The following is a 68694-nucleotide window of genomic DNA, read 5'->3' as shown; positions in this document are numbered from 1 at the left end:
TCACCACTTTAGGCTTTATAACTGGTTGAAGTTTCAGTCTTTTCACCCCTTCGGCTTCCCGTTGCAATGCTCTCTTAATTCGTTTAGTTTTCTGCATATTAATAGCATTGAAAGCAAATCTTAATATTTCTAAAGGTAAAAACTATTTGAATGCACAGTTCAAAAATGTTTATACATTGGAACCAAATGGTCCTGAGATCAGAACATACCGTCTTCTTAGCTTTTCTCTCCTCTGTCAAGGTGCGCTTTCTTGTGTTTCCATGTTTGAGAGCCTGCAATATTAATATAGAACAGACTGAAAATCCATACTTACGTAGCTAAGAAGAAAATCTTAACACAGACGAATCAATTGTATTGTATATTGTTCTTAAAAATCTTGCATTGTAAATTGACTGTGATTAACTTGAAGTTACAAAGAAAGTCATGAAGTGTGAACACTCGAACTGCATTCATTGTACTCAAGCAAGGTATGTATGCGATGATTAAAAAAAGCTACTGAATTCAGTTAATATGAAACATCAAACAAGAATTAATCAAAATTGTGCATAAACAATGAAGCAACAAAACAGCGTATGGGTACCAAAAAAAGAGAGAATATGGCAAGCTTGTACGCATTTGTGGTTGACAAAGAAGCTATACCTTATCATCAGGCAAAGGTGTCTCATTCCAATCGAGAACTTCATCATAACTGACTGCTTGCGCCCTGGCAACATGCATTTGAGAATCACCCTTGCTATTACATAGCATGTTCCGTGCAGTGTCGCCATTTCCTTTTTGAGGTATCAAATGCAAATTGCTCTTTAAGTCATGGCCACATGACCCATCCTCCTCTATCCTTCTGCTATCAAAATCCTCTTCCAATTCCACATCATCTTGAAGCTCTGAATTGCCAGAATCATCTGCATCTAAATTCTGCGTGTCGCCCTCAATCTCTCCTTCCTCAAAACCACCACCACCATCCAGTGACCCATGATCTAAACTGCACACAGATCTGTCATTGCCAATCCCAGCTCCCAATTCTTTCACCTCCTCAGCTACTCTGTCATCACTCTGCAGTTTATCTCCAGATACTCCACAGCTCTGCGCCGACATTACACAGGCACTAGCATCATCAATCAACCCTGACAAGTTGTTCATCATCGCATCGAGTTGCAATTGCTCATTGTCATTACCAACCATTTCAATCACCAATTCACTATCCTCCCCGTCTAAGCAAGCCTGCATCGACCTCAAAGCCTCGTCATCCCCCATCAGTCCAGCCCCAGCCCCCAACTCATCGCCATCGGCATCAGCCTCCCCGGAAGTGCCTCCGGCGAAAACAACCTCTTCTACACCCTCCACCCGCTCGACCCCAGCGACTCTACCCTCCTCCGTCCCCTGCGGCACCACGCCGGGATCGGTGGTAGGGTTCACGGCGGCGTCCGGGGACGCCGAAGTCGAAGGCGTCTCGTGCGGAGCATGGTTTCCCAGAGCCACCTCCACCTCTAAGTTCTTCCCCCGATCGCCTCCCACGTCTGCAGGAGGCGGCGAATCCCCATGGGGAAGCCCGCCGGAGCCGCCGGGAGGGATGGCGGCGGCGGCGGCAGGCTCGACCTCCGCGTCGGGGCGTGCCGCGTGCCGCGGAGGGTGCAGGTGGAGGCAGTGCGAGAAGAGCCGGGAGAGCGCGCGGTAGGAGGCGCTGTCGAGATGGGCTCTCCGGCGAGAGAGGACATCGGTGGTGGGCGGCGCGGCGGCGAGGGAGGCAGGAGCCGCCGCGGGCGGGACGGGCGAGGGTTCCTCCATGGCGGAAGGGACTGGATGAGTGGGTCGGAGCTAGGGTTTAGGGTTCGCAGCTGTGAGCTGTGCGTCGCCTCGCCGCGGCTGCTCGTCGGCGGCGGCGGCGGCGACGTGGCGGCGAGACGAGAGGAGGAAAACCCATCGCAGGGAAAGGCAGAGGCGGCGGCAAACGAGGGCGCGGCCAGAAGCCCAGAATATAGGCCTAGTAATTGGGCCTAATGGGCCTTGCTACAGCTGGTTGAGTAAAGGAAAAAGACCACTTAGACTCTCTTAATAGTTCACCGAATCTAATTCGTGACCCTTAACTAGAAAACCGGGTAGGACGACTCCCCGAATTATTGAAACCAGTGCAATTTGACTCCTCTAGCGGTTTTGGAGGGCGGTTTCGCTAACGTGGCACTGACGTAGCTTTACAATTAAAAAAATATCTGTGGGACCAATCTATCATTCACACACAAAATATATTGTGGGACCCACTGACATCTGGAGCCCACGTGTCATCCTTTCCCTTTCTTCTTCCTCCTCCCTCTCTCTCTCTCCCTTCTCTCTCTCTTCTCTCCCCCTTCGGACGCACGCGAGGAGCGGGAGCCAGATCGGCGACGGCGGCGGCCAGGGGCTGGAGGGGCGACGGCGGCGTGCGGGCGAGGGCTGGAGCGGCGACGGTGGCGTGCAGGCGACGGCCGCGCCACCGCCTGCCCCGTCTCCAAGCCGGCCCACCGCTGCTCCCCCTCCTTAAAGTCCCAGAGCTGCAGCCTCTGCTCTCCCCCATTGGTCGTCGCCGCCGGAGCAGTAGCAGCAGCGCCGCCGCCGCCTGCAAGGAAGAACGAGAGGCCGGCGACCTCAGCCGGAGCGGCGGCGAACCTCTGCAGCAGGCAGGGGTGCTGCGACGGCGGCGGCGGCCACAGCGAAGCTGCGACAACATTGGACTGAAGTGTGCGCTGATCGAAGGCGGCCACCGTGGCGTGCTGCTGGTCCTGCGAGAACGCGAGGTGGGGTGGCATCGCCATCATCTTGAGGTGGGGCAAGCAAGCGTCGCCTGCTTGCTGCTCCTGCTGATGTTGCATTTGCAATGGCTTGCTGTTGCTGATGTTGCAATGGCTTGTTGCCGTTGGTGTTCGAGCAGTGGAGGAGCTCGGCGAACGCGCCGCCGCCGCCGTTGTAGGCGTTGCCATTGTTGTCGCAGGGGGCGTTGGCGAGGGAGAGCACGGTCCGCCGTTGCCGATCCGGCTCCCGCTCCTCGCGTGCGTCTGAAGGGGAAGAGAGAGAGAGGGAGGAGGAAGAAGGAAGGAGAAAGGATAGACATGTAGGCCCCACATATCGGTGGGTCCCATAATATATTTTGTGTGTGAATGCTAGATGGGTCCCATAGATATTTTTTTTAATTCTAATGCCACGTAAGCGCCACGGGGATGAAGACTAGATTAGCACCGCCACGTCAGCAAAACCGACATCCTAAACCGCTGGAGGAGTCAAATTGGACTGGTTTCAATAATTCGGGGAGTCGTCCTACCCAGTTTTCTAGTTAAGGGTCATGAATATTCGGTGAACAATTAAGGGAGTCTAAGTGGACTTTTTCCTTGAGTAAAAACGGGTGGCCTTTTTACGTCGGAAAAAAATACGAACGATTTTGCTAAACTTTTGTCGGGTGAGTTTTTTCTACTATGATATTTGACATTTTATTGGCCGTAGAATCGTGCGTCGAGATTAGTGTAGGAATCAGCGACGTTTCTCACTCATTTCCCCACTTCGGGCCTGTTTGGCACAACTCCAGCTCCAACTCCACTCCTCCTGGAGCTGGAGCTCAGCCAAACAGCTTCAGCTCCACCAAAACTGGGAGTGGAGTTGGGTGGAACTCTCTCACAAAATGTACTAGAGTTGTGGAGCGGGGTTTAGGCAGCTCCACAACTCTACTCCAGACTCAACTCCTGAAGTTATATTTAGGAGTTGGAGCTGTAACAAACAGGGCCCTTCCTTATCGCTCTCTCTCACCCTTTCTTTTCTAAATAAAAATAGATAGGCAGCCCCCTGTCGTCATGTAGTCGATCTTGGGCAAATTGCTTTCGAATTCCGATATATAAACGTGGAAATATTTGCAAGGCATGGGGGCCCTGGTCAACCAGGAGCTCGGCGGCTCGCGCACGGTGCAAGTTCAACAGCAGCAGCAGCAGCCGGCGTTGGACTTCCAGGAGAACATCCTCCTCCTCGTCGGCGACCTCAACGCGCGCGAATGCCGGCCAAAGAGGAAACCATCGTGTACGAGGCGGATCCGGACGCACTCACCGTGGACCTTGTCGACGATCCGTTGGTTAAAGAGTTCCGTGACAAGTTAGTGGATGAGGTCCTCACCATCGATGCCGGAGATATGGAGGCACTATTCGAGGAACACCAGGAGAATCCGGAGCTGGAGAGGACGCTGATGCTGATCTCTCAGTCCGACCAAGACGCTGATGCCGCCGATGGCGACACCCCATGAGACTCTTATTACCTTTCTTTGACGTGATTTGTCTCGGACTTTCATTTTTTCGGCCCAGCATGTGTTGGGCTGTGATTGTTTCTTTTCTTTGACCTTTGTCAAGTTTTCTTTCAGCCTTAGTAACTCTTCTATTTTTTTTTCTAGATCACAGCCGAATTCCTTCCTTGGATACCCTACACGTACTACTACTACTACTTCTGCGGCCGTGGATAAGGCGGCGGAGACGGACCACCACCTGGCCACACGTGCCTGCAGGCGCTGCGTCTTGATAATTCTGCCAACGGAGAAAACCCATGAGGAGGAGTTTATATTTATAGGACGTGACTAATACTCGTAGAGACTATACTCTATACTGTATTAACTATAGACCAGGGTTTCCCAAACCGCCGGGGCCGGGGTTACCGCGCACCGGCAGTAAGCACGGTTACCGCGCGGTAACCGCGGTAACCGTGTAAAACCGTACAAAACCGTGCAAAATTTATAAAAAAAATTAAATTATTTTTTAAATTTATTTGAATTTAAGGATGTTATCGCGGTATTTATATTACTATACCCCCGCGGTAAGCCTGGTAACCGCGGTAACCGTGTGGTTACCGGCGGTAGGGGAAACCTTGCTAGAGACTCATTTCAAACCTTGTTGCCTAACTAGTACACCAAATGTATACATGTGTACAAATTTAATATTTCAGAAAAGATTATATGTACAAAATATATCTATTATAAAGTTTCTATGCGTAAACTTTTCTACGTATAAATATTTATTTTTCTAGACCGGAGTAACACGCTGATAAATTCATTCTAAATTTAAACGTACAGGTTTCATAGGTACAAAAATTACATTTAAATTACTCGTACAGGGTATCTGAAATTTGTATAAGTATAGATCGGTGTAAAAATATGTATATAATCTCTATATTCTTTTAAAAAAGTAGTGGTGGTGATAATGAATTTGCCACCCCACCTACCTACTTCTATTATGAATTCTGCAAATTATCTCTTCAACTTGCTAATATTTAAAACAATCAAAATCTGGATATAAAGCCACATATAAATCAAATGGATAGCCACATGCCACACATTTTCTATAGCAAAACGATGGGTAACATGTTTCATGGGAATTTTTTTTGTTTATTTTATTTTATAGCAAATATGCCCATGTGTTTCAACGGGAGATGGCTCTTTTGGTTGACCATATCGTCCATGTAGAATGTAGCATCGTTAGTTTTTACTCTTGGTTAAAAAGACAATAGGCAATTATGTTCTTAACTCTGTTTTCGTTCTATGATTTTGTCCTTGCTTATTAACTAAAGGTCAAGTTTGCCTCCATTTCATTAAGATGACTTAGCGGTGTTGTAAATTTAGCCCTATTATTTTCTGAAGAATTTATGATTTTGGTCTTGATTTGACAAAAGTGTGTTTTGACACGATTTTTTCCCAACCTGAATTTTCATATTCTGATCAGCTAATTATTAAATTTTCATATTCTGATACATGACTACTCATTCATATTTAAAATATATATATGAAAATAGTACTCTGATAAGCTAGAGTACTATAATTTGATAGTACTCCGAATATGAGTGAGTGTCGGATCGCCATTGCAGTGATCAACCTTCTCACCGTTGGCCATGCACAACATGCAGCTGAATTTTCCCTTCAGCGTGTGCTAGCATGTGTGGTGGACTCGCTCCGCGCTGACGAACCTTGTCTTGAGGCACACCCACACTTGTTTCGCCGTCTTCTTCTTTGCCACCCGCATGAAGAGATCCTTTGGAAGCGCATGGAGCAAGTGCGACCTCACCTTCTTGTCAAATGCCCTAATCTTCCATCATCGCCTGCAGCCCTGCACCCGGATCACCTAGCTGGTATAGGTGGTTGCAGTGACCAGTGAGCTGCGGGTAGAGGAAAGCGCTCCCCGTGCTACGCCGTGCCGCGTCTGCCGTCGTGACGATAGACATAGCTCTGTTATCTTTTTTTGAAACCTAAGGCGGAACTTAGTTCCACTTTTATATTTAGAAGAAGAGAATTGGCCCAGTCTATAAGGAAAATCGGGCCCAAAAACCATACAACTGCACGGTTAATTACAAACCCACCGCTACACAACTAACAATGACGGCGGAGCCCAATCGCAGGACGTCGCCACAAAGCTAAACACAAAAGCGACACAACAGCTTCCACATCGCAGAAGAGGTGTTATCGTTGCCGAGCTAGCCGCCCCAGCGACCCAGCAGCGCCAAAGCGAAAGTCGCCAAAGCCACTGAAGACGAAAGTCGCCAAAGCGAAAAGCGGCTCCGGCATCCAACAATAGACATCAGCCAAGCCACCGAGGAGCCACTTCCTTCACACGGCCAGCACCAGAACTCCTTGGAAGAGACTGCAACATGTCATCGTTGCTAAGCGTCGCTGCACCCCATCAGCGAGCAGCTTCGACTTCATCAGCAGAAACAACCGAAGAGCATGTCGCCCACCACAAAAAAGAAGCAGACCCAAGAAGGCGAAGCCTCACCGAACACAAGATATGAAAGCTTTTGAACCGAAAAGGACCATCAACAGTCATCGATGCATTGGAACTTCTCCGAAGCGACGCCCCTAAGGAGGATACGACGTGTGACGCCGCCGCCGCTCGTCCAAAAATCGGAACAAGGTTTTCACCTGGAGAGATTTGTGAGGATATGAAAGAGTGCCATGACAACGCCTCCAAGGAGGGAAACGACACCCACGGGCGCGCCATTGTCGAACCGGCCAAAAGCACGGTAAGGCTTTCGCCAGCATCTTCACAACACCCACACAAGCACCCCCACATCGATGGCCGCAGAATAGTTCATGACGTCTCAGAAGCAATCATACCTTGATTGTAACCAACGGCAAAGACGGGCCCTTGGCCATCCTCGAAATGCCATCCATCCGCCGCAAACTTCTACAGCAAGCCGGAGCCTCCGCCCTCCCCATAGCATTCCCCATGACCAGAAAAGGGTCCGGCCAAGGGGGGAAACCAAAGAGAGGGAGAACACTCGGCCGACAATGAGGAAGTCACCGTCACGGACATCAAGCACCATTCCTGCTTCACGCCAGCACAAGCCGTCGTCCCGCCATTTCCACATCCGCACATCGCTGCCCATCAACAACAACGAGACCCACCACCGGCAGAAGCCCCCTGCCGAGTAGGAGGCTGGCTGCCAGCGAGCCGCCGCCGCGCTTGCCGTCCACACGCAGCCGTCCCACCGACCAGCTGCCATCTGGCGTGGAGGCGACGAATCTAGCCGCGGACGGCCAGATCCAGCCAGGTACAGGGGATGACCAGCTAGGGCGCGCCGCCGCAGCATTACCGAAGCCAACACCGACGCTTGACAGACGCCGACGACAACGCCGCGACCATGACGGGAGCGAGCCGCCACTGCCGTCGCCCGTCCACCGCGACGCCGCCCCTGCCTGCCGGTTTCCGCGCCTCCCCGGCGCCGACCACTCTCCCCCAGCCCGGATTGGAGAGGCGACGCGAGGGAGCGCCGTTGCCGCTGCTCCACCTTTCCCGCCGCCTGCATCTCCCTTCCCCGCCTCCTTGGGTGCCGCCGTCGTCCCGGGAGGAGGCCGGACCGCCGGATTTGGCGAGGGACGCCAAATCTGGCGTCGTCGCCGCCGCCCCCGTTCCGCACCCAGCCGCCTTCGCCCAGCTGTTCCGCACCCGGTCGCCTCTGCGCGCCTAGCCCGACGCCCCGACGCCGACGCCGATGCCACCGCACCGTCGCCGCCCCCAACTGGTCGGGGTCGTGGGCACCGACCCGCGCCCTCGAGGGAGAAGGAAGGCCCCACCGCCGACTTCCTCGCAGCCGCGCGGTTTCCGGCAGTCTGCTCGGGCGGCGGCGAGGTGGAGGAGGGAGCAAGGCGGCGGTGGGGAGAAAGACGGCGGTGGTCGCCACCCGTGTCGCCCCTGCCCCTGGAACGACACGGGGGCAGTTCTCATAGCTCTGTTATCGATCACTGGTTGCCTAGAACCTCAATCGAACACCTTGCGGGCAGGGACTCTAGTTGCTCGGCAATGCCAAAGAACAAAGAACTTAATTTGTGACCTATCTTTGTGACTTTGTGTGTCTTCTATTGAATGGAACAAGTTGGGATACAATTTGTGAGGAATGTTTCCTTTCTTTTTGTAGCAAAGTCTAAAAACAGAATCCGGCCAGCACACATGCGTACACTAGCGCGATTAACCCAAACAATTTTGCTATATATTTGTCGATAAATTTTCTCCTAAAAATTTGACAAATATAATTACAGTATAATCGTAGTGTAATTACATTGTAACTACAATGTAACTTATATGTAACTTTCAAAAATCTCTCCGTAACATGTTATTTGGGTAAAATGGAGGTCGTGGGAACAAATCCTTTCACATATGTGTGTGCTGTGATTTTTTTTCTTTCTCACCAGAACAAATCTGGTAATAGATCTAACGATTCAAAATTACATGAAATTTACATACAAGTTACACTATTGTTACATGCAAGTTGCAGTGTAATTACATATAAGTTACAATATAATTACACTATAATTATACTATAATTACATCTATCAAATTTTTAGAAAAAAATTTGTCGACAAATAGAAATAGATATAGGTGTTCTCAATCCGAAAATTCGGAACGCCACGCGCACACACGCCCTGATCGCGCTCCCGGCATCTAGCTGGCTCCAATCCGTTGCACGGCCGTTGGCACCCACCGAGCCCTGACACCGCCGCCGGCGAAACAGCAAGACGACACGCATGATCAGGTCCGGTCAGCTAACGAAATGCTGCCAGACGACACGCATGAGGCCTTCGCGCCGTACGAAGCATGCATGGTTTCTGTTTTCTGTAAAAAAATAAATAAATAAAAGTCTTCTGCATTTTCCTGGTATATATTCCGATCCGTTCCCTGGTTTCTTAACAGTGTATCCGACTCGGACTTGTTGATCGATCGTCTTTTTTCTCGACGTGCGCACGCACGTACACAGACCGAATCGGATTATTTGTGGGCGAGCAGTGTCTATATATTTGCTCCGGTGGCCGAAGCGAGCGAGCCGACAAGCCACAGATCGATCTCTAGCTCGATTTTTCAACGAGAACCCCTCGCTGATCGACCGCACGCCGCGCGCAGTCGTCGTCGTACGTCGTCGTACTCGATCGTCTTCGACGACGGCAATGGCCGACCCGACGCCGCCGCCACCGTGCGCCGCGTGCGCGCACCAGGGGCGGCCCAGCTGCCCGGCGGGCTGCCCGCTGGCGCCCTACTTCCCGGCCGACCGGCCGGAGCGCTTCGAGTACGCTAACCTCCTCTACGGCGTGGACGGCATCCTCCGCCGCCTGGAGGCGGCCGGGCCGGACCCGGGGACCCGGCGCGCCACCATGGCGTCCATCGTCTTCGTGTCGGACGCGAGGGCCGCCGACCCCGTGCACGGCGCCTACGGCGTGATACGGAACCTCCAGCAGGAGCTCGCCAGCGTCAAGGCCGAGATCGCCGCCATCCGGCAGAAGCAGCAGCAAGCCCAGCCGCCGCCGCCGCCGGAGGACGGCCACTAACTAAGCCTACGCACCGCCATCCGCATTTATATATGCATGCTGTGGAGACGGTTCAATTAGATTATGTTTTTCTTAGTAACTCATTAGATTGCTGCAATATTAATTATCTGAATTCAGAGTTTAGCTCCATGTTTCGGAAATAACTAGGATTAGCACCCCCACACGTTGCCGTGCAGTGGGTGCGACGGTATTTCCAAAGGATGTCAAATTACTCCTCTATTTACTGTATGTCATATATGATTATATTTGTATTTAAAAGTGTCTTATAATAATATTATTATGTTGAAGGGCGTGTAGAAAACTTTGCACACTTCTCTGTCTTTATCTCTATATCTAACTCTACGTGTGGCGTTTCGGTTCAGACCAGAAGTTCCAGATTCAGACCGGAAGTTTCAGATTATTTACTTCCCTGCAAAGTATGAATTTCAAGGAACGCCTATTCACCTCCTAGATCTATATCTATATCTATATCTATAATAACTAATATAAATATTCGGATTTTTCCGGTCGTCGCATCTCTTTTCGTCCGTATTTTCGTCCGTCCGTCGTATTTCAATCTCAATCCCAATCCGACTATGTTAGCGATGGAAAAATTGCAAAAAAAAAAAAAACAATTCATCACAGATTCACACCAACGGATTCTCAATCCCACCCACGGATTCGCAGCCAATTCATCACAGATTAAAATCCACAAGAAAGGAGAAAAACGAAAAGACGAAAAACCGCAAAAAAGGGCGCCGCCGCTGGGAAACCAGGCCACCACCACCTCCCCTGGATCCAGGACGCCGGATCTGGGATACCGAGCCGCCGCCGCCTGCCACCGTCGAGCCCTCCCGCGGCCCCATGGCAAGGGAGAGGAGGCGAGGGGCGGAGAGGCGCTGCCGCCCGTTGCCACCCGCGGAAGGAGAGCTCCGGGCTCAAGACGTCGACTGGAGAGGAGGAGGTGCGGGGTCGCAGGTAGAGGGAGAAGGAGAGAGGAGGCGGAGAGAAAGAGTCGCCGGAGGCGGAGAGGCGGAGAGAACGAGAGAGAGGAGTTGAGGAGCGGCGGGTTGGTCGCGGCTGGGTTGGTGCGGTGTGGGGATGGATACGGATTAAACACTGTGGGCCGCCTCCGTTTTTTTTTTTTGTTGATTTTTCTGGGATAGATTCGCCTCTTGCGGGCACGTATCACTGTTGCCACCGCAAACGCTAAAACAAAAATGTTCGATTTTTAGTCTATTAGATTGACTTTGAGATTCGTGTTCATGGAACATAAAAAATAAAAAAAAAGCTACGCACGATACAAGAACGATTTTGCTATATCTCACTCGAAAGATTTTTTCTTATCTCTCACTCGATTTTCTCACTCAAATTTACAGTGCATTTTATTGTAAGTTACAGTGTAATTTATGAAACTTACCCTGTAACTTTTGTAAGTTACACTGTAATTTTTGAATCTTCGCATGTAAATTTTAAATTTTGTATTGGATTTAGTCTTTTTCTTGAGGATATGGTAATTTAGTGTCCATAATGTGTTTCTTAATTGCTTTTTGCTTTTTATTATATCTATCGGATTTTAATCCAAAGATTAAAAATCTGTGTGATACGATCATAAAAATCTTTCGAAAGATGTATAGGTACTCCCATACAAGAATCGACCCCGGGACCTTCGATCTGGGCCCAACTACTTAAAGAAAGTTTATTTGCTCAGTTGGGATAAAATTAGTTTTTCTCTCTCAATAATTTTAAGCATCTTTCTATTTTCTATTTTCAGAAATAGCATTAGTACCATTTTAATTATTTATTACTGCTTAATAATTTAATTCCAACTAAATTGAATTAACTAAAAATTTGATTTTTCTCATGATATGGATTTATTTTTCGACTAAAAATATAATTATTTATTTGTCATGATATAAATTTAGACTAAAATTAAATAATATTAATATGAAAATTTCTAAACTATAAGAGTGCTCATTTTTTTATTACTTTACTAAGTTAATAACATTAATTTTTTCCGTTGCAACGCACTATTGAATAATAATTTATTATGAGCTACTATATTTCTCTCTATCATTTGAGACTTTTTTTAACGAGCAAAAGTACCAAAGCAGTGTGAAAATAACTTCGCTTAAAAACAAATATTTTTAGTTCAATACACCGTAGCAAAGCACGGGCATTTTGCTAGTAATACTAAGATCCTTTCAACGCGTATTGTCTCCTTAGCATCAATAATACTAGAGGCTGGGGCGCGCCAATGGCGCGCCGCCTGTAGACAGGTCGATGGAAAGATGCGATGCACACGTTCTCTTAACTAAGAAAAGCTAAAAAGCATATGGTAAAAAGAAACAACAAATAGTACCATAGTAGCTGTAGTATAACAAGCCAGCTGTTTGTACATAAAGTGGTTAATTGTTCACTCAGCTTATGGATAACAAAAGGAGCTGAGGACAATGATAAGCAGTTATAGGTCACGTGCTTACAGAGCAAGTGAAGTTAGATAGACCGCAAGCAAAGGATAATAGAGAATTATAGTAGTTGTTCCAGTGTAGATAATAGCAGCGACTACTGAAGATGCAGGTAACTTTCACAGAGCATCTATGGTGAGCGTGAGGTGACTTGTCCTAAAAAGTGGAAGATGCAGATTGTGTAAGTTGATGCTGTTGGCTGCTGCAAAGCTAACCACCCTGATGTTAAGTTGTTGAGGGTCGACCTGCAATCTGCACTCTAATGTTTGCTGTCTTGCCTCGAACCAAGTTCACAATGTATTTCTTTGAAAACTCGGTCGCAAAGTACTGAAAAAGAAAAGTGACATTTATATGCTCAGTATGGGTATAAGAAGATGGAAATGTTGTGTCAAAAATTACCACTCTGTCCTGTTCCATGAATGTTCTGTTCATACGCACGACATAGAACTTGTTTGATTCTTCTAGAAAATCTGCAATCTCTTTGATGTAACTCTTCAATTCAGCTGTGAGCTTAATCTGGTGGCAGAAGGAGGTGTCTGCTAGGTTTTCTTTTGTTACTGCCTGCTAGTAAAAAATGACAGAAAATGATTACATATGAATAGAAACATAGATAGAAAGATTTAAATCACTTGTCCAGCATGTGCAATTTTGCAGGAGGCAATATAGCACAGTGTTTTTTAGCCAATGTAAGTTGGAGGAGTATCTGGCTGATTTAATTGTATATCTTCTATTACCCGGCGAAAACAGAATAGACATGTTAATGGGTAGTGTAAGTTGAAAAAATGTGATGAGGCAAACTTTGTACCTGTTCCATTCCTCAGAAATGGAACGCTTTTGCTAGGAGATGCATGGTCAAATGTGCTTGCTCTGGTTAATTGACCTGATGGATCAAGGGGCCTTTTGTTCGCTGATGAGCTGTTGGATGGGGTCTTCACTGGACATCTAATAAGGCCTTGTCTGTTCAGTATCATAACACACGCTTTAGACTGTGATGGCATCCAGAAAAGAATCGTTTCTCCAGTTTCTAATCCAGTTGCCTCTACAAATTATTTCCATCATGTCGTCATGTACAGTGTGCTAGCTACTTCCTTGATTTTGATCTTTATCTTCAAGCCATGGGAAGTTTTTAACTTCAGATTATCTCCACGCTGCATCTTATATGCTGTCGCAAGTGTGATTGGCACAGGATGTAGAAAGAAAATATCATATCCGCACTGGTGCTAACAGCATATTGTACATAGAAAGTTTTGTTTGACTTTGAGCTTACCAAGTAGCTTTGATTTGTTGCATTCAGCCTCATTGATGCGAAAACTGCGGAAGACATGATTGTGGCTACAATATATATACACATGTAGTTAGATGTATTTGATAAATAAAAAAAGTTATGAGAGGCTCAGCTAGTTATTAGAGTTTTTATTATAATTTTTTTATTTTCAAACAGGGTGAGTATTTTGGGATATGTAGAAATGCAATGAAGTATGTGATCTATAACTTGATGTATGTAAGTATTTATGTGATGTAAATCTTAGTTGTAGCTGGAAAGATATATATGGTAAGAACATAATGTGCTGGGTTAAGTGGCTATACTACGGTAAGATATAAGATAATTATGATGCAAGAATAGGACTAAATAGCTGTGAAAAAGCTTAATAATTTACAGTTGATGTAAGTATTTTTTTCAGTATAGTAGCTAAAGGATTTATGTGAAAGAGTATTAATTATTTATTGTAATTTCGTGTAATGGTATTGTTCTAATGTATTGAAAAAGGGAAATTTTTATATTAGAAATATTAGGAACTGAATCCGATATTAGCAAGTCATGACACAAATATAAAATATAAAGAATTGAAAGGGGCTAAAGTACGAGTATACATGTTTCAATAATGGGCAAGCTAAAAAGTATAACATTTATATCTGAACTGAAATAATGATTAGTGAGAGAATATGTAATAGAATAGGTGTATATTTAGGATGCCAAATCTACATAGTTAAATGATACAATCAATTAGTCTACCCCTATAATAAAATGGTTATAGAAAGGTTTTTCTGGGTCAGCTAATATCAAAGAGGGTTTGTAGGTTAGATCACTTAAGCATAATCACTGATTAGGGCTGTCAACAGTACTTAGGGTTAATGGTAGATCTATGATAGTTTGATTGACATAGAAAAAGACAGGAAATTTTATCCCCCCGCGTCGCCCACGCGCAGGCGACACGGGGGTGAACCCTACCGCCGCCGCCGCCGCCCCCCTCTCCCCCCTCCCCCTACCTCGCTGCCGCCGGAGCTCACCGCCGGCAAAGCCGGCTGGTGAGCTAGGATGGCGGCGGCGGGGCCTTCTCCGCGGCGGCGCTCCCTCTTCGGCGTGATGGAGGTGGTGTTCGCCGGCGTCGGTACGCCGGTGAGAGGTGGCGGCGAGGTCTCCCGGCTAGGCGGCGGCAGATCTGGCGTCGCCGTCGCCGGATCTGGCAAGCCCTCCGATTTTCGGCGGTGGAGGAGGCTGCTGCGACGTGTGGGCGGCGACGGCTCGCGCAGCGGCGCGTGGGCGGAGTCGGTGCTGGCGGCGGCCGCTGGCTCCGGTGGTCGAAGGCCAGCGCTGACGGTGGCCGCCGTCTCCGGTGGTCGGCAAGGTCGGGGCTGGCCGGGGTCTCCATCCCGCCACTACTCTCTTCCTCCTCCCTCTCCACAACCACCCTCTTCTTCCCCCCCCTCCCCTCATTCCCTTATTCTCTCTTGTGATGTCCCTCTCCTCTCTGTGCCGTCGGCACAAGCGAAGCAGAAGTGGAGGTTTCCTTCCTCCCTTCCTCTCGCCATCGCTGCTACCAGTTGATCTCTGCTGCCAGTTGTCCAATTGCTCTGCTGCTCGCCCCAGCGCTCCTCTCTCTCTGCGCTGGTGGTATCTTGGAGGTGGTTGCCGTAGTCGTGAGGTTTTGTCCCGCGAAACCAGGAGTTCCTCGCCGGAGACATGGTTGACACCGAGGTCCTGGGTTCCCCTGACTCCAACTCTCAGCTCCTCTTCAGGCCGGCCAGGTCTCCTCCCCTCCGTGATGCTTCTCCCTTCTGTTGGCCGTCTTCCAGACCTGGCCGTGGAGTCTTTCGGTGGTTGAGGAGAAGTGTTCGTCCTTGAAGGTGGTCCAGTCCGTCTGAAGTCAGGGCTCTTATGCCTCGCCAGTGCTTCATGTGCCCTGTGACTATGTGGACCTATCTTAGTGCCGAGTTTGGAGCGGTGTGTTTTTCCTCTTCGGTGCTGAGCTTTTGTGTTAAGGCGGAGTCGAAGCTGCTGCATCGGGTCAGCCGATGAGCTAGGCAACGACAACTCTTAACACTTTTGCTTTGGCTTCTTGGAGGTCCTACACCTTTTGAGGGAGTCCTAGGCGAAAGCCCTGTCTGGTCTTCCAGGATCGGCGACATCGACGCCTGCGGGTGCCGTTTCCTCCTTGGAGGTGTTGTCTTGTGGACTCTTTCTCCCTTTGGGTGAAAACCCAGTCCAGTTATGGGCGGGCGTGGGCAGCGGCTTCTGTCGTTGTTCACCTCCTTGGAGGCTTCGTCTTGAAGGTCTTGCTCCTCTCTCGGTTACTTCTGTGGTTCATAGTTTTGTCACGGGTTTTTTTTGTGTCTTCTGTGTAAGGTTTTGCCGGTTTTCCCTTAGCAAACCGTGCAGTTGTATGGTTTTCTGGCCCGGTTTCCCTTATAAACAGGGTCAACTCTCTTCTTCTAATATATCCGGTAGATCTCCTACCGTCTACTGTTTCAAAAAGATAGTTTGATTGACTTGAGGAAGGGTGTGACGCTCGATGATCTAAAAACATATATTCGGTATAGAGAAAATGGGGAATGAAAAGAATAGAAAGAGAGCGAAATAGTGTGGTGATAGTAAAGGCATGTGGTTTGGAGATGAGATCTCTAAACCCTGCGAAGTGAGAGTAGCAAGCGGGGGAAGAAGGATCGATGGAGCAGCGGTCACCGTCGATGGCGTTCCTCGTTGGCGTCGCTTTTGTGGCTAAATTCGTACACTTGCCCTTTACTTGGGGCTGCAAACCAAGATTGTCTGCTTGCAGAAGAATTAGTGAATAAATCCATATACACAAACTATGTAGAATACACCTTCAGATTTCAAGTGCATTTTGAGAAGAATCACACAATTAATCCATGTATATATGTGTAATCTTATTAAAAGAGGCAAGAAGCAGGCTGCTTGGACTGCCAATGATTGTAGTCTGAGCATAGGCAGTAAGAAAACATCAATTTAATGGGACTGTAGGTAGCAAGTAATACACCACAAATTACATATTAACTGAAACCTCGGTTATGTTATGGCCAAACTGAAAACATAATACAGCGGCTAGAAGTAAGAGTAGAATTGAGTGGAAAATTTACCCATATCATGAAATCCAAGGGATGTACGCAAATTGTCTCTCTCTGAATTGATACTAACAAAAAGGTGTCAAAACAGGGAAGAAGCCCATGAGTACCAGAGCACTTAGTAAGCCCAATTACACCAACATCGCAATGATCTCCAACTGTCCAAGGCTGAAAAAGAAAAGATATCACATTATATGTTAAAAACCACCACCATCACCACCACAAACAAGTGAGAACTGTGTGCCTTGAAAAGGAAAATTACAACATTACTTGATTACCAATAGTCAGGAAAAAAATATGTATTTCAAGGGAGAGAAACACTAACAACGTCCATGACCAACAAAAGCCCATACATTCTGTGTAACTTGATAAGCTCAAGCAATGGAGCAAAGTCACCATCCATGCTGAACATACTGCATTTTATCAACAAGAAGATCATCTGAGTTGGTTACGCTAGCCATTGATACCAAAATAAGTGATTTTTGAATGAAGAAATTTACTTGGAAATATAACTTGTCTATGTGCGAAAAAAAGAATATTTTCCATTGATTAATGGGACCTGCTAGTGTAATCACAAACATAGTTTATAACTAAATCAATTAGTGCTTAACATTATGACATGTATGTTACGACTGGGAAGTGAAAAAAATACCCATGGATTTTTTTTTAAGTCTTACACTTACTGGAGGATGCGAAGCAAGCAGAGTTTAATCTCAATGACCTCCGATTGTCCAAGGCTGAAAAAGATAAGAGATTACATTATATGGTATAAAAACCCCTAAGAGCACAATTCACATTTTCAGGTTAATCAAGCTAAGCCATTAAATGAAGCAAAACCAAGCATCAGCGCGCACCTATAACATAAACACAGATATACCTCAAGGATGCCCGTTGGGATAAAAATTTGGACGGGTAAAACATCACAAAGGAGATCAAATGGCAGCTACAATTAGGATTGCCAATAAATTAATACTCACATGGGAAATGAGCAATGAAACTACACCCGCAGTGATCCAGTTGAGCACCGTGAAATTATTTAGGTTACATGCAGATGAAACTGCAGAGCATGAAAACAAAAAATGAAAATTAAATAGCATATACAACATCTGTAGGAAGTTCAAAATATCATATAACAGCAAAGAATCAGCTATAGTACATGCAGCCAAAGAAGCAAGCTATAGAAGGGGCATGATTTAAAATAATGGTGTTAGTATTAGTACCTAATGGCACAACGGTTATCATGTAAGTAAATCAATATTCCTGTCATGCTTCTGCTTGCCTCTCACCTGCAACCTTTCTCAATTGCTTGTGGAGGATTGAACTTGTAACATGTACTGGTAGCCAAGCTGAATACCAGATCAGAGAACATTTTGTATTAACAAATCTGATGCATGAACATTAACTAATCAAAACTGATTGAATGGCTGAACATATATCGAGAAGGGAATATAACATCACATAGCGTACGGAGATAAATAAAAACAACTATGTAAGCAGCAATCACCAAATGGCACATGGACCAGCTGATATATCAGTGGAGCATAGAAAGGAAAGATAAGTGGCACAAAGGAAAAAGTATATTACTATGACCACATCTGAGATGGGTAACGTAAGGAAAGATAAGTATAATGTAAAGGCATCCCTTTCCCTTTTCCTTTCCCTTTCCTATGCATTCTCTCAAATATCCAATCTAAAATCAAAAATTGCAATCCAAGAACAAGAGAAAACAGAGATTGGCAGGTCCTAGCTCACTCAGCTCTTATTTGCAGTGTGCTTCTCTACTTAGCAGCTTAGACAGAGGCATGCCCATTATTTGCATCTGAGTGCTGTGGTTGTGGAACTCCTTACCTCAGTGCCGGTTGGCGGGCGCTGCTAGCCTACACCTCATCAGTACAGAAAAACAAAAACAAAATCAACTCCCCACAACATTACAAATTGATGCGATTATATTACTTCATTTTGCCTTCACTTATTAGATCACCGAACATCAGTTTATTGGGAATCCGTACCTGCAAACATTGCCAAAACCACTCAATACAACAGGAAAACAGTAGGTAATGTCAGTGCTACAAATACTATCACGTCATTAACCTGACAATACAACTGACCATTCTCGATGATACATACTGAGCAATGAAACATGCAGTAAAAATGTGGAACCACCAACTGTTATAAAGTAGTAATATCTAGAGCATTAGCATGTAGATTAGTATGACTAATCACTAACGAGAACGATCAAACAACAATACACCTGCGTGCAACAATTGCAATCACAGGCTCGCAGTTACCACATGGGCAACAAACACAATCGTAAATTATCAGCATCAGTCTATCACTAACACCACTAACAATAACAACCACTCACCAAGACCATGCCAGAGTGGTCGCAGAATGAGGAAGGTGAGGCCGGCGTGGGCGCGGTGGAGAGCGACCCAGCCGCAGAGGCGCACGCAGCGGCCGGCATCACCGGCGCCGAGCTCGTCACACAGCTCGTCCCTCGTAGGCCACTGCAGCGGCTGCAGCCTCTCGAGCTTCGCCTCGGCCGCGGGGTCACGGTGTTGGTGGCCGCTAGGGTTCGGAGCGGAGACGGTGAGCACGAGGCCTACGTGGTGGAGGTGGTGGTGGAGAGCAGAAGGAGGCGGAGGAGGTGCGAGGCGGGCAGCCTAGGGTTGAGCGGCTTTAGGCGGGAGAGGAAGGAGAGCGGCGAGGCGCAGAGAAGAGAGGAAGCCATTAGATTGGACTTGGAGACGGTGGGAAAGCGAGTAGACGAAGAGAAGGGGGCCTGGGTTTTCGAGGAGGAAGACGAGATGGCATCGGATCCGGCGGCCTTGAGGTCATGGCCATCAGATCCGGCCACTCCGATGGCAGCGAGCGGGTAGACCAGCAAGTTGAAGACGGCGGTTGTCAGACTCGTAAGAAGAATGGAGGAAATTTCAGAAAGTTCAGAGTTTCAGTTAACTGAAGATGCAAAGGAGGGAGAAAACGTTTCATCCTGGGTAATGAAGATCTAAGAGATGAGACAAAGCCACGTGTTCGAGAGAGGGATCCGACGGTGTTAACGTCATGAGAAGCCGCTGTAGCTATCAAAGCTTGTCGTTTTGCTCTTTACATTCACTGTAATAATTTTAGCTGCTGTAAACTTACTTAAGCTGGCTTTTGCTGTGGGAAGAAGATAAGAAGAATCACAATTTCTATTTGTCTTAGGAGTAGCTAACTTAGAACCCTAGGAGATAGTCTTGCGGCGGCCACCCAAATCCTACCAAAATTCACAAATCGCTACTCTGTTTCTCCATTTCTGGTTCAGGGTTCTGACAGAGGTATCAGAGCACGAGCGAATCCTTGGCTCTTGGATCTCTCTGGTGAAGGTTGGTGGAAGGCGGCGGTGAGATCCACCGTAAAATTCCTGAGCTAGGAGGGATTCAATCCGGAGGCGAGTGGTGCTTCAGATCGGACAGCAAGGGTTGGGTTGCCACCTTCGTGGTGTGCACCTGTAAAATCTCCGGCGCTTCTGATTTGAGGTTGGCGGCGGTAGATCCGACTGCAGGGGTAATAGGGGAGGAATCTTGAATTCTGAACCTAACCTGCAGGGGCGAAATGGTGACCAAGACGCGCTCAAACGATGAGATTGTGGGACTGGAGGAGATGAATGAGTTTCGCTCAGATGTGGCATCTCTGAAGAAGGAAGTAGTAGAGCTTAAGGGCTTGAGGTCATAGGTGAAGGAGATCAAGGACCTTCTGCTGGAGTTGTGCAAACAGAAGGGGAACGAGGGACAGGAGAATCCTGTGGGAGATGCTGCAACAAAAGAGAAGAGCACGGGAGAAGCAGGACCCAGTCGATCTGTGCAGGTAACCACGCCTAGTTTGGGAGTTCAGTTCTCTATTGAACCAAATACTATGAGCCTATCTGCACCTATGGGTCAAGAAGCTAGACCACAGGGGGGAGTCAGTAGTGTTCAGACAGATTTGGGGCAGGTGACTACTGTATTATCAAAACCTCCACCATTCATACCATTTGCCCCATTTCCAAACCAGAGGGTACCTTTCTTAAACTCAGCTCCTTTTCAAACTCAAACAACAGTTGGGGGAAGAGTGCCCAATTCAAATTTTCAAACACAAGGGACAGCCACTAGCTCAGGCACTGGGCAACAAGGGGTTCACATATTAGATCATAGCAGACCTGGTGGTATGGTTTATCAAGGAGAAAATCAACATTATGCTGAAGCTGTAATCAAGGGACCTCGGTTGGAAATACCACTGTTCACAGGAGAAGATCCCATTGACTGGTTGAAGCAATGTGAGAAATTCTACGAGATTACTGGGACACCATATGATCAATGGGTCAATCTGGCAATTGCACATCTGCAGGGAAGAGCAATGAAGTGGTTTAGAGGAGTAGGTATTCCTTGGCAGTTGATTCCTTGGCCACAATGGTGTCACATGGTGAGCACTCGTTTTTCGGCTGCAAATGAGCATGAGGCAGTGGAACTATTCCAGAATGTTAAGCAGTATGGTTCAACTGTGGAACAATATATAGATAAATTTGAGGAGTATGTGGATCTAGTCAGGAGGGACCATCCTTACTTACAGGAACAGTATCTGAATAGCTGCTTCATTGGTGGGCTTAGAGGGGATATCAAGCATGATGTGTGTGGGCAAAAACCACAAGGTCTGTTGGAGTCCTATTGGTATGCAAAGAACTATGAGAAGGCAGCTAATGCAAGGAAGGTGGCACTGAATTTCAGCAGAAACAGAAATCAGAACACCAATTTCAACAATCCTGGCAGGAACACAAATAATAGACCACAAAGGGGTGATGGTGAGAAGAAAGAAGACAGAAAATGCTGGTTTTGTAAGGAACCATGGTTTCCTAGACACCAATGCAAGGTGAAGCAAGCTATCAATGCTTTACTGGTAGAGAATGAACCTTGTACTGAAGAGGAGGAGGATGAATCAAAAGAGAAGGAACAAGAGGAGCTGGCCACTGACCAAATAGAGGCACCTAAGCAGGAGGGAGCACATGAGGAGTTAATGAGTGTGTCATTTAGTGCAGCTTCTGGCACAACTCGGCCTGATACTTTTTCAGTCCTAATCATGATCAATGGGAAACAAGCAGTTGGTCTAATTGATAGTGGGAGTACTGGGACTTTCATGACCCATGAGTTTGCAGTTAAGTGCAAGTGTCCTATAGCAACCTCGACTATTAAGAAGGTGATAGTAGCAGGAGGAGGAGAATTGAAATCTAATCTTGTAGTCCCAGAAGTGGCATATAAAATTCAAGGGGTGAAATTTGTTAATGCTTTCAGCTTGATCACCTTGAAGGGATATGATGTAATCTTGGGGGCAGACTGGATTTTTCGGCATAGTCCAATTACTTTGGATCTCAAACAGAGGGAACTGTCTATCACCAAGGAAGGTAAGCTAGTTGAATTTCAGGATTTCACTAAACCTGGGAAACATTTCTTAATTGATGGTCATAAAATGGAGAAGCTGATAAAAAAAGGAGCTGTGGGGTGTGTGTTACAAGTGAATGCGATGACTGAAGAAGAGAGGAAGGAGGAGGCTGCAGTGCCAGCAGATGTTCAGGAAGTTTTATCACAGTTCCCAGGAGTGATGAAGGAGCCAAAAGGCTTACCTCCAAGAAGAGCTTGTGACCATGTGATAAACTTGAAACCTGGGTCAGAACCTCCCAACCAGAGACCCTATAGAGTGCCACATTACCAAAAGGAGGCCATGGAGAACATAATATCAGATCTGATCCAGTCGAAGGAGATTAGGTTCAGTGACAGCCCTTATGCCTGTCCAGCTGTAATGGTTAGAAAAAGGGATGGATCTTGGAGAATGTGTGTAGACTACCGACAGCTGAATGCCCAAACAGTGAAGAACAAGTTTCCTATGCCAATTATAGATGACTTGTTGGATGAGTTACATGGGGCTAGAATATTTTCTAAGCTGGACTTAAGGTCGGGATATCATCAGATTAGAATGGCTGAGGAAGATATTCCTAAAACTGCCTTCAAAACACACATGGGTCACTATGAGTACCAAGTAATGCCATTTGGGTTAACTAATGCACCTGCCACTTTTCAGTCACTAATGAACCAAGTTCTAGCACCTTTTTTAAGAAAGTTTGTTCTTGTGTTTTTTGATGACATCTTGATTTATAGCAAAACAAGGGAGGAACATATCAAGCATATCAAGGCAGTATTGCAAGTCCTGGAGAAGAACCAGTTGGTGGTACGGCTTAAGAAGTGTGCTTTTGGTCTGAGCAGTGTGGCTTACTTGGGACATGTGATATCTTCGGATGGAGTGGCAACAGATCCTAGCAAGATCAGTGATATCATGAATCGGAAGGAACCTAAAAATGTGACTGAAGTCAGGGAATTCTTGGGGATGACTGGGTATTATAGAAGATTTATAAAAGGGTATGGGTTAATCTGCAGACCCCTTCACGACATGTTGAAGAAAGGAGGTTTCAATTGGGGGTTAGCTCAATCTGAAGCATTTACAGAGCTAAAAGGGAAGCTGTGTACTAGTCCAGTGTTAGCCTTACCAAACTTTGAGCAGCCGTTTGTGATTGAAGCAGATGCTTGCGAAGTTGGTATTGGAGCAGTTTTGATGCAGGCAGGAAGGCCAATTGCTTATTATAGCAAGGCTCTAGGGCCAAAAGCAGCAGCTCAGTCAATTTATGAGAAAGAGGCTATGGCTATACTAGAGGCTTTAAAGAGATGGAGGCATTATGTTTTGGGTGGAGAATTAGTCATCAAAACAGATCAGCAGAGTCTTAAGTACATGATGAACCAAAGACTGGTGGAAGGGATACAACACAAGTTATTGCTTAAACTGATGGAATATAATTACACTATTGAGTACAAGGCTGGTAGGGAGAACTTAGTAGCAGATGCCCTATCTAGGAGCCCGAAAAACAAGGAAGAAGTGACTGAACTTTGTGCAGCTATTGCTGTGGTGGTGCCTGAGTGGATACTGGATATTAAAAGAAGTTATGAAGAGGATGTTCAAGCTCATAAGTTGCTGAGTTTAATTGGCACAGCAGGGGATCCACAAGGGGAGTATAAGTTTGAGGCTGGAATTATGAAATATAAAGGAAGAATATATGTGGGGGAAACAGGAGAAATCAGAGGGCAGTTAATACAAGCTTTTCATAGTTCGACTTTTGGGGGGCACTCTGGAATTAGAGCCACATACCAAAGGATTAAGAAGCTGTTTTATTGGCCAGGATTGAAGAAGGGAGTGGAAAATCACATAAGAAATTGTCCAGTATGTCAGGTTACTAAATCTGAACATGTGCATATACCAGGTCTTTTAAACCCTCTAGAGGTACCAGACATGGCTTGGACACATATATCCATGGACTTTGTAGAAGGGTTACCAAAGTCCAAGGGGAAGGATGTGATTTTGGTAGTGGAGGATAGGTTAACCAAATATGCACATTTCATAGCTTTATCCCACCCATACACAGTGGAGGAAGTGGTGCAGGTGTTTATGGATAATATTCACAAACTGCATGGGATGCCGATAGCTATTGTGACAGATAGGGACAGAGTTTTTACTAGCACATTCTTTCAAGAAGTGTTCAAATCTCAAAAGGTCCAATTGAGGTTTAGCACAGCTTACCATCCCCAGACAGATGGGCAAACTGAGAGGGTGAACCAGTGTTTAGAATCTTACTTAAGGTGCATGACATTTCAAGAACCACAAAATTGGTGCTCTTGGATAGCTTTAGCAGAATGGTGGTATAACACAACATACCACACAGCAATACAAATGACTCCATTCAAGGCCCTTTATGGATACAGTCCACCTCAAATCAGTGAATTTTCTGTCCCATGTGATGTATCTCAAGAAGCAAGGGTAACCCTGGAAGAGAAAGAGGCTATAGTTCAGAAACTCAAAGCAAGCATGGAAGATGCACAAAGAAGGATGAAGTATTATGCTGATAGGAATCGAACAGAGAGAAAGCTGGAGGTGGGAGATATGGTATATCTGAAACTACAACCCTATAGACAAAATGCTTTTGGGATCAGAGGATCATTAAAGTTAAGAGGCAAATACTATGGGCCATTCAAGGTGCTAGAGAAGGTAGGTGCTGTAGCTTATAGATTGCAGTTACCTGAAGAAGCTGCTCTACATCCGGTCTTCCATGTGAGCCAACTTAAAAAGCACCTGGGTACTCATGCTGTACCAATGCCAAATTTACCGGCAGTGGGACCAGATGGTCAAATCAAAACAGAGCCAGTAGCAGTGCTGCAAAGGAGAATGATTCCAAGGAACAATGTTGCTGTCACTCAATGGCTAATTCTGTGGAGCAATTTAACTCCGGCTGAAGCAACCTGGGAGGATGCTTCTTATATTCAGAAAGTGTTTCCAAATTTTCAACCTTGAGGACAAGGTTGGGCTTAAGGGGGGAGTAATGTCAGACTCGTAAGAAGAATGGAGGAAATTTCAGAAAGTTCAGAGTTTCAGTTAACTGAAGATGCAAAGGAGGGAGAAAACGTTTCATCCTGGGTAATGAAGATCTAAGAGATGAGACAAAGCCACGTGTTCGAGAGAGGGATCCGACGGTGTTAACGTCATGAGAAGTCGCTGTAGCTATCAAAGCTTGTCGTTTTGCTCTTTACATTCACTGTAATAATTTTAGCTGCTGTAAACTTACTTAAGCTGGCTTTTGCTGTGGGAAGAAGATAAGAAGAATCACAATTTCTATTTGTCTTAGGAGTAGCTAACTTAGAACCCTAGGAGATAGTCTTGCGGCGGCCACCCAAATCCTACCAAAATTCACAAATCGCTACTCTGTTTCTCCATTTCTGGTTCAGGGTTCTGACAGCGGTGAAGTCGACGGCAGGCTGAGGATGGCGACGAGGGCGGCGAGGCCAGTAGCCCCTGCCATATGGATGTCGTCTGCCTAAGCCACCGCCGATGTGTGCCACCACGAAGCACCGCCTTCGCCTCCCCCTCGCTCCGTCCCCATCGCCTCGCGCCACCACCGCCCACTCGCGCCGCCGCTACCACTCGCGCTGCCACCGCCGCCCCCTCAAACCCTAGCCGCCGCCAGCCTCTCCCACGCCGCCATCGAGCGCCGCCGCCTCCGCCTCCCCCTCGTGACATCCCCGTCGCCGTGCCCCGCCACCACCCCCGCCAACGCTGCCGCCTCCACCTCCGCCTCGTATCACCGCGGAGGCCGTGCCCGGTGACGGCGACGGCGTTCCGCGAGGGGAAGGCGCTCGGCAACGGCGGAGGCGGCGACGGCGACGGCGTGAGACAGAGGCGGAGGCGGCGCTCGGCGACGGCTCCGTGAGAGGCAGGGTGAGACGAGAGGGAGGAGGGGACTGGCGGCGGCGGCTAGGGTTTGTGGGAGGGGGAGTGGTCTAGTGCACGTAGTTTTGCAAAAAAGCCCCTCGGTTTTCACTTTTTAGAGCGCGGTCCTAAATCACGATTTTTCTCTCCTTCGCATGGAATATCCGTTTTTCTGAAGGACCTCCACGTAAAGTAACACCTCATGGATACTGTTTGTGAGGGACCTCGATCGAATTACGCACAAAGAGGAGGGTTTTTTTCGCAAAATCGCCACCCCTGCACTGTAGCTATCCGACGTGGACACGCCGAGCAGCCGCCCAGCCCGCCACACTTAATAGTTTGGGGGTAATTGTGTTCTTGTCCCTATTTACAACTGCAATTGTGATTTTACCCTTGTATTTTTAACTCTGTGATTTTACCCTCACTATTTTGAACTGAAGCTCAGGTATGCCCTGTTCCGTTAGGAGGACTTAATGGTGTTAACTGACAGGTAAAAGGACATCTATGCCCTTGCAGATTTGGCTTGTGAGGACTTTGTGTTTTGGCTGTGTTTCACGATTACAGTAGAAAACGGAGGTATGAACTTGCCCTGCATGCTTAATTATTTTAACAACGAAATCCAACTTTGTAACTACACAAGAAATACGATTCTCCAGCATATGTTTAAAAAAAATCAAGGGATTTATTAATTAAGAAACACTATGGACTGAGGTATGAATTCAATGCCTCAATGCCTGACGTATGAACTTGCCCTGCATGTTTAATCATTTTAACAACCTAAGGGATTTATGAATATGCAAACAAGAAACACTACTCTCATCTCTTTCTTTCAACAACAGAATAGCTTTGTTGGTCCTGTCCAGTTTAGGAACCAACCAATAGTCCAAGGCAGTAAGAAAAATAAAAACTAAAGGGGGAGTGACAAAGAAGAAAAAGTAAAAGACAATAAAACTCAAATGTTCCTCTCCTCCTCTCCTTGCTGTTCTTCTCCTCCTTGTCACCATCATGCCTCAGGCGAGCTCCTCGCGGCCATGCTAATGGTGGCAAGGCAGCCTAGCTAGCTACGCATATGCAGCAGTACGTATGTACTCGATCATCTGCTGTGCAGTGGTTCGGGCACTATAGCCGAGGCCGATGCCGACGAGCCCAGTGACCACCACGGCGGACGGCGACGGGCTAGCTCAGCTTGACATCGCCATTTCGCGCCGGCCCAGCCTGCTTCACCCCGCGCTCCTCGCTCTTCTCGCTTGCCCGCGTGTGCCGCCACCGCTCGCGAGGGTTAGGAATCGGGGACGGAGGTCGGAATGGGGTATGGGGATCGGGAGGAGTCAGCAGTGGCTTAGGTTGAAAGGTTTGGGATAGAGATGTCTTTTTACATTTTGCAAGTCAATTTCTTATTTTCTTAAACTCATTTAATCTGAGTCCACCTAACAGACGTTTAAACCAGGGGCAAACAGACCATTCAACATCAAAAAGTGAGGGCAAAATCACAAAGTTTAAAAAGTAAGGGTAAAATCACAATTGCAAATAAAAGTAGGGGCAAGAATACAATTGCCCTAATAGTTTCTAATTGTTAGTGTCTTCAATGAGGCTGTACAAGAACCTGAGCACGGGTGAAATGTGTAGGATCCTTGGTAAATTTTGTTCTAGGTTCGCTGCTGACCACGGCTGGCTCATGCATGCATGCTGTTGTCATCTTGTAGCGCATCTAGCCATGTATCAGTGACTCTAGTTTGATTGTTTTGACGAAGATCATTTTAGTACCTGCCGTCTATTTGATTATTGTACGGTAAACAGTTATCAAGGCTTCATGGCTATGCCATTTAGCTTTGTTAAACAATACCAGATAGCTCATAATTAATTAAGATAACCAAGACTAAGAAAAAAAACAGAGAACAAAGGCTACAAAATTATAAATACTCAGGTAGATGATAATTAAGAGAACCAGAGCTACAATACCAGATAGTACAATTTTTATATTGGAAGCTAAGCTACAAAGCTAAAAGTTACATTCACAGACACTATACATTCATAAATGATGTACCAGTTAATGTCATACTCCCTCCGTCTCAAAAGAGCCAACTTAGGTACCAATGAGACATTACATAGTACAACAAATCTAGACATGTCCCATCTGTACTTAGGTTGGCTTTTTTTTTTGGGACGAAGAGAGTATTTTCGAGCCTGAAAAACAACGACTAGCATGCATAATGTGCAGCTTTCAGAACAGGTAGTTTGTGATGCCATCCCATCACTAGCACTAGCACAAACTGAGAGCAGACATCAACAAAAACACCAGGCATTACAGCTAAAGTTCCAGGAACAAAAGTACAAGTTTAAAGCTCTAATGTTCAGCAGGCACTTTCAGCGCTTGAAGTATGTTTCTTGTTGATCTCCCTCCTGTATTCTTCAGATGTTGCTCCCTTCTCTTCCAGCTGATCATTGCTCCAGGCTCCTGGAATTCAGCCTTCCTCTGTTTCACTTTTCCTCCAATTTCTGCAAAGGTAACCGGGATTTAATACCATGTAAAGTATAATAGACAAGGTTAGTTGGATTTTAAGGCATTTTTCTGCTTAAAACAGGCTGCATTTCGGTTTTCCAGATCAGTGCCATTATTCCCATCATCCTCTTGTCAAGTTTGTCAATGTCTCTATGAATCAACAGCTTCAATAGGACATTTGCAATGGCATGTGAAACTGGTTTCTCAGTTTAAATATGAGTAATCTCATATCTCATCCAGTAACCTTGCAATTCTGCTTACAGCTTCATGAACTCTCTTCCTCCATGTTATCTTCACTATCTATTAACTGAAGTGGTACCTTTTCTTTTACGTAAAACTGATGTGGTACCAATCATGCAAAATAAGAATCTGAAGAATGCAAATGATAGCGCAAGAATAAGAGGTGAAAACTATGAACAATATAGAGTAGCAGGATCTTATAATATACTCACTAAAAACAGATAAGATGTATATATACTGCTCCAAACAAAATGGCATAGGAGAACAAGGTTCAGGAATCGGGAGATGAATTAGCTTAAAAACTTGGTAGCTTCAACCGCACATTATTTACTTAAAGTTAAAGAAGTGATCATGAAAAGAATCAGGTAGTAATCCGTAGTTTTTTTGTTTTTTTTTTGGTCTACCACAATAAAAATCAACTAATTGGAAGCAACAGTTAGCATAACGTATATGCATCAAATTTCTAACATGAATTCACAAGAACTTGTACTAAATTACTAGAACAACATTATGTTGAGTGAGTAGGCAGGAAAGTTTTTCAATACAATAGACAGCAAGAAAAAGCGCAAGAATCTTGCAAGAACTGAAACCCAACAGCTTCGCCTCACAGATCAATCATTCAATCCCCAAATATAACATCCGAGAACAATTTCAAATCAACCGAATCGAGGGCACACAATCCCACGAGAAGCATGCACAGCAGGGCAGGGAGAGAAGGAGATCGAAGAGATTGAGGGGAGCGACCAACTCACAAGTTGACGACGAGCGACGGGGAAGGTGGCACCGGTGAAGGGAGGAGGACACAGGGGAGGTGGCACCAGCGACTGATGGGCGGCGAGCGGAGGAAGCGGTTGTCCGGCCACGGGAGCGGACGGAGGCATCGTGTTGTGTCCACAGCTCGGCGCTACCGAGCTCGCCGCCGTGCAGCACCAGCCCGCGATCGCCACCATCTTCCTCCCGAATCCAAGCCCCAGCAGCCACCCCATCCTCCTCCCGCACACTCCTCCTTCGGTCCTTCCATCGTGGCCGCGGCGGCGGGGAGACATTTTCTCAAACAGCTCGTGGGCAAGCCAGCCGCCGCCCGCCGGCCTTGCACAACTTCCTCCGCAAGTCGCATCCCACCGGGGGGTGTGGGGCCCACAAAATCTCAGGGCCGGACATGGAGCAAATGGTCCCAGGTGACGTGGTCCCCACGTAACTAACCGACTGCCAGATCAGATCGAACACGCAAGCCAAGCGGCCAACGCCACGTAGGCCGGCGACGGCGAGAGCTCGAGCTCTGCCGCTGTATATATTCGCTCGCTCTCGTGTCGCCGCAGCGAGCAAGCCGACGCCGCCCTCGCCTCGCCATTCCCGTACCACAAGTCTTGGTCGACCTCAACGCAATGGCCGACCCGTCGCGATCCACCAGCAGCGGGGCGGCGAAGAAGCCGTCGCCGAGGAATCCTCGGTGCGCCGCATGCAAGTTTCTCCGGCGTGCTTGCTCGCCGGAGGAGTGCCGGTTGGCGCCCCACTTCCCGGCCAGCCAGCCGGAGCGCTTGCAGAGCGTGGAGCGCGTCTTCGGCATGAGGAAAGTGCTGGAGCTGGCTCACAAGGCCGGGCCGGAATACCTCGACGACATCCTCAGCTCCATCGTCTACGAGGCCGAGGCGTGGGGCAGAGATCCCGTCTGGGGTCCCACCGGCGTCGTGGGAGCCCTCGAGCTCGAGATAGGGACCGCGCGCGCCGACCTCGCCGTGCTCCAGGGCCAAGACCAGGACCAGCCGCCGGCGGTGGCCACGCTCCCCGAGCCCGAGCTCGTCGTCCACCCGCCGACGATGGCGCAGGATGAGTCGAAGCCGTCCTCGACGACCTCGTCATCAAGCGGGACGACGACGACGACGACGAAGAAGAAGAACAAGCCTAGATGCGCCGCGTGCAGGTACCTTTCGAGGAGTTGTTGGCCGGAGTGCTTGCTGGCGCCCTACTTCCCGGCCGGCCAGCCACCGGCGCAGTTCGGGAATGTGCACCGCCTCTTCCGCCTCAACAACGTCCTCCGGATGATGGAGGAAACCAGGCGGGAGGAGAGGGACGATCTCATGGCGGCTATCGTCTACGAGGCGGATGCTTGGGCCAGGGACCCCCGGTACGGCGTCGCCGGCGTCGTGCGGAGCCTAACGAACGAGCTCGCCCGCGTCCGCCTCGACGAAATCGCCTTCCACCTCCTCGGCACCGACGAGACCTACGACGGCTACAAGGAGGAGGACGCGCTCGCCGTCGACCCCGTGAGCGGCGCCCAAGCGGGCATCGGGGTGCTCGGTGGCTCGGGCGCGGACCTCCAAGAGAATACCGGCATCCTCCTCGGCGCCGACGAGCCAGGCCCAGGCGAGCTCGCCGTCGACCCAATCAAAGACGTCTTCGACATCGACAGGTTACTCGCCGTCGACGATGACTTGTCCTCCGGGACCCAGCCCTGATACCACCGCCGGCGACAATTAATGGAAGGTACGTCCTGTCCGATATCCATCAAAATGCTTTCGTTCCTCGTAATCATCATGCTTTGGTGAATTCTTGATAACCTAGTCCCTTCGATTAGAAATCATGCATAAACACGACTAGTGAATATTCTTGTAAAACATTTGATCTACACCGAAATTCCCCTTAGTTGTTGATGATGTGAACTTCTTGCAAGACGATAAAATAATCAAGTCCGTGATGGGAAATTATTGTAAACCGAAATTTTTGCTTCTAGAACAGTTCGGCCCTCCTTTTGATTGTACTGCTAGAGATCATCTCTTCCTCTGGGAGAAGCAAAATACTGAAGCTTTTCCTTTTCATGTTCAGAAGTTGCAAAAAAGGCTCATGTGCAACAGAACAGTAAACTTCCTTGAGCATTGAGGAGATAAGTAGATAACATATAGTGCTATATATCAGTCATAGGCATCGGAATATCACAGGAATTGATAGACAGTGTGTTCCTTGCAAACTACAGCATGTTCAACACTTATTTACTTATTTGGTGAACAGAAAATTGGACCCACAATGAGGTGCCTCACCAGTTACCAGCAAGTTTGCTATTGAACTTAAATGTCGCTGCCAATTTGAATCAATAGGGCGTATTGAATTATGTTTTACAAGTTCTAGTTTTATGCACACATGTTTGATCCCTTCCAACAGTGTTACAATCATCAGCCAGCAGGCGATCATCTGGTTGGCACTGAGAAACAGCATTTTAACTAAAGATAATTTATTTGAAAGAGGGTCTTGAAAAGGAAGTAAGAAATGCCAATTTTGTAATGAAGAAGAAGCAATAGATCACTTGTTCTTTAAATGCCAATTAGCTCGGTTTGTGTGGAGTGTAATGAACTGTGTTTTTGCCTGTGGCATTCCAAATGGAATGAGGGATGCCCTGGGAGAATGGATGAAACAATTTAATAGGACTCAAAACTGGTGGCAGTGGGAGTGGCTGCCCTTTTTTGGGCAATATGAAAATGCAGAAATAAAGCTTGTTTTGAAAATCTGCTACCAAGAGACCCGTTGACATTTTTTTTTTCAGATTACTCACTGTATATCATCATGGGGAATGTTGCAGAGCAAGGAGGACGAAGCAGAAAAGGCAGGTAGAAATGAGGTGTATGGACTGCAGCATGGATGGTGTTTGAGAAGAAGGATACAATGGTCAAGATGCAGAATGGGTTTTTGTAGCCTGGAATGTGATACTGCCATGACCATGCTGCTATCTTCCATGAAAGATGCAGAAAGTGTTCTTTTGTCGCCTGGAATGTGATATTGGGGCTCGAGAAAATGGATATTTGGCTACGTTCAAAACTGGGTTTCGCTATTATGCCATCCTCAAAACGTGATTCGATAAAATACTATTTCCGAGCACGTATTACTCGCCAAAGTGCCATTTTTGCTGTTTTATTCATTTCCAAAACGAATTTCACTCGGCTGTGGGGTGATGAGACGAAAATGCCCTGTTGACAGGTGGGACCCCGGGCTTGTTATCCCCTTGCAGCGAGCTCAATCTTTATACTGTACAGCAATGAATGGAAACGAAGAATTGTCGTCGGCGCGCCGCACGGTGGCCTTTCGGTAGAACCACTTCCCTACCACCGACCCCATCATAAACAACATCGACATTGCCACGATGTCTCATCCCGCGTCGTCACCGTCACAGCCAGCTTCTTCACCGCCGCTGCCGGCTTCTTCACGTAGATCTCATCTCCCCCTCCCCCACCCGCCTCTTCTCTCCCTCCTGCAGAGAAAGAAGTGTCCGCAAACGTCCCCAGCAGCCGCCGCCTCCGCCCCCTTGAGCTCCTTCCATCTACGTCGTCGCCGTCGCTGCCCTCCTTGAGCCCCATCGCCGTGGACCTCCCACCACCGCCGCCGCCTCCTACGGACGCGACGGTGATTGCCGCCACCAACCACCTGCTCCAGATCACGCGAGCCTCGCGACCGAAGAGCTCCGGGCGCAACGGTAACCCGCCGGTGAGGGAGCTCGAGGAGGGAGGAGGGATTGCCAGGAGGGAAAGGGATGAAGCGTCACCATCCGTGGAGATAAAGAGGAGGGTGGGACCCACTGACATGTGGGCCCTAGTAATTTGATGTTTTGTTTGACTGACGTGTGGGACCCACATTTAAAAAAAAATCAATTGCACTCCTAGTCCACGTCACTACCACGCAGGACAAAGACGAAGTCAGACTAGTCACATAGACGCCACGTCATCCAAACCGCCTTAAAACTTTATGTGCACTGGTTTTGTAAGTTGGGGGATGCCTTGTATCCGGTTTTGCGCATCAGGGATGAAAATCAAACTGGACGACAAATTGAGGGACCTAAAGTTCAGACTGGCGATAAATTGAGGGACCTAAAGTGAACTTATTCCGAGTAAAAATGGGTGGACATTTTATATTCAAGAAATAATAATAATACCAGCAAACTTTGCAGCGAAGTTGCATAAACACAAACACATAGGAACAATTATCTCTGTAATTCGCAGATCCATCATATTGTCACCTGTTCTAATAACTTAACAGTATAAAGTATTCACATTGATAAGACTGGCATTCGTATTTTTCCTCGGCTACATTGCAGAGACAGTATTGTATATCTAACATCACGATTTTTTTGCTGCGCCCAGCAGAATTTACAGTAACAAATCTTCAATCCTACAAACTCCTGGCTTGCATTACCTGAGAGTGTTCGTTTCCTATATTTAAGCTCTGTTCCAGGAGCTTATGCTATTCATAGTACAGACTTCTATCGAAGTGGGTAATTGATATACAGATATTCAGACGTTATAAACACGTTCCACTATTCTAAGGACAGATTGTATTCTTCTCATGCCTCTAGTGTTCCACGAACTGCATCGGCTCCACAAGGTATGGGCAGTCATCAACCCAACCACAAGGCCTTCCGACGAACTCCTCGACATCGAAGGAGCCAATCCCAGCCTTTTCTTCCTGCTCCATTCCAGTTTCAGGTAAGGCGTCCAGCTCTTCCCAGACATCATCACACATATTCTCAATATTCTGGAAATTGCACATTGGAGTGGTCTCCACTTTCCCAACTGTGCCACAGCCAGTGCTCCCTGGAGAAACATCAGCTTCCATCACAGATGCAGCTTCCATACCTTTGTTCAATGGCGAATCAGCATGCTGTTCTTCGTTTTCCATCAGCCGTTGTCTTTTCGCGGCGCCTCTTAGGCCATTCTTATTCACATAGTTGAGTAGAACCTGCTGCACGAAAGCCGGGTTGGTGAGTACCTTGGCAAAGAAGCCGATGGTCTGCTGTTGCCTTCTCTCGATGTTGCGGACCATCTCCTCCATGGCAATGAGCTGAGATTTACAGGCGTTGTACTGCTGCTTAAGCATGATGACCTCAGCTCTGAGGGCTGCACGGTCTCTCTTCAAGCTCACAACCTCACCAGGAGCCTCAGGCTGTCCAAAAACAACACTTGCTTTATTTCTTAGTTGTGAATCCACGAGAGGCTTGGAAACACGCCTCCTCTTGATGTTTTTCAGCAAATGCTTCTGACCAGCTAAGAAGGCTTCATTTGCAAACTCCCACCGATCTGGAGTGACCTTTCGGAACCCCTGCATAGCAACAACAGGTAGAGGCCGGTAAGTTTTTCTAGAAGCAGCTGCAGGGAACCAAACCCAGTCTAGAAAGTCAGCAGTATTTAGGGATTGAAAACTGTCAATGGTAGGTATACGCATATTAACAAAAGAATCAGTCTATGGTTTTAGTCTATCAGAGATTAAACTAGCAATTTCACTTCTGTGTTCTACCGTTGAACCACAGGACCAGCATTACCCAGAAGCTAGAAGGTTCAGTTGCCTGATATGAAATGTCTATTTACAGCAAGAAAAGTATATAGATAATATCAAAACAGCAAGAATGGTGGTGCCATTAGCAATAAACACAAACAGGCCAAATAACCGAGAACACACTGCTAGATAAGCTCATTGACAAGAACAAGGTAACTGTTCTGTACTTCTGTAGCTCATTGAATCAGATAAGCTCATGTATGTACAAAAGCACGGAGCTCCACATCATCAAAAAAGACAAAAGAAAAAGTGGGGGAGCATAGTTCACCTAGATCATGTTACCATCACCTTTCCCTTTTAACTATTAAAGGTATGGACAGGTCATGAGGTATTAGGTCTTTCAGAGTGGTGGAAAAAGACTTCAAGATTTCGAGTACGACATACGAGCTACCTGGACACTTGTAATGCCCACAAGAAGGAATATTATCCACTTTAAGTATTTTAGGGATCAGTATCTTGGATTGCAACGTGAACAGACAGAACATAGGTCATATCCAGTGACAGTGGAGCAGATGAAATCCAATCCAAGTGCATCATCACAAAGGGGCTAAAAACCAAGACAAACATTTGTCCCGTAGTACAGATGGATGCAAGTAACTAGCATGACTTTGCATCGTACAATACAAGTATACCACCACTGAACATTCAGCATCCTACAAAAACATGGCTGAGGATTTCAGTTTCTTGGTAAGACAAAATTTCTGGTATGCACCATCCTAAACTAGAGGTGGAACAAAATTGTATATACAAGGGATGGTTCTATACCATTTGCAGTCCAATATTAACCAATTTAGGCATGATTTTTAAATTCTGGTCAAACTTCTAGAATTCTCCTGCTATTATCACCAATTTTGACAAAACAGGATATTGTATATGCGAGCGCATTCGTGGACACGAACAAACCACAGCATAGGACAGTACCAGTTCATACATGATACGATTCTTGATTAGTACGGAAACGCAGCAAGGATTTCCCACGAATTTGGTATCACTCCTTTTCAAATTTCATTCTCATAATCAGTTATCTTGTTCGATCAACTAACAACTATTGTCTCACCAGCATCAACGATTCAATTTACACGGGAAACAGAAGCACACGAGACCGATCAGCGGTTCACAGAAAGAACACCACCCACACCACAAGCAGCAGATCGGGCGATTGGGATACGTACGTAGGTGTTGAGCTGGCGAACGAAGGAGGAGAAGTTGGCGTGCTTGAAGAAGCGCGGGAGCACGCCGGCGGCGAGCGCGTGCGGGTCCCACACCACGAAGGAGGCCCCCGAGCCGCCGGGCCCCCACGACACCACCGCGTCGGTGGCCGCGTCCGCCACCATCTCGTACGTCTTCGCCACGAACGGCGCCGGCCCCGCCTCCCCGAGCCCCTCCATCGGCCGCGGCGGCGGCGGCACCACCCCCAGATCACCCCCGCCCCACCCCTCCCCCGCCTCGGGCTTCACCTCCCGCTTCACCGGCGCCGCCGCCGCCATTCCCCCCTCCCCTCCTCCTCCGGAGAAGCGGCGGGTGGTCGGCCTGGGGATGAGTAGTCGGCAGAGGGAGGAGGAGGAGGAGGAGGACGCCATGTGGGAATTGGGATGCGCGGCGCGGCGAGCGCGAGGTGTTTGGGGTTTAAGCATTTGACACGCTCTTCGCCTCCGCTATAATAATAGTAGAGAAAGCCGTTGGTTAACCCCACGGGGGGAAAGCGGTGGCAATGCATGGCTAACACGAGGGCACGGATTGCCACCTGACTCACCACCCTCCCCTCCTGCTGCCGCTTGTGTGCACTACTAGCAAGTGTTTTCCACGTTCACACTAGATTCATTAACATCAATATTAATGTGAAAAATGTTTACATTGTAAAAGGGAGGGAGTAGAAAACTTCTCTAGATAATGAGTGTGACTTAATACCACATCCGTCCCAAAATAAGTGTAATCGTGAGTATCCGTGTCCTACGTTTGATCGTCCGTTTTATTTGAAAAATTTATAAAAAAAATTAAAAACAATTAGTCGCACATAAAATACTATTCATATTTTATCATCTAATAACAATAAAAATATTAATCATAATTTTTTTAAAAAATAAAACGAACGGTTAAACTTTAGATATAAATAGTGTAAAACTGTGGACGGAGGGAGTAGTTTATACACATACTCCTTTCGTCCCAAAGTAAGTGCAGTTTTGTATGATTCATCTCCAATGTTTGACCGTTCGTTTTATTCGAAGAATTTTTATGATTACTGCTTTTATTGTTATTAGATGATAAAACATGAATAGTACTTTATATGTGACTAATTTTTTTAAAATTTTTCGTAAATTTTTTAAATAAGACGGACGGTCAAATATTGGATATGGATTTTTACGGCTGTACTTATTTTGGTAGAGATGTAGTATATATTGATTTGAAAGAAGCATGATGTTGGCAGTTTTAAGAAGATGATGGTACGGACTACGGAGAGGTTGCCAGTTTTAAGAAGAATATAAGTGTTTGTGTCTCGTCTACAAGAACGTGCATAAATATAATGGTTTGGTAGAGGGACTGGTAAACTGTAGAAATGCTTTTAAATACCGATATGTCTTTTTGTAATATAAAAATTCAACCGAACGGTTTCGATCAGCCCGGGTAGCTAATATTGAGATTAGCATAATGGCTATCACGTACGGAGTAGCTCATATGGCTATCGTAATGTGGCCAATGGCATGATTTTCAACTTTGAGGGCCTTTTCACTTTGATGTCATTTTCAACCTTACCAAGTTTTGATAAAGTTACCAAAAAAGTGGTTACATTTAGTTTACTGCCAAATTTTAGTAACTATATAAGAAATCCTGCCAAAATTTTGGCAAGTTACCAATTTTGGTGCCAAAATTTAATAAGTTTTTTTTTTTTTGCATCAAAGTGAACAGGCCCTGATACTTTGAGCTACAACCGATGAGCTGTGGAAAATTGAATGAAGTTGCATACGATGAAAAACTTTAAAATCAACTTAAAATTAGGTCCTAAAATTATGGCTGATAAACTAACAAGATGATGAGAGATAATATAAGAGAAATAGAAACATCTAGTCATAAGAAGAATGAATAGAAAAAAGAAGAGAGAACTATGGTATTGTCTTACACATCTTGAAGATGTTTTCATGGCTAGGCCAAAAACCATTTAAATTTTGCGAAAGGGCCTGTAGCCTAGTGGTTACAAGAGCCTCACTAGCACCTGAGGTCCTGGGTTCGACTCTCCATGGGAGCGAATTTTCCAGGATTTAACGGCGTCGTGCTTTCAGTGGTAGGCGACGTACCCGTCGACAGCGAGACGCCTGTGGTGACTTCGTCAATCTCTCTAGAATTTGCCGGCCCAGTCTTCGAAGATGCTCATAGGGGTAGGGTTTACGTGCGTGTGTTCATAGGGGTGAGACGCCTGTGGTGACTTCGTCAATCTCTCTAGAATTTGCCGGCCCAGTCTTCGAAGATGCTCATAGGGGTAGGGTTTACGTGCGTGTGTTCATAGGGGTGAGTGCGCATGCGTTGTGAGTGTCTGCGTTGTACTGTGTAATTCTAAAAAAAAACCATTTAAATTTTCAATGAGTTTTAGACCCCTTTGAAACACATAATTAGCAAAATAGAGAAACAGAAAAAAAAATGAAGAAAATTTACATAAATGTAAGTGCAAATAGAAGATTATGAAAAAAAACAATAATTATCATTTGGATAAACCCAGAAAAAACACAAGAACGGGTCGAGAGAGATAAACTCTTCTAAGAGGTTAAAACTCTTACTAATTTTCTTCAAAATCTCTAAGACCATTCATTCCATACAAATTTAAAAGAAATTGATAAGATTCAATTAATTGATTCGAAGTTCTTTATAGAAATATTTTATATAGAATTAAAATCCTCTAAATTTTCTACAGATGGGGCTGCCCATGATTATACTATCCCTCCAAAGTTGGTGCACAAAACAACAAAATAAATCTAGCTGACACGTGCGAGCTCACGACTAGTCCGTCTAGCTGACACCTGCTTGACTGCTTTATTATCTCGAGTGCAGCACAGTATCTCCGGCAAGTCATCCGCGGCAGGCACACACACACTGGTATCGCCTCCGGAGCATCCACGTACACAAGGCTACAGCCACGTCGCACAAGGGTAGGGGAGCCAACGAGGCACAGAGCCAAACAACAACCTGCCATGCGCCGCGCAGGCAGCGACTCCATCCCCGGTTAGTCATCAAACCCAAGTATTTTTTCTATATTTTTTCAATGGTTTTTTTGAAGCGGCGGGGTACGTGTAGAATTTCCTGACGAATTCATCGGCAACAGGAGTCCGCAGCTTGCATTTTTCTTCTCATCTTCTGCTTGTCATTCACCAGTCTGAAAATAAAATAATCCTGGTTGGATACGCAGGGAACAAGAGCACCCAACAAGCAAAGCTCAGCATGGCGTCCAGATGAGAGATCATGATTAGTGTTCACGAATAAACTACTAGCAAAAGAATGGTTGAAATGGATTCAAGGACAGAAGGCAGTGGTTAGGAGAGCCAAGAAGCGCACACAGACGGCTGTTTGAAGTTGAACCCTGCCAGCTGCGATTGTGCAGATGTTGGATGTGTAAAAATTTGGCCAATCAGTCCAATTGCCTAGTTTATTTCGTAAAGATAATTCGGTACATGGCACTACTGCTTCTGCTGCAGCTGTCCCTCCACAGTGAGGGCGGTAAAGGGTGCAGAAACTGTGAGCTCTTAGATGTTCACGAAATGGATGATGTGAAGGTGCAGAAGAGCTATGGGTTTTTCGTTACACTGAAATTCTGTGCCTGCCCTTGGCAATCCTGCGCGCAATCACCTTACGCCCACCTTTGGTTGATTTTCTATTGATGAAAAAGAAATTAATGGAATATCAATGCACTGAACACAAGCACCTGAACCACAATTATGTTCCAGAAAATACCAACAAAACTAACACTGGTGGTATGATTGGATTTTGGTATTCAAAAATAATTTTCCCATAACAATGCAGTACAAAAGAGAATGATATTAACTTGAAAAACATAGCATCTTTTGCAGGGGCCTTAGCACAAGCAAAACAACGGAAAGTTCAATCAGATTAGTAGATATCAATACCGTGTAAGAAACCCATGGGTTCTTTTCCGCTTGATGGTACTGGGCTGATAAGTTCTTTTTGGAAGTAGCTCCAGGGGTTCATTAGCAACAGGATCCTTTCCTAAGAAGAGCAAAAGGAATAAGAAACAAATTAGAAACCATGGAGCCAGTCTGATTGATGTAAATAACCATTTCGCCCTAGCTCACCAGATCACAATCATACTCCTAGAAGCTAACTTACTAGCCATTTTAGTAGCATTCATGTAACAAATAAGACAAAACTTGAGCAGCAGTACAACAAACAATATTATATGCCACCACGCAGATAAACCCAGATTGCAAAATATGAGTTCTTCCCTATTTCTCAAAATATATATGGCCAGAATTTAGATTTGAAGTAATTAAACCACAACATCATAAGTTGAGTTGGTTGTATTACGGTTATGTATGCTAACTTTGAGTTGGTTGGTTGATGGGTAACTGTGAAATGTTCTGCATATGATGAAGAACTAGGTCCCGATCGGTGATGTCCTCATAAGCATATCTCTGGTTGCTATTCAAGCTAAGAAATTGCATCCAACTATTCATGAGATTGAAAATAGCATATACTGTATTACAATTATTGCATGATTCCATGCATAATATGGTGATCATTAAGTAAAATCTGAAGGTAATTCGCCAAACCACAATATGACCAATATCACTATTTGAAACTGCAAGTCATCTTTTATTATTTTCATAAAGCTGTTGGTCAAGACCTGGTCCATGTTATAGATTAACAATAAAAAGAGAACAACAGACAGTAGTACATTCTATGATTCACATGTGCAAAACATAACAAAATTGCATATCGATGACAACTCCTTCACAATTGCATGATATACAACAAAAAGGGAAACAATAGACATCTTCTCAAATCATAATAACTCCAAGCAATAAAATAGTTGCCAATACCAAATGCTACAAAGAATTAGGCTGCCCACGCACCAAATCAGCCAAACCAAGGGACATTAACTAAAGTAGAATTCCTAAACCACTCTCACAGCATTGAGCAAATGAACCAAATTTCATAAACATTCACACTGGATCGAGCGCACGAAGCATGATATGAACATATTATCCCAATTCATTCGTGCACACTCCGCAAGGCCTCAACCATAGTACATTCTATGATTCACATGTACAAAACAGAACACATGTGGACCAGATCGAACAATCACACAACTTATCATATCAATGACAACTTCTTCCCAATTGCATGATATAAAACAAAAGGGGAAGCAGTAGACATCTTCTCAGCTTATAATAATTCCAATCAATAAAACAGTTGCCAAGACCTAATGCCACAGTTAAGCAGTAAAAGGACTGCAGAGAATTAGGCTGCCCACACACCAAATCAACCAAGGGACATTAACCAATGTAAAATTCCTAAACCACTCTCACAGCATCGAGCAAATGAACCAAATTTCCCAAACATTCTCACCGGATCAGGCGCACGAACCATGCCATTAACATATTATCCCAATTCATTCCTGCAAGCTCCTCCAAGCCTCAACCATAGCTAATAATCTAAGCACACCAACACGACTGAAACCAAACAGAGCAAGCATTTCTGTCGAAATCAGATACCGGCTTCAACTCATTATGTAATGTCCTGCACTATATGCATGAAATGGCATGGTAACGATTCTTTCCCTCCTTATACATCCCCCGTTCACCATTGATCCAACAAAAAGGATAAAGCTAACGCACGATCCGAATACTCAAACAATGCAGCGGCCATCCTAACAAGGGAGGAGAGGACCGTACCGTCTTCGATGATGAACCGGAGCGAGGGGAGGCCGCAGGGGAAGGAGATCTCTCCTGGGAGCGAGCTCAGCCTCGCCACCGCCTGCGCCTCGTAGGCCTCCACCGTCGTCTCCGGCCGCGGCTGCGGCGGCGGCGGCGGGGGGACGAGCGGCTGGATCCTGGAGAGCAGCGACGGCGGAGGCAGCCCCGCGCGAAGGGGAGACGGGGACGCGAGGAGGCGGCCGAGGAGGGAGGAGCCCGCCCGCGCTAGGGTTTTCGCCGACGACATTGCCGAGGACCTGAGAAACCCTAGCTTTCCGCCCCACTTTCTGCTCGAGCTAATGGTGAACTGGTCTCGGGCCAAATGGGCCTAATTGACTGTGTGGAGTGGAGCCCACTTTAGCTAGCTAGGCCCAAATAAGAAAACAAGCCCAGCCAATAGCAGTGGCCTAACTGTGTGACTTTTTTTTTTCTAAAGAAAACGGTAAATTTATCGGGATGACATTAGTACTCCCTCCGGTGCCAAATAATAGTCGCTTTAGATTAAGAAACACAGTAAAAAAAACTAAGAAAATAAAATAGTCTTTTTTCTTAAAAAACATAGTCGCTCACAGCGTGCGGGTACAACCTGTCCTTAAGCACTGAAAGGACCTTTATATCGCCTAGAGGGGGGTGAATAGACGTTTATAAAAATTATCACAACTTCATAGCATATTGGAATGATGAGAATTTTATATTTAAATCGGAACTTCCGGTATGTGATTCGAAGTTCCGATCTCAACAGAAAAGTTAGGCGGATAACGGAATAAAACACTAGCTATGAACTTGTACCTCAAACAAACAAAATGTGTATGAATCAAAATGTGACAAATAAGGTATCTAAGTAAGATATAAGGTCACCAACTAAATCAATTAAGCATGCAAGTACATCGGGTAAAAATAAGCTCAAGCACAATATGAGAGAATGCAAGAATGTGCAAACCAAGAGAAGAGACACGTGATTTATTTCCCGAAGTTTTCCGTTGAGGAGCTACAAGGGCCGGGTCTATTTCAACCATTTCCTCACGAGGTAGCACAAATGTACTCCTTGGTTTCACTCTTGATTTTTTCTCTTGCGGAGGCGAAATTGAAGCCTTCACAAACTTTCCGTAGCACACCACAACCTTGGATGCTCACCGGCGATGCCTAACCGTCTAGGAGACCTTAGTCCCCAAAAGTAACAAACACAATCGAAGATTTGCTTGCTATGAACTCGAGTGCTCAAAGTATAGAGTGAAGCTCACTAGCTCTCAACTTCTCAATCTCTCAATCCAACTCTCTCCCCTTCTCAAATTCCTCTTACAAAGAGGCACCACAAAGGTAGGAAATGTGGATGTCTATTTGGCTTTGGATGTGTCTAATACTCCCCAAGAACAACAGCCACTCAAGGGAGGGGTGGAGGAGTTTATATACCGAGCCTCTCAAAAACTAGCCATTGGAGGCAAAGACTGGAATTTTCGGAACTTCCGAAAATTTACAGAAGCTAAACTCGGTTTCGCAGCCATTTTCGGAACTTCCGATAATTTTTCGGAATTTCCGAAAAGCACAAAGTAAAATAACCATAACTTTTTGCTCGGGAGTCCCATTTTGATGATCTTAGACTCTATGGAAAGCTCACTCAGAGGACTACCCAACTCAACCAAAAACAAGATCTAAAATCACTTAAAGGATAGGTTAAAGTTTAGATTTCTCTCAAGGTAGCACTATGATAGGTCACTTTGATCATCGAGACATACACAAACACATCAACGTTGCATCCCTCTTGATAGTACGGGATTCCTATACTCAAATTTAAATAGTAGGAGAATTGTACTAATGGAAATGCTTTCTTTCCATCTTCCTTTCATTGTTTTAAGGGACGCCAACGCCAAAACCGTTTCACCATATATTCTTCAAATGATTGATGTGGTTACTTGTAGCTTCAAATGGTCTCGCACGGTCCATCATGACAAAGCCGTCACTCGCCCTTCACCACCGGATTCAGTTCTTCGGCGCCAAGCCCCTTGCTTGCCCTTCACCGCGCATGGTTCATCACGACCAAGCATTGCTTGTCCTTCCCCGTCTTGCCATAGTAGCCACTTTATATCCCACATCTTCAATATCTCCATTTTGTCATTCTTGGTATTATTAGGTGTAATGATACCATTTGAGTATCAACACCTTTGTAATCCTTGGGAACTATTTCTCTCATTCAACTCAATAAAATTATTAGTCTCAATGATTCGGTTGTCAACTTCCACATATTGACCAACCGATCGCATATATAAAATGAGATGAATAAGTGATGAGTATTTGATGAGTATTAATCAACACCACAAGTGTGATATACTCAAATATAAAGATCTCAATTAAATGAAAGTGAATAACTTGGATCAAGTGCATGCATAACTAAGGTATAGAATTTGCTCCCCCTAAATGTATGCATACGGAATGATTGTGTGAAGCAAGAGTATGCATAAATAGAGATGAAATATTGGGATCTTATCCTATAAAAAAATAGAAGGCGTTTATCGAATATAGATATTAGAATAAAAGCATACCTTCATCATCTCCACGTCCTCAACGTAAATAAACTAAACAAGCGATAAAACTCAAACAAAACATTAGTCTCACATGCATATGTCAACCACATGAAAATGTTATATATGAATATATCAATATGTGCATGGAGAGAAAGAGTGATACATATAGCTCGATCTCCATGCATTTAATCCTTGTGATTTGGATCCACCATCAATGAACGTTTATATCTCAACTCATATGAAGTTTGGGAATCAGCTCTCACAAATTTCACTTTCATATCCACATGAGACTAAGCAAAGAAATGCTTATAAAAACATTAGTCTCATATAATTGGATTTGTCATTAATCACCAAAACCAAATTAATGGTACTTAAGCTTTCTAGCACCTTCGAAAGACTGGGCCAACATATCTTGAGATTGATAAAGCCACCAGGACGTCTTGTTGTCGATGAGAATCAATGAAAGAATAAGCATGGCTCTATTTACTTATTCTGCATTGAAAAAAATTGAAAGAGTCGGATAAGTACTCCCCCGTCCCAATAACAAAGTTCTTTTAATGTTCTAATATAATTTAAATATTATTTGATAAAATAGTGTTATTGGATTGACATTTCAAATTATTTTCCTGTGGTTATGATTTTATTGCTATAAAGATAATAAGTATATGAGAAATTTAAAATCAAATATTAATTTTAGAAACCGTAACCCCACCTTAAAGATGGAAAGGATCCTAAAAATCGTAAAATAACCTCTGTTTAGCGAAGAGTTAGATGTCTGAAACGACTTATATTTGGTATAGGATGAAATAAAGTACGTGTAGCGACCACTTATCAGAAAAATACTATTAAAAAACCTATGGGTTTGAGCCCATAAAGGCACCGAAACTTTTCATATATGAAAGAATGTTATATAAGGAGGAGAGGGGCGTTCATACTGTACATTTGGTGCTACAGGAATGAATGAGAAGAGAGTCTCACTCCATGTCTCCACTTTTATAAATATTATGCAACCCATCTGTACTACGGATGTGCTCCATCCGTTTAACAATGTAAGACTTTCTAGCACTGCCCACATACATATAGATGCTAATGAATCTAAACACATACATGAAGTCTTACATTGTAAAACAGAGGAAGTAATACAGGGGTTGCGTAATAAATACTTCGTCAACGGTAATTTTCGTGCTAGTGACATGCTAGGTCAGCGCTAGAATATATAAATCAATTCATCGATGAACAAAGCATAAAAATTAGTACTCTACAAATTAACGAGAGTTGTGCATGGTGAAAATAGCATATTCCAGTTGCTACGAGGGAATCAAATTAACGTTAATCCGATATAGGTTTTCCGGATTAATAATCGGTCTAAATGCAACACAAAAGAGAGAAGAAATCACGGAGCTAAGCTAAGATTATCCACTCGTGCCCGTACGCGCTCCTCGTATACGCATCCTACTATACCCAAATTGAACCTTCGCTAATTACGTGCAGCTACCGAACAACCATGACGATTACAGCTTGTCTGCTTCAAGTAATCAACTCGCATTTACTTCTGAGATACAGATTGAATTTGAAAAATATGCCACATTTTTAGTGACACATCGACGCTGTTCTTCCATTTGTTCGATCGATCCATCCATACTGATTAAATTAGTATCAGGAAATTGATCACTGTAGACTAGGAAGCAAAAGATGTCAGCATCAATCCGGGGTGCTTAGATTCAGGGCTGTAAAGTTTTAGCGAATCACATCGCGTACTATATAGGGTGTCGTATGGGTTGTGCGGGCACTAATAAAAAAAAACTAATTACAGAATATAAACCACGAGACAAATTTATTAAGTCTAATTAATCTGTTATTAGCAAATATTTACTGTAACACCACATTGTCAAATCATGTAGCAATTAGGCTTAAAAGATTCGTCTCGCAAATTAGTCGCAATTTGTATAATTAGTTAAGTTTTTAGCATATATTTATTACTTTATGCATGTGTTCAAATGTCCGATGTGATAGGGTGTAAAATTTTTGTGTGGGACTAAACAGGGCCTCCAATTCTCGATGACACACATGCCATCGATGGCTCGCTAAATTTCTGATTTTGATTTTGATGCCCGCAGCAAGAACCGACATAAACGTGTTCATCCTCCGATTGGCCGCGAGAGACGAGCAATGATGATGGCAGCGGGAGAGCTTCATCATCTTCTTCCTCTTCCTCGTGTTCGTTAAATCCATTGGAATTGATGTTTTTGCAGGTCTTAATCTCTCGCTACTGGCTAATTAAAAGCGTCGTGAGCTGTCTGCCGGCTCCTCCTTCTCTCATCCCCTCATCTGCTCCTGCTTAATTATCTCGATTTAAGGCGCCGGCCGTTCCTATCGCTCTTAATTTTCAGATGTTTCTGTCAATCAGGAATAGTCTTTTTTTTTTGTTTTCTGATAATAGGGGAGATCTTTGGAGCACGAGTTGTTTGGCTATGAAATCTGCAGCAAAAATGTACATTTTTCCTGTCATTTTCAGTGTTTTTAGAGGTGCTGTTTCTGAATAACAAACCAGAATTCCATCAAACTGCGCAGACAAATTCATATAGCGGTGTATGTTTCTGAAAATGGGGGCAATAATTTGTCCGGGTTTATCATTTCTGGCATCTGAATGATCCAAGGTTGTATCTGAACATGAATTTTTTTCATGAAGTGACAGGATAAGATAATTTAGTCACATCAAACTCTCAAGATACACGTGAGGTATATCCGTATATGTGAAGACTGGTTCAATTGTCTGTGCTGCTGCAAGAAGCAAAAGAAAGTGTACAAGATAGGTCAAGGGGACTCCTTGTGTAACACTTCAGATTCAACTAACATATTTTTTACTAAAATACTTAAGATATAATCTGCATGGCATGTGTTCACCTTTCTTTGGTGCAACAACCTCTCTCTGATAAACATGATTAGTTGTGCTGGTTGAGTCAAAACACAGGATGACATATCTACAACAATATCAGAAATTAAACAGAAACCAATTAGTTTTGGTCTCATGTTGTCGAGTCAATAAAGAAACGAAATGTTCAGCTCTGCAAGTTATTAGCCAGGGAAAAATATCAAGAAATTAGAGGCTAAATGGTTGCTGGTTGAGGCCTTGAGGGTAACCTGTTGACTAGCTTAAATTGTAGCAACAACTAAACAGCTCCATAAAAGGAGGAGCACTTTTTTTCCTCTGCATATCTCCTCTCTTGTCTTCTTCTCTTCTCTCATCTGCTCTCATCATCTCCATTGCAACTTCTCTCTCCATTTGCTGCTCATATCAACTTATCAAAGGGAGGTAGGTAAGATATGCATATGCCCCACATGCTCACATGCTTGTGTTTCTTGTCTTGTTTCTTTTTTACTTTTGTTTTTGTTGTGTTACCCTGAAAGTTTAGTGGAATGAATGAGTTTTTAGCTGGGTCGGTTGAATGATGAGTTTGTTAGGGTGTTGTTTGCCATGAGTTAAGGGCATATGTGTTGTTCTTGGTCACCTGATTAGATTAGACCATGTTTTTTCTTCATTTGCAATAGTTTCGGCACATTTGGTTGGGATTCCTCCCTCAAAATTTCAGTAACTAGGAAGAAATTGGCCTGAGTTATGAATCAGTAGAAACCATGTTGCAAAACCATGTGTGGTCCATTTTTCTCTCTCTCTCTCTTAGTCCAAACAACACGTGAACTAGTATGAATTGAAGAAATTTCTGGGTTTTGTGTAGTTTTTCAGATGAAGGAGCTTGGCAGTGCTGAAGTTAGCATGAACTGCATTACATGGCTGTTCTGAATATGATCCAGGCAGTTCTAAGAAATAAAGAAATTAATCTTAGGCAATAAAATTGATAACTAGATTTGATAGATGGTGCGATAGGTCTTGGCGATTGCAACAACAATATATCAAGAGTCAATACAAATATACAATCATCTCTTTGATTTTGTGAATCTGATTCTGGTGGATTGCTTACATTTTCTCCCTTTCTACATGAACTGTTGTAGTGCAAGAGGAAGAACAAAACAAGATGTTTTTCCAGAGAAAGAATTCAAAGAAAGTGAAGGACTCCAATGGATCGTCGTCGAAGAAGGACAAAGATAGCCGCGGGAAGAACATTTTCGACAGTGCCAAGGGAGGACTTGGTGCCCTTACAGGAACTCTCCAGACAGCAAAGAATGGTTAGCCATTCCATTCATTTTTAGCAACAAAAAAACTACTTTACAGGAATGCTATTTATGTTGAAACAAGCCTGTTCGTCCTTTTGAGTTCAAGTATTAGCCATGATAGGAAGTATCTGACATTAATAGCATGTAAGAGTTTTGACAGCAATAAGGAAATACGAATGATTTGGGTTTGAACTTCGAATGCTTGACCGTCGAATTATGATTTGTGCATGTTGGTGTATTAACAGATGCCTGGATAGTACGATTGCTTGATTACCAACTCAATACGCTGATATTTTGTTGGCACACGTCCTGAGACAGACATGCAAATGCCCTTAAAAAGTGTCAAACACAGGAAAATAGAACAGCTAATATTACTATTTTTTATAGTGGGTAATATGCTACACACCTACACAAGAAAAATTCTGATACTCACATGAACATGTAATAATTAATCAAAGTAGAGAGAATGCACTACTTAATCAGAGATGAAGTTTTTTTTCTTTTTCTGTTTCAGAATTGAAATGAAAAGGAGTTCGTGCCTTGCATATTTCTTCACATTAGCTGTTCAAAGTCCTAATGGACAGCAGATCATATGTTGTACTTTCAATATTGTCATGAGTCCCTGACCTTTGAAATCGATCGGTAGATGCCGGAGAGAAGGCTGAAAACCTTCAAGATGATGTGAAGACAACCATCGGAGCAATCTTGCGCAGAGGATCTGGTGTTCTTGAGAAAGCCAAAGAGATTGGAGGCCATTCAGAGGCCAGCCAGTCCAAGGAACTAGGTAAATTACAGCACTACACCCAATTCAGAGTGACTTCTTCTCAATGAAATTCTTCCCATTATCTATAATAAAAAAATTAAAGTGACTTCAGAGTCCTGCATCTTACAAAATTGTATTCGAGAGGTGTTCTAGATTGATTTCTTTTCTTTGTTTTGCATGGAGAAATAGAAAAAGAATGAGTTGTTGGCGTGGTTCTAACTTTCAACTTCCAGTTGGACCCTGCACAATAATTCATAAAAGTTAGAGTAAATTTCACTTCGGGCCACCTTTTGTTACCTATGTTTCACTTTGGACCACCCTTTAAACAATATTTTCACTTTGGACTGGGTAAACTTACCTTTATTTCACTTTGGACCACCCAACTCTCTTCTCAAGCATATGAATGATCTTGATTACGCCGTCTCCTACTCGTCAATGAACTGCCACAGCTATATGTAAGACTATTTCTTCGACATATTACAAGTTGGATGTAGATGGATAAAAGAGTGAGGGTGGTCCAATGTGAAACAAAGGTAAAAATACCCGGTCCAAAGTGAAAACATTGGTCCTAAGGTGGTCCAAAGCGAAACATCGGTAATAAAAGGTGGCCCAAAGTAAAATTAACTCTAAAAGTTAATTACAGACTGAAACCAATTTCTAAGTTCAACAAAAAAATAATACATTGGGTACTTGAAAGTACTTGGCACTGAAAAGATTAGCTCCCAAAAAAAAATAATTCTACAGTAAGATTTACACTGTACCGTAAAATATAAAGTGGAAAAATGACAGATTGATGCTTTTGTTCTACAAATTAGGATGTGGTAGTCCCCTAAAAAAATTGAAACGTGATAAATACCACTAGATCATGGATGGAGCTACCTAATCTTTGCATCAACATACAACTTCCCTTATTAGGTGAGATATCCTTTTCAGATATGTATGCCCCCTTGGTAGGAAATCCGCAAACCATGTAATTAGCCAAAAAAAAAGAAGAAGGAGAAGACATAACAGATGGTTCTTTTAGAAGGTAGTAGTTCCACTGATCATTTGATTCAGATCATGAGAATCAGTAGGTAACACATTTTCAATAGAAAATGACTGAAAAGTTTTGGTTCAAATAGATAAACCACGGGAAACACCAAAGGAACACAGGCTGGTTGTTCTCCAATGATACCATGATGAATTTTGCAGCAAAACCCAGACGCTTAAATCTGAGAAAATGCAGAGGTTAACATGGAAAATGACTAACAACCAAAATTATGAGAAAAATTGACTAAGTTCTAATAATCACATGTAGGATTACTATTTGGAGTGTCCAGAGACCAAATTATGGTTTGCATTTGAGTATTCCATAGCTTGCAAGAACTTCATTTTTGCAGGATTGCAGTTCCCTAGCTTCAGAAGAATAGGTCACCTAGCCTATAGGATTACTTAGCTTTACTTCAAAGTAAAAGCTACTTTTGTGCACAATGATTATCTGGGATGTTGGGCATGTGTGGTTGAGGAAGTAGTACCTGATACCATTTTCCAGCTTTGCTTTTGTCCATAAAGAGAGCTGTTCATACAAAAGAATCACAACAAATTCACTACACATCTCATACCCAAAAGATCATTGCTAGCTAAATACAGGAAATATATTTTTATTTTAAATTCCTAAGAGACAATTACAGCTCAAGCAACATGTTCTTGTGTCCTTGGTTGGCCTCCATGTGACAGATGATTAGGTTGACCTTAGTACAACCAAACCCTCAACTCAGCTCAACTATTCCAATTTCCAACCAAGAAACCAGAAAACAAAATCCTAAATAGCACAGGATCCAACTATTATTCCTCATGCTCTTCTCTTAGGTTCTCTTAGGATCAAGTAAAACAAATAAAGATTCAGAGAAAATAAAATAATAACAATAAAAAAATCATCACCCTTTATGGTATTTGATTGACCCAGTTGGAGCAATGAGCCAATGACACTCTGTCAAAACTACATCGTGCAAGCCACACTGCAAAATCATCCTCGACCAACCACAATCAATGCCTGCAATTTGCCGGTGTCAATTTAGCTGTCACTCTCCAGCAACTGCCCTACCATGTATGATGCTCCTGTATTCTGTCTGTATATATATATCATACAGCACCATTAGCCTTTTTTAATCCAGATCAAGGGGCTCCATTAGTGCACCTATACAGAGACCCGAAACCAACAGCTCAGAATTTCTCAGTCTTCTCGTTCACATTGAAAGCTTGAAGCTTTCAGTCTTCTCTTCTGCAGCTCTGCTTAGCTTCCCCTGATTATCCCAAAGCTTCAGTTCCATCCAATCAGCAGCTTTGAACTGGTAAATGACTGTCTTTCTCTTTGCTTCGATTGATCCAAGACGTAAGATGAGATATTTTTGTTCTTGCAAGCTTTGTTTTCCTTTTTCTTTTACTTCGCTTTGACTGCATGATTGTAAGGGGATTGGACTCTCCTGCTTATATTTGGGAAGCATAGAGTGCTTTCCTTTCAATTTTATTTGTGACTGGGTGGTTCTCACCCTGGTTTGTGTTGATTAATGATGATTGCTTGATTGGGGTTCGCTGCTACAGTAAATCGGGTTTTGCTAGAGGATTTGGAAGAACATAGGACGAGTGTGATTCTTGATCACTCCACTTTGTTGTTGATTATAGTTCTTGTCTGAATTTCTTGTCATATAAGTTCTGCAGGAATTTTGTTCTATCCAGTCACTTCTTAATTCAGTTCTTGTTTACCTCCTTACTATCCATGAATTCTCATACCCAGTTAGAATTTATATATGTTGTTTCTGAATTTATATATGCAAACATTGTGCTTTGCAGTTTCTTGATAGCATAACACGAGGCCAATCGATACGCCATGTTTTCTATGCTCCTGAAAATTGCAATCAGAAACAAGCGTCATTTGTATCAGTAGTAACATGCTTATTGTCATCTTAGCAGATGCAATTGACAAACCTGAAGGATCTTTTGTGATGTTCCTGACATTAAAATGCTAAGGATAGGCTTTTCTGTTACTCTTCTGACTACATAGCATTCCCTGATAAGAACTCTTGTTGAATTTTCACAGAGCAAGGAAGTGAAGAACAAGGAAAGAAAGATATGGAAGCCTTAACCAAAGTCATGGACAAGGTCAAGGAAGTGAAGAGTAACCCAGAAGTGGTGGAGAAGCTGGACAAGGTCAAGGAAGACATCAGCAGCCTTGCTCATGCTTTACATCTGGGAAAACATGGTAAATCTTTCTTTTGAGATGTCTTATTTCCTAGGATAGGATAATCATATTTCTGACAACTATATGGTTGCATGATAAGTAGGCATTTCATTATTTACGCGTATTCCCGAAAAAGGAAGCACATCTCATTGTCACAAATAGAACTATAGAAGCACTTGCATTGTGTATAGTCCGAACATCCAAAACCTGAATATTAACTTTTCTTACATCTTTTCCCATAATTTTACACATGATCAAAAGATAAGGAACATGAATCTGAGGAGAAGGCAAAGGAAGGTGAGACTGCGAAAAGGGCCGACGAGGGCGCCTCTGCCAGCAAGTCTGAAGATTCAGGTGTGGTAGTACAAGCTGTGGAAGAGATTCAGGCCGTTGTCACAGCTGTGCAGCAGCAGCTGCACACAGAAGGAGCTGCAGCTGAAACTCCCAATGAGGCTGCTGCTGCTGAAACTTCAGCAGAAGGAGAGAAGCCTGAAGAATCAAAGAGAGATGTAGAGAAGGATGATCCGTCGAAGCGGCTCGACTTCAAGGGCTTCTTTGCCATGATATTTGAGAGGTGCTGCAACCCTGGGAACAAGAAGAAAGATTAAGCTTGGAAGAAAATGATGTGGATTTTTTTTGTTTTTTTGTTTTTGTGTGTGTGTTCTTGGAGACTGAAGAATGATGTGCATGGGATTGTGGGATGGTGTACAGTTTGCAGTTTGTGTGTTTTCTTCAGAGTTAATTGTCTGCTTTTGGTGTTTTATCCTTTTATGTGTTGATGGATGTATGTCAAAGAGTACTTTGTGAAATTCTTGTTAGCCTTGTGAGCTTGATCTTACTTATGTGAATGAAAGAATTTATTTATTTATTTTAAAAAAGGGCTTCCTGTGCTTAGAACAAAAATGCAATTCCTTTGGTTAGAATGATGGTCTGAATTGAAGCTGTGGATTAACAAAACACTGAACCATTTCCTTATTTATTACTCCTCTAAATGATGTGTAGATTGTGTGATTGAATTTCAGTGGCAACTAGTTTACGCCCTGTTCCTTTTTTACATTATCATGGGCGCACTTCCCAGGTTTCATTTGTAACCTCAAATATTATCACAAAATCAGATAAATCTATCATCCATTCATCTATTCAGACAAGAACTGGAAGTGCCAAAGAGAAAATCAACCAAATGAAGCTCCAGAGGCTGATTAAATTTAAGAGCCACATGGTGTTTACCCTTTCATATTTCATGATCTCTGCTTCCAAAATATTACTTACAAATAGTTGATGTATTAAGTAGAAAATACTGAAAAGGGATCTCTAATTATGGTTAATACTAGTATATGTACAACCCATGCAGGGTACTCTCAGTTGCAATATTTGATCAAATTGTATAATACAGGTAGCACATTCAATACACAAGCTTATCCAAGTCTACAGTAACTCAAATGACTATCATTATTTACAAATCAAACAGTTAATTACGACTTATCTCCCTCCTATGCAACATAGCGATAGAATTTATGATTGAAAATACAACGCCACCGGGTGGAGTTTATTGAATTCACTTTGTCCTGATACAATTAGGCCAGTGCCGTTTCATGCGTTACCAGACGATTGATAAAGTCTCTCTCGGGGTGGCACTCTCAGCAAATTCTTCATCATGTCATATGTTGTGAAACCAATAGCAACCGAAGGGACGACCTGAAAACATGATAAGTTCATATTTTGGATATCACTGCATATTTAAGATCAGTTTGAAATGAGCATCTCTGTTGTCCCTATTCTTCAATAGATGCACATAACTGAAACAGAATAAAAGTGACCTAGTACACTTCCTTTTTTATTTTGCCTTCTCTCTATAGGAAACTCAGTTGGGATTATTACCTTCACATAGTTAAGGCTTAGGCCAGCGAAGAGTTGCCTCCACCCCTGGCACCTAATAATGAGTGCTAGACCCTGAAATGTCCCTCTTATACGGAAGGCATCGTTCGCATTATGGGGCTGCTTATTCTGAACCTGAACGCAGGACAGGTGAAGAATTAATCAGGCATTGCAATCTAAATTATAACGCACAGATTATCTTTGACTGAGAGTTTAATTTGTACCTGCATCTGTCTTCGGACAACATCCAGTGGATAAGTGAGGGTTTGCCCAAAAAGACCAGCTAAAGCACCACAAGAGAGTTTCAATACAACAGATCTCTTGTAATCCTCTGGAACTCGCGATTTCAGGTCTTCATATATATAGAATTTTAGTCCAGCATATGGTAGGATACCGATCAGAGTTGGGCCTGAGATTGATTAGAAGAAAAAATTTTAACACAACTGTACACGGACTAAATAAATTCTAAGATAATATCTCAATACAAATTTTCCCTTCTAGTACAGTAACCACAATAACGAGGAATTTCATATACAAAGGTTTCAGCATACAAATGGTGTTAATTTATTGTAAGCTACAGTCATATATGGCATCCTGGCAACTGTCTTTTAGATCACCAAAATAGAGTCTTGATTCATTGGAACTAGAGGGTGACTAAACGATGGTGCCTTTGTTTTAGAATACACTGCAATTCTGCATGCTTATGGGTCATTAATCTGAGCTTGCTGAACAGAAAACTTGAAACAGAAGGTGGATTTTAGGTCCTATGTGGATATGAACCTATTTTGGTTTGTCTGCCTGCTTACTTAGAAAATCCTTAGATGTGCAACATGTTGGAACAAGTGTGCCAGCAAAAAAAATTGTGCAAAATGTGTTTCGTCTTTTTGTAGTACACATTGTTTTTTGAAGGGCATAAGTGCCCAAAATGACCAAAAAGAAAACATAGGTTCATGTACAATCAGTTGTTCATTTTGATTTCTTCCTTGATGCAGTCTAAAGAAAGCTGCACAACATGCGCAGCACTAGATTATGCAGACTATGCAACAATGCAGCAGATCAGAAGAAATATGATTTTATGTTACGCTCACACTAACAAACCTAAAGATGCTAACTTCAACCATAGCAAAGGGAGTTGTCAGACAGGACGTACCTACTCCACGGTATAAAGCTCGTGCGCCTCCTTCCTTGTAAACAGTTTTGAAAACGTCCTTGATACCACCATATGCTGGCTGTCTACCAGCATTTCCCAAAGCATTGCCAGGTTGGCCCACATTTGAAACCTAGAGCAATTATGAAGAAAATTATTACATACAATCCATGGCCAATGGCTCCTTAGCAAGGATGGCATCACAGAAACTACTAATATTTGCTGGAAAATACTAGCGAACTACTAATGCTGATTGTCGAATAATTTCAGTGATAGTTCTACTGAGAGAGATTCTTGACTACTAAAGATGACAATCAACAAAGCATTAGGATGGGCATGCAATACCTGATATGCCAGCTTTGTCCTAGCAAGGTCTAATGGGTAGGTACATAGAACTGCAGTCCCACCTGCGGCTGAGCCAGCCAATAGATCAACCACAGGCCCTGTACCCACTGATGGAGCAAAATTATTCAATATCCAGCACCGATACTGCTCATAAGTCATGTAATGCAATGCCGCATATGGAACAATCCGAAGCACACTGGCGCCATTCCCCCTTCATGAACAGTAAGTAACACGAAATAAAAATTAAGATACTAAATTGAGCAGCCAGAGCCTGAGGTAAGGTATTTTCTCCATGTAACTTACTTGTAGAAGCCTCGAATTCCCTCATACTGCCACAGCTTCCTCAATGATTGGAGGATACCAAGGGATTGAAACCCATGAGTTCTGGTCTAGAAAGCAACAGCATACGTACACTCAGAAATTGGCATAAGCTGAGATGTCATTCAGCTACCACATAATAATGAAATGGAACTCTGAGCAGTTCAAACCTGCAGTAAGATCTTGACCCTCTCCAGCGGCGCTACCGCAGTCTTTGCGAATGCACCGGCTGCACCCCCGGCGATAAGCTCCTTGGCGTATACCGGGAGCAAGTCCAGCGCGCAGGCATTCACCTGCGCGGCCGTTGAGGCGGAGGAAAAAGTGGATTCCTGTGAGGAACCCATCTCTTCTCCCCCAACTTGACAGGCAGATCAGAATGCGTATTATCTGCCCTCCCCACCACCACTAACATTAACATTAAATCAACTCAGTTGCCAAGGATATCTTTACAGTGCCGGAATCTCCCAATAGGATATGCTCCCGCAATCGGCAATCCAAATGGAAAACCAAATCCCTAATAACCTAACCTTTTTTAGTCTGCGTCCGTCCTAACCACTTGCGCTAATAGCCGCGCGAATAGGTTTAATCGAAGGATAAGCTAGAATCTCGCAGGAAAGAGGAAAACGCAAAGCGGAATCCAATCTCTACGCTCCCCAAAGGTAATAAACTAAATCGGAGATAGCTGTTGTAGCATAAGCTGCAAACCCATATGAAACAACGCATTCACCTCCGAAATCGCCAGCTCCTTCTGATCATCAAGGAAAGCAACAACTGTACAGTGGTTGCATCAACAGAGAGGAATCGGTCCAGAATCTAGCGGAATACTGGTAGTAGGCAAATCAATTAACCAGATCTCGCGGAGAGGGTCCGGCTCCCCCGGTGGCGATCGCAGGGAGGCGGCGATCCCTCTCCTCTCCTAGCCCATCGGCGGCGGCAGCGGCCTAGGCGCCGCGGCGGGGAGCGGAGGAGAGAAGGGTGGTGGTGGTGGTCGGCGGCGAGGTGGAGCTCCCTGGCATCCAAGTGGCGGCGAGGATTTGCGCGGGGAGGAAGAAGAGTGATAGGACTACTCATCAAATGCGGAGGATTTTGCGGGGAGCAGAGGGCACAGGGTTCGATCGAGAGAGTTCGAGAATTCGAGATCGAATCTGCCGCCGTGGGTTTGGGTGGGGGAGGAGGAGGAGGAGAGCTGCGGTGCGGTGCGGCCGCGAGCGAATCGGGAGGAGGAATGCGTGTGTTGCTTGTTTCGCGCTGGCAGTGGCGTACTGGCGTCGCGTGTGTGGGGAGGACGACGTGGGGGACGGTCACGGTCAGGCCCGTGCTGCTGCTGCTGATGGAGGAAGGGGAAAGGGAGAAAGGTGGGGGCGGTTCCGCGTGCAAAACGCGAACGTGTAGCGCTGTAGCAACCACGCTAGTCACTCCCCCTGTCCCCCACCCTTTCCTCGCAGGAATCACAGGCAGCAGCGACAGCGATGTAAAATGAGAGAGGATCTAAAATGTGTGAATTAAAGTAGAGGGTACTAAAGATAATCTTTTTATTGAAGTATAGGTTCTACTGTGTATTACTCCCTCCATCCCAAAATGTTTGACGCCATTGACTTTTTTTAAAAATGTTTGACTGTTCGTCTTATTAAAAAAAATTAAGTAATTATTAATTCTTTTCCTATCATTTAATTTATTGTTAAATATGCTTTTATGTATACATATAATTTTACACATGTCACAAAAGTTTTTGAATAAGATGAACGGTCAAACATATTTAAAAAAGTCAACGGCGTCAAATATTTAGGGATGGAGGGAGTATATTACAAGTAGTAGTATCAAGTCTTAGCAAATAGCAAACCATCTCTTACCGTAGAACTGACACTCTAAATAAATAAGAATAATAATCCTTTTTTACATGGTGGCAGCCTGCCAGGCAACCGTTACAATCTACATTGTCTACAAATACGGCGGGTAAAATTGTTGAAGCAACGGTAATCCCTTTTCCTCATAGGAATCACATGCAGCGAGAGGGATGTATTGAGAACATCATCAGGTGGGTTTTATGTCACTGTGCTAGCGTGTGATTACACTGTTCACGGATAGATGACGAGGATGCATAGAAACGAGTGTCCATCCAGCTAGAAGATTCTCGTCTACGTAAGCCACTATCGTGCTCCCACGAAGCCACTTGTATCTTGGCGAAGGCATGGATGCCATGCTGCTAGTGAAGTGTCCTAGCGTAGGGCAACGTTCACGCGGCTGAGAAATTTCAGGACATCCCCATCCATCACCATCCCCAAAATATGTGATATGCTCGCGCAACCAAGCCATAGAGGACTACCATACATCAACTGCCATAAGCATATCATCGTCAGCTCGAGGTGCGTTGTCACCGAGACAACTCTGTCATGCCACGATGGATGGGTAAGGAGATCGCAGTGGCTGAGAAGACCACAACTTGGTGACGGGGAGCGTGTGGTCAAAGCGGGGTAGGAAGGGGTGGTGGCGGCGGGTGGTGTCGTCATCGATGACGGGAGTAGGGGCCAGAAGGGAATGACGGAGAGGTGATGACCCAATCTACCCCATATTATGGGGAGCTCATTGACCACCATCCTTATTGGCTTCTTCCGCACCGAGATGGTGGCATGGTGCCGGCGCCAACTACGGGTGGAGGATGGTGATGGTAAGAGGAGTAATATTTTATATTATTTTGTAGTTTTGAGGGTGTTGAGTGCAATGTTTCGGAGTACTAGTGCAATAGAAGGGGCTAAAATACAAAATATTTATAGGTCCCACCCGTTCGTTTCTCTTCTATTGGAGATTTTTCAGGACAAGTGGAATAAGAGAATTCATTAGCACATGTTTAGTTAAATATTAACTATTATAAACTTTAAAAAATAAATTTATTTTAAAAGCACATCATTTAATAGTTAAAAAACATGCTAACAGAAAATTAAAAAAGGTTGATACTGTGGCGAATAGACGAGTAGAGTGAACACGAGGAAAGGCATCTATAAAAACATCTTCCCCATTTGTCCTCCTAAAATGAGCTGGATGGGCTGAATCTTGATGGACTTTTAAGCCCACTCAGCTATTTCCCTTTTCTCACAAAACATTTCTTTCTTTCTGTTTAGGTCCAAATCTACACGTAAATTCAATCTTTTTTTCAATTCTTTTTTATGCCACTTACTAATACTAGTGATCTATTGAAATATTTTTTTCTGAAATCGATTGTTCCCAGATAATCAGCATGATTAATCTGCTAACTAGCTTCGCACGTGCACAACATCTAGCTTTCTCTGCTATTTCTTAGCTAGTTTGACTTAACACACGTTGTACGTGTAGCGTGCAAGACTTGGTCAAGATGGCACAACATAATTCTTATTTAAACATGTAAATGAACATATATATTGGCACGCATGTGGTAGAGCCCTTGAATATTCAAACATACTACTCCAGAATGCGTAACACGTTAATTAAGGATATATCGACACCTGGCTCATCTAGATGACATGCATCAATCGACTGATTAATTATTAAACACGTAAGTGTAGCACAGGTAAAGATCTAGCGAAAGACATACTCCCTCCATCTCTAAATGTTTGACACCGTTGATTTTTTTAAACATGTTTGACCGTTCGTCTTATTCTAAAACTTTTGTGAAATGTGTAAAACTATATGTATACATAAAAGTATATTTAACAATAAATCAAATGATAAAAAAAATTAATAATTACTTAAATTTTTTAAATAAGACGAACGGTCAAATATTTTTAAAAAATCAACGGCGTTAAACATTTTGGATGGAGGGAGTATATAGCTACAGTTAGCTAGTCGCTGCCAAAAAAAAAAGGGTAAGCTCGGTAAGTCAAAGTCTAGCGTCGCACGTGTTTGTGTACGTGTGTGTATGCGTGTAACAGCTAAATACTACCTCTTTTAATAGATGACGTCATTAACTTTTTCTCACATGTTTGACCATTCATCTTATTTAAAAATTTTATGCAAATGTATAAGATATAAATCACACTTAAAGTACTATAAGTGATAAAACAACTCATAACAAAATAAATTATAATTACGTAATTTTTTGAAAAAGACGAATGGTCAAATATGTGAGAAAAAGTCAACGGCGTAATCTATTAAAAAACGGAGGAAGTACATATTAGTATAACTCGAGTGCGCGTTCCCATTTTATTGAAAAAAAACAATGTTGAACCAAATGCACTTGTATAAGCTATGCATTTTTGAAAATGCTCAAAGGGCCTGTTTGGTATAGCTCTAGCTTCTAAATATAACTTCAGAAATTGAGTTTGGAGTGGAGTTGTGGAGCTACCTAAACCCAGCTCCACAACTCTAGTACATTTTGTGAGAGAGCTCCACCCAACTCCACTCCTAGTTTTAGTGGAGCTGAAACTGTTTGGCTGTGCTCCAGCTTCAGAAGGGGTGGAGCTGGAGCTGGAGCTATGCCAAACAGGTCCAAAAGCTTGAAATATGAAGTAGGAGTTCAAATAGGGGGGTCTCAAACCGACCGAGGATATTTGTGAACAATCTTTCAGTAATTTCCAATCAAACTTTGGGAAGCTCTCATTCAAGAAGCACGGTTTTCCCCCCCAAAGTTTCCACAATGTTCTGGCTGAAACCAAAAGAAAACTGGAGCTCAACACTCAATCATCGTTGCATTTGGCACCTTTTCGTATAAACGTGGTTGCAAAATAACCTCGGTTCTAACATCTATTTTCTTAGCTATGAAACTCCTTTCTTTTTGAATCCATTCAACTAACTATTCTGTATTGTTTGTTTTCCTCTCTATTTCAAAACTAAGTGGAAAAAGAAAATCCAACATATTTTTTTTAGAAAATTTTCAATCAAGTAATAAAAAACAGAGAGATAACTAAAGAATACAATCCATGTTGGATTATCAACAAACTAGTCTCTAAACCGCGCACTGCAAAGCTATTATATTAATATTTATATACTAAGTCTTTTTTTTAGGATAATTAAAGGGATTTTTCTGATATGGTACATTTGAAATTAATAATATCGAGTTGTATTAGGGTTGAGTCTTAGTGCTAGCTTTTTCATGTATTAATTTATAAGGTTAAGATTCAAAATCAATAAAAACTAAGTTCTATTCGAATTGGTAGATTTGACATGATTTAATAAATTTCAAAATTCTTAATTAATAATAACGAGTTGTATCCGGTTAATTTGGGGTCTCAATTATAATATTTTTCATGTTTTCACTATTTTATAAAATTCAGAATCAATAATTGCAAAATTTACTCAATATGGTGGAGTCTTACCTGCAGCTTTTCATGATTTGATAGTTCCTAAATTCATACTCCTATACTAATCGGTTAGTTTTAATGTGGCCCGTGATGTAAAATACGTAGATCATGATAATATAATTCATCTAGTTATCTTTAGAACAAATTAAAAAAACAATTTGTACACATATACATTTTTCTGGCTCATAATGTTCTATCATCTAGTATTAATGGATCACCGTCAAGGTAGGTACCCTTATTGAAGAAATTTTACGGTCCATAAGAAAATATACCAAAGTTTTATACTAAAGAATTTGGTATCTTAGATATGGATTGGGATTCGGTGACATTGCTCCGGTGACATTCCCCGTGACATTGAGTCACTGACGTGTGGGACCCACGTGGGTCCCACATGTCAGTGACTCAATGTCACCGAGAATGTCACGGGGAATGTCACTGAATCTGCGTCCCTTAGATATACCAAGTGTTACACAATTTAAAATTACCCTATTCTAAAAAAACAGTTGATCTCCATGTCTTTTAACATGGGTGGGTGATTGTAGTGTACGTACTAATGGTGTGATGGTAGGGAATCGAGGTAGCAAGGCGACCGGTAGAGACGACGCGACGAACAAGTCGGCGAGGTGCACCCGTGGAGGTGATGCGGCGGGAGCTGCTGGTGATGGACACGCGGTGCACGGCGGTGGAACCAGCGCCGTTGTGGCCAAATATTCAACCCCACCTCCCCTGCAACTGGATTCGGTGCCCCCGTGCCGGATTTGGCTGGAGTAGCGGAGCAATGGTAGTGAAAGGACAGCAATCGCGGATAGCAAGGAGTTCACGGCATGGCGGCAACGGCAAGTGATGGGTGCTGGTGAGGTTGATATGAAAGGAGGAGGTTGCTGACTGAGATGGTGGCCGGTGTGGGTGACGGTGGCATGGGCTACGGGAGGCAGCGTTGGCGGCACAAAAGACCTGACAAAGGCGGGTCTAGGGTGGTCGGCAGTGGAGCTGCGAGTTGGTAGAGTTGTTTGGGTGGCTGAACTTTAGAGTGGCAATGACAGGTTGAGAGGGCGCTGTTGGTGAAAGCCTAGCTTGGGTTTTCTTGAGTCAGCAACGACGATGTCATAAGACACCATAACAACCCCCTCCCCCTCGCCCCTCTTGGGGCATTATTGAGCGGCCACCCTTCGTCTCCCTGGTAGGACTATCTAGGTGAAAACCTAGTCTAGATGGACGGGCGACAGTAGCACCTAAAGTGTCATAACCTTGCCTTGGAGGTCTTGTCCCTGCCTTTATCGCCTTCTCTCGGTTTGGTCACCGGTGGTTCTTGGTTGTCATCATCAGATTGGCGCGAGGGACGAGTGGATCTCCTTCTCTCTCGCCCTCTCGCTCTCCTTAGCCCTTCTACGAGAGGATAACTGAAAACTCGTCGATGATCTTTTGCGTGGAGTCAGTGTCTGGGGAGGAGGGGGGAGAGGAGGGGCATCTTCGAACCTTCTATAGGTATACCGGTGGACGGCTTGGCACTAGCGCCTTCTGCTGGGTTATGTGAGGAGGTGTCAATGTACGACGGTGATGCGTTTGCTTTGTTTTTTTCTTCCCAGTTCTAATATCCCAAAGTTGTAATCTTGTTTTTTTTGTTATATTAATTATGAAACTTTGCACTATATCTCGTGCGTTCATTTTTTTTCTGAAAAAAGCTAGGTTCCACACAAATTTCGGCTGTGTTTGTTTCTATGGGTTGGGAACCCATCTCATGTGCATGGAAAACGGAGCGGTCCATTAGTACGTAGTCTGTGGTTTCTTAACATGTTATAAGTGATGTCCCATTATGGTCCTATAGAAATTATATCCTTCTACTATATATATATATATATATATATATATATATATATATATATATATATATATATATATATATATATATATATATATATATATATATATATATATATATATATATATATATATATATATATATGTCTCATCATACCAGATGTGATATATACATGATTCGAAGGGAATCTTTTAGCTCATAAAAAACTGCATACATAGCACCAATTTTGTTTTTGGAAACAAGAAAAATACTCAAAAGAGGTAGTGTGTATAAACAATTGATAGTGGGTAATTGTCCTATAACCCAACGATAAACTCTCTCAAACAAAGCATTTCGGGCTCAAACAATTCTCTCAAAAGAAGTGCTTGGCAAACAAACGGTTCCTCTGGACAAGAGCTGATAACATCATGAGCGAAAAATGTAAAGTCAACTGAACAAGAACTTGTATACCAATAGCTTATAGAGGGCTGGGGTGCTTAACCTGAAAAAGTTCTCGAGAGCGCTAAGGGTAAGATGGCTATAGCGCACCAGTGGAAGGCAACGAAAAAGACATAAGTAGGGCTGGATATGCGACAAATCCGACAAGCTACTCTTTACGGCAACGACAGCAATAACAACTGGAGATGGGAAAACTATTCTCTTTTGAAACTCAGCATGGATGCAAGGAAGAAGTCCAAGAAACGTGGCGCCAAAAGTCTACGCAATCTCCGATAGAAAAAAAAAAGGTCCCTCTGAAAGACAATCGAAGCCAAAATTTGGGCTTAGGCATGAGCAAAACACCTCGTGAACTTAATATCTTAGGAGTTGTCCCTTTTTATAGTTCTTTCATACATGTATATGTAACTTTTACTACTACTATATTCAATGAAATTGACACATCCTGTAACGGTTGGTTAAAAATAAGAGGTAAAAGAGAACTGAATTTATGTTTAGGCCAGGTGTAAAATGGACTGAGTAGAGTTTACGGGCAAAACAGGCTTCGCCCTTTTTTCATGAGGAAATTATATTTCGGTGCCTCTTAGAATCAGGGTTTGAATAAAGGTATATAGAGTTTGTTGAGCGAAGTTTAGGGTAGTACAACAAATCAACAATGTTGTGGCAAAAATAGTTTATAGGAATAAAATGTACTTTTGAATTTTTGTGCGCATGCAGAAACATTCCCTGAAACTTCTTGGCTCAAATTATAGAATAACTGCATTGATTCCAAAATAATCGAAGAAGTCCAAATTTGGACGGGAAGTAGAAAATTGCAGTCGCTGCATCTCACTCAACACGGTGCTCCAGATCGTCCAGCAGCCAGCCAGCATTTGCTGCTCTGCATTCTACAGGTCAATTCCAAAAACACAAAAGTAGTGAAGTACCCTGCATCTTCCTCCTCGGCACAAACAAGTAGGAGTACTCGATAATATTGACCGAGAATGTTTTAGGTCCCTTTCATTTGTAGAAAAAAGATAGAAAATTAGATGAAAACTATCTAAAGAAAACTAGCAAAATCCTCCAAGTTTGATCAAGATAGATAGTATCATAAAGAAAACTGTATGGTTACATGTTATGCATTTCGACAATATAGTACTACTATACTTCTAAGGTTCTATACAGAAATATTTCTGAAACAGGATTAACTATGCTGGATATTCATACTTCCTTCATAGGTAAAACCAACTTCAATAAGTAGGAATAAGCACACTCCCGTTCTTTTCTCCAACAAGAGTTGGATGAAGATTAAGATTTTTTGGCACGTTTTTCAAACAACTAAGCAATACATTTCGTGCGAAAACTTTCTATATGAAAGTTGCTCTAAAATATCATATTAATATATTTTTTAAATTTGTAATAATTAAAACTCAATTAACCATACGTTAATACCACCTTATTTTGTATAAAAAACTTAATCTTCATCTTCATATTTATCTCCATAAGATTCGAACCCCACCAAGCCGTAAGTTGATCGAGAGCACAAAATGCCTCCTTCGAGGAAATTAGCCGGCTTCAGTGCTTCTCTGCATGCCTAGCTAGGTGCTTGTCATGCAGATTACGTAAAGATAGTGGAGTAAACAGTACGACACAATAAATCGAACTCCTTTTCATCTCAGGCATTGCATGGATGGTCGCCAGCCAAGCTATCCTATACGTGCGTGATTTTGACTTGACGAATCGAACTAAATGCCATTTCGCTATAAAGTTAATTTGAGTCTCGCCACTAACATTGCCGGCGACCCCAGATTTCCTAAAAATTTCCAGTTTATTTTCCACGTTGACTGGAAACCTGATTAATTGACGGTTGATCGATCAATTCGATCTCTGCAGAACTTAAATGAACTCAGTGCGCATGCGATCAGTTTTGGATTGGGTCTGCTGAAATCGATCGACCAGTAGGACGGTTTCAAAAAGGTTTGCGTTTGGTTCAGGAAAATCTTTTCAGAAAGTTGTTCTGTTTGGTTCAGGAATGTTTCTTCCCTTTCCAAAAAGTTAACACCAGCTCTACGCGTACGAAGATATGTTCAGAGAGAGAAAAAGGGCATGTCGACGATGATGAAGAGAAAGGTGACTCATCAGAATTCAGAAATGGGGCAAAGATTTAATTGGACGGTCAAGTCCGTTAATTAACCTGTTCAATTTTTGCTCCGATTCGCACGGTTTTTTGCAAACTCTGTTGCCAGTGGATTTTGATTGGAGATTAGTACTGCTTTTTTCCTTCTTTTTTTTTGGTAATTTTGGTCGGGCTCAACATGCCGACATATATGTCGCGAGTCACTGCCAGAGCAGTTAATTAATTAGTAGTAACAAGTAGGTAAAAAATAATATGTCAAGTTGCTCACAAGTGGTCGTCGTCGATCATGGCAAGTTGCCGTGCAATTTTCATATTTATAGCTGATAGCAAATGCTCGAAAACAATAAAATTTTCAGGTACTGTGTCGTCGGCCTATTCGCTCTTTTTTTTTTGTCTCCAGCAGAATATAGTCTTATCATAAAGCAATGATTGCAGATATACAGGCATATAGCTGATGCACACTACAAAAATCTCCAATATGATTAGGATCATGATTCGATCATGGTCTTTTTGTGATGATTAATTCTAAGCTTCCAGCTCCAATAAATGACCCTTTTGTCATGCAAATTAATCAGCATGCAGAACTATTTACTAGTAGTATGATGCTAAATAGTATAATTTACCACCAAAACTTTATCAGTATTTAGCATGCTATACCAAATTTTAGAAACCTACGTTTGGACAAACATTAACAATAAAATTAAAGTTGGAAATTAAGGTACCAAACTTTGAGAAATAAAAAGTCAAACATCGAGAGAAAAAGGCAGTGTCAAACCAAATAGCCTAGTCACATCTTGTATAAACACGCCACTCCGTATTGGATCGTACACTGCATTTTGCTCATCCTGTTGGCTGTTCCTTGTAGCTTTCGATCATTCAGTTCGTACAAATCTCTCACAATTGGTGCAATATGCATAACAAAAGAAAGTCAAATGCAAGTAGATGATAATATTAAGAGGCGGCTGGCATATTTCTATCACCATCATTAATGCTTACATCGTAATCGAATGTGTGGCTGCTGCACACTAATTGAGTTGACGATCTGATCTTCTCATTTATCTCTTGGCAGCAAATATTAATTTGCATTATTTGCAGACGCAACTACTCGCTCCATTTTTTTTCTCTTGTCGCTCGTAATATCTATTATTATATACTAAAAGTCTATTAAACTTTCTACAAACGCTCCTATAGCGCCATGTGGCACCCTACAAATACTCCTAAGCTGTCACGTGGTAAAAATAACATCAAACCATCGGTTTTCATTTAAACTGGTGGACCCATTCTTTTATTAGATTACAAAGAAAGGAAATACTAATCTACCTTCAATCTGGATCCCACCCATTTGTGTGACGTGCGTATACGTACGTACACCGTAGACCGTACCATCTTCTTTTCCTATTATTTTCTCTTCATTCTATTATATCTCTTATTTTCCTTCTATTAGTTACAAAGCAAAATTTATATAAAAACATTTAAGCAACTATTTCTTTAGAAACACATAACAAAACCAAACACTCACAACGCACGCATACTCATCCCCTACTAATGCACATACGTATACTCTATCCCTACGAGTAACTATAGTATTTTCTTAAAAGACACAGAACAAAACCAAACACTCACAACGCGTGCATACTTATCCTCTACGAATACACATATGTATACTCTATCCCTACGAACACATTTGAAAGCATTTAAATCATACATCTAATCTTATATGCTTATGTTGTTAGATTCATAGTATCTAATCATGATCGGCCTATGTTGCTAGATTATTTATGATTAATAATTTTACAGTTAAAAACCATATTTACTATAAGTATGTCATTATTATGGATAAGTTTATACTTGAAATCGTAACACCCTATAATTATCTTAAAGAAAAAAATTCATCTCCCGAAATCACACGATCCATTTATCTCTTTAGATTGTTTTACATTTAGAAAACAATGTTCACTGTAATTTAAATTTTCATATGTCACTTTGGGGGTTATATTTTCTAACTTTACCGTGACATTCAAATAATTATGAACTTATGAAAAATTAATAATGATATAGATTTTATCGTTGTATATAACTGCATAATAATTAAATTAGATCTATAATGCTAAAGTAAAATGGCAAAAGGACTAAATCAAATTATTTGGATAAAATCTAATAAGTTTGTAAAAAAATTAGTTCTTACTTTCTTACAAAAGATGTCTTTGTTAATTTATATGTAAGTATGTAATAACTTGCACCAATCTGAACCAACCAAAAAGGTGACTAACTTGGTTCTACAAATGAAACACATTTATTAATGATAATAGTTTAATAGGATTTGTTAAAAAAGCCACTAAACATTCAACTAAATAAGAAACACCTTACTTTTAAGTTAGACACGTTTTCTAAACAAACTAAATATAACTCTATACTGAAGAGATCATATATAGTTTTTTATAGGGATGTGTTAAATATTACTATTTTGAAAGCTAAAAAATAGTTTGGAAAAGTTATCTAAGCAATGCGATGAAGAAAATTTATAGAGAAATAGTGGTTTTCATGGTGGGTATCATCCTGTTGATATCCCGTCTATTAAAGTTTTTTAAATGAAATCTATCATATATGCCCACGCAACGCGTGTGCTACCTTTCTAGTTGATATAATAGCATTTAGTGTGTACTATGTGTTTCACAATTAAATTTTCTAAAATAATGTAAAACACATGCAAATGTTTTTTTTATTACAAATATATTGGTGTTACCTTTAAAGTTTAACTCTTAACATGTCTTTGTATTCTCCTATCAATAAAATTTTTAATCTCAAGTTCATATA

At 43.4% G+C, this 68694-nt stretch overlaps 8 protein-coding genes, 1 long non-coding RNA gene and 1 pseudogene across 19 annotated transcripts in view; 3 read left to right on the top strand and 7 right to left on the bottom strand.

The window, feature by feature from the left end:
• LOC4326353 (zinc finger CCCH domain-containing protein 7-like) overlaps positions 1–1943 on the bottom strand; it is an 8380-nt gene extending 6437 nt beyond the window's left edge. For both annotated transcript variants that reach the window (XM_015766916.3, XM_015766917.3), the window contains exons 1-3: positions 640–1943; positions 210–272; positions 1–91 (exon numbers count right to left, since the gene is read on the bottom strand). The exon at positions 1–91 is cut by the window's left edge and continues 38 nt beyond it. In XM_015766916.3, coding sequence (XP_015622402.1) covers positions 1–91; positions 210–272; positions 640–1782 — 1297 coding nt within the window. In that variant the 5' untranslated portion in view covers positions 1783–1943. The remainder of the gene's footprint in view (positions 92–209; positions 273–639) is intronic.
• A 216-nt stretch (positions 1944–2159) lies between these two features.
• On the bottom strand, positions 2160–3513 carry LOC112937901 (transcription factor PCF8-like; annotated as a pseudogene).
• A 5661-nt stretch (positions 3514–9174) lies between these two features.
• LOC9266080 (LOB domain-containing protein 22) lies at positions 9175–10865 on the top strand. The gene has a single exon (XM_015785013.3). The coding sequence runs from the start codon at positions 9422–9424 to the stop codon at positions 9797–9799; it is 378 nt and encodes a 125-aa protein (XP_015640499.1). The 5' UTR covers positions 9175–9421; the 3' UTR covers positions 9800–10865.
• Positions 10866–12117: 1252 nt separating this feature from the next.
• LOC9270426 (uncharacterized) lies at positions 12118–19508 on the bottom strand. Of its 7 annotated transcripts, none has more exons than XM_066312659.1 (11): positions 18971–19508; positions 18454–18614; positions 17826–17951; positions 17289–17342; positions 16931–17018; positions 16621–16773; positions 13514–13578; positions 13052–13408; positions 12646–12807; positions 12492–12573; positions 12118–12402 (listed from the first exon to the last, which is right to left on the bottom strand). In XM_066312659.1, exons 3-7 carry the CDS (start codon positions 17870–17872, stop codon positions 13543–13545), a joined length of 378 nt encoding a protein of 125 aa, XP_066168756.1. In that variant the 5' UTR covers positions 17873–17951; positions 18454–18614; positions 18971–19508; the 3' UTR covers positions 12118–12402; positions 12492–12573; positions 12646–12807; positions 13052–13408; positions 13514–13542. The 7 variants fall into 7 exon arrangements, with proteins under 7 accessions (XP_066168756.1, XP_066168741.1, XP_066168753.1 ...); XM_066312644.1 differs by having other exon boundaries at positions 12118–12573; positions 18454–18482; positions 18559–18614; XM_066312656.1 differs by having other exon boundaries at positions 12118–12573; positions 12646–12810.
• Positions 19509–27827: 8319 nt separating this feature from the next.
• LOC112939437 (uncharacterized) lies at positions 27828–29798 on the bottom strand. Its single transcript, XR_003243147.2, has 2 exons — positions 29410–29798; positions 27828–28413 (listed from the first exon to the last, which is right to left on the bottom strand). It is a non-coding gene; the product is annotated as an uncharacterized lncRNA (long non-coding RNA).
• A 67-nt stretch (positions 29799–29865) lies between these two features.
• On the top strand, positions 29866–32540 carry LOC107278430 (uncharacterized). Of its 2 annotated transcripts, none has more exons than XM_026026611.2 (2): positions 29866–31141; positions 32193–32540. In XM_026026611.2, exon 1 carries the CDS (start codon positions 30043–30045, stop codon positions 31111–31113), a length of 1071 nt encoding a protein of 356 aa, XP_025882396.1. In that variant the 5' UTR covers positions 29866–30042; the 3' UTR covers positions 31114–31141; positions 32193–32540. The 2 variants fall into 2 exon arrangements, with proteins under 2 accessions (XP_025882396.1, XP_015638289.1); XM_015782803.3 differs by having other exon boundaries at positions 29939–31141; positions 32229–32521.
• A 1090-nt stretch (positions 32541–33630) lies between these two features.
• Positions 33631–36664, bottom strand: LOC4326351 (heat stress transcription factor A-6a-like). The gene is made up of 2 exons (NM_001397942.1): positions 36142–36664; positions 33631–34735 (listed from the first exon to the last, which is right to left on the bottom strand). The coding sequence occupies exons 1-2, from the start codon at positions 36601–36603 to the stop codon at positions 33989–33991; spliced, it is 1209 nt and encodes a 402-aa protein (NP_001384871.1). The 5' UTR covers positions 36604–36664; the 3' UTR covers positions 33631–33988.
• Positions 36665–39564: 2900 nt separating this feature from the next.
• On the bottom strand, positions 39565–42155 carry LOC4326350 (uncharacterized). Its single transcript, XM_015770416.3, has 3 exons — positions 41866–42155; positions 40078–40177; positions 39565–39824 (listed from the first exon to the last, which is right to left on the bottom strand). The coding sequence occupies exons 1-3, from the start codon at positions 42131–42133 to the stop codon at positions 39752–39754; spliced, it is 441 nt and encodes a 146-aa protein (XP_015625902.1). The 5' UTR covers positions 42134–42155; the 3' UTR covers positions 39565–39751.
• Positions 42156–47317: 5162 nt separating this feature from the next.
• On the top strand, positions 47318–53318 carry LOC4326349 (late embryogenesis abundant protein 19-like). Of its 3 annotated transcripts, none has more exons than XM_015765688.2 (5): positions 47318–47722; positions 48414–48587; positions 49222–49359; positions 52415–52576; positions 52817–53318. In XM_015765688.2, the coding sequence occupies exons 2-5, from the start codon at positions 48437–48439 to the stop codon at positions 53161–53163; spliced, it is 798 nt and encodes a 265-aa protein (XP_015621174.1). In that variant the 5' UTR covers positions 47318–47722; positions 48414–48436; the 3' UTR covers positions 53164–53318. The 3 variants fall into 3 exon arrangements, with proteins under 3 accessions (XP_015621174.1, XP_015621175.1, XP_015621177.1); XM_015765689.3 differs by having other exon boundaries at positions 47499–47718; XM_015765691.3 differs by having other exon boundaries at positions 47593–47722; positions 49222–51668.
• Positions 53319–53754: 436 nt separating this feature from the next.
• On the bottom strand, positions 53755–57555 carry LOC4326348 (mitochondrial carrier protein CoAc1). The gene is made up of 7 exons (XM_015765687.3): positions 56411–57555; positions 56226–56311; positions 55923–56133; positions 55581–55710; positions 54655–54839; positions 54434–54565; positions 53755–54250 (listed from the first exon to the last, which is right to left on the bottom strand). Exons 1-7 carry the CDS (start codon positions 56582–56584, stop codon positions 54146–54148), a joined length of 1023 nt encoding a protein of 340 aa, XP_015621173.1. The 5' UTR covers positions 56585–57555; the 3' UTR covers positions 53755–54145.
• Between the last annotated feature and the right edge of the window lie 11139 nt (positions 57556–68694).

This window comes from Oryza sativa, chromosome 1 (genome assembly GCF_034140825.1).
Source record: "Oryza sativa Japonica Group chromosome 1, ASM3414082v1".
In the NCBI taxonomy this organism is placed as follows: domain Eukaryota; kingdom Viridiplantae; phylum Streptophyta; class Magnoliopsida; order Poales; family Poaceae; genus Oryza; species Oryza sativa.
This window is presented reverse-complemented; position numbering and strand designations above follow the sequence as displayed.

What these genes read in the sequence shown, in the direction of transcription:
- LOC9270426 (XM_066312656.1), bottom strand. Translation starts at nt 17,872, where the DNA reads ATGACAGGAATATTGATTTACTTACATGATAACCGTTGTGCCATTAG. An exon ending in GATAACCGTTGTGCCATTAG is followed by an intron (nt 17,343 to 17,825) that starts GTACTAATACTA and finishes TATCTTTTTCAG; the next exon opens with CCTTGGACAATCGGAGGTCA. An exon ending in TGCTTGCTTCGCATCCTCCA is followed by an intron (nt 17,019 to 17,288) that starts GTAAGTGTAAGA and finishes GATAAAATGCAG; the next exon opens with TATGTTCAGCATGGATGGTG.
- LOC9266080 (XM_015785013.3), top strand. Translation starts at nt 9,422, where the DNA reads ATGGCCGACCCGACGCCGCCGCCACCGTGCGCCGCGTGCGCGCACCAG.
- LOC4326350 (XM_015770416.3), bottom strand. Translation starts at nt 42,133, where the DNA reads ATGTCGTCGGCGAAAACCCTAGCGCGGGCGGGCTCCTCCCTCCTCGGC. An exon ending in CCGGTTCATCATCGAAGACG is followed by an intron (nt 40,178 to 41,865) that starts GTACGGTCCTCT and finishes TGCTCTTCTTAG; the next exon opens with GAAAGGATCCTGTTGCTAAT. An exon ending in ACCCATGGGTTTCTTACACG is followed by an intron (nt 39,825 to 40,077) that starts GTATTGATATCT and finishes TTTCATCAATAG; the next exon opens with AAAATCAACCAAAGGTGGGC.
- LOC4326349 (XM_015765688.2), top strand. Translation starts at nt 48,437, where the DNA reads ATGTTTTTCCAGAGAAAGAATTCAAAGAAAGTGAAGGACTCCAATGGA. An exon ending in TCTCCAGACAGCAAAGAATG is followed by an intron (nt 48,588 to 49,221) that starts GTTAGCCATTCC and finishes ATCGATCGGTAG; the next exon opens with ATGCCGGAGAGAAGGCTGAA. An exon ending in TTTACATCTGGGAAAACATG is followed by an intron (nt 52,577 to 52,816) that starts GTAAATCTTTCT and finishes CATGATCAAAAG; the next exon opens with ATAAGGAACATGAATCTGAG.
- LOC4326348 (XM_015765687.3), bottom strand. Translation starts at nt 56,584, where the DNA reads ATGGGTTCCTCACAGGAATCCACTTTTTCCTCCGCCTCAACGGCCGCG. An exon ending in GGACAAAGCTGGCATATCAG is followed by an intron (nt 55,711 to 55,922) that starts GTATTGCATGCC and finishes TAATTGCTCTAG; the next exon opens with GTTTCAAATGTGGGCCAACC. An exon ending in AGCTTTATACCGTGGAGTAG is followed by an intron (nt 54,840 to 55,580) that starts GTACGTCCTGTC and finishes AATCAATCTCAG; the next exon opens with GCCCAACTCTGATCGGTATC.
- LOC107278430 (XM_026026611.2), top strand. Translation starts at nt 30,043, where the DNA reads ATGGCCGACCCGTCGCGATCCACCAGCAGCGGGGCGGCGAAGAAGCCG.
- LOC4326351 (NM_001397942.1), bottom strand. Translation starts at nt 36,603, where the DNA reads ATGCTTAAACCCCAAACACCTCGCGCTCGCCGCGCCGCGCATCCCAAT. An exon ending in TTCGCCAGCTCAACACCTAC is followed by an intron (nt 34,736 to 36,141) that starts GTACGTATCCCA and finishes GTTGCTATGCAG; the next exon opens with GGGTTCCGAAAGGTCACTCC.